This window comes from Cervus elaphus, chromosome 19, assembly GCF_910594005.1.
Source record: "Cervus elaphus chromosome 19, mCerEla1.1, whole genome shotgun sequence".
Lineage (NCBI taxonomy): Eukaryota > Metazoa > Chordata > Mammalia > Artiodactyla > Cervidae > Cervus > Cervus elaphus.
This window is the reverse complement of record NC_057833.1, coordinates 81,915,865-81,976,975: the sequence shown is the minus strand read 5'-3', so window position 1 is coordinate 81,976,975 and position 61,111 is coordinate 81,915,865. Positions and strand designations below refer to the sequence as shown.

Genomic DNA, 61,111 nt, shown 5'->3' with positions numbered 1-61,111 from the left:
TTGCCAACAAAGGTCCATTTAGTCAAAGCCATGGTTTTCCCAGTAGCCATGTATGGATGTGAGAGTTGGACTATAAAGAAAGCTGAGTGCCGAAGAATTGATGCTTTTGAACTGTGGTGTTGGAGAAGACTCTTGAGAGGCCCTTGGACTGCAAGGAGATTAGATCAGTCAATCCTAAAGGAAATCAGTCCTGAATATTCACTGGAAGGACTGATGCTGAAGCTGAAACTCCAATACTCTGGCCACCTGATGCAAAGAACTGACTCCTTGGAAAAGACCCTGATGCTGGGGACGATTGAAGGCAAGAGAAGGGGATGAGAGAGGATGAGATAGTTGGATGGGCATCACCGACTCAATGAACATGAGTCTTAGCAAGCTCCAGGAGTTGGTGATGGACAGGTAAGACTGGCTTGCTGCAGTCCACGGGGTCGCAAAGAGTCAGACACGAATGAGCAACTGAACTGAACTGAACTAATAGAACAAATAAGCAGAGAATACTACAGCTAAAAAGGATAGAGTAAACTACAAAATAAAGGTAAAAATATCTTACTATATGCAAGGTGAAAAGACCTGGAAGGTACGATAGAGAAGAGACAAGAGCAGAAAAGATATGGCTTAATGATGCTAATGAGAGTTTTAGGAAAAGAAACTGAGTAGAAACAGAACTACCTGAAAAGATATTGTTGAGAATTTTCCAGAACTGAAAATGCAAATATTTCAACTGAAATAGTACACTTGAATTCCAACCACAATAAAGCTAAATCATCCCTAAACAGAAGGATAATCTACCCCTTAACACAGGATAAAAATAAAAGATTCTATATCATGAAATGACAAGTAGATTGAGCACTGCTTTCTAATCTACAACAATAGATACTTGAAGTCAGGAGTAATGCCTTCAGTGTGAAAACAGAGCTAAGAAAATTATTAAAAAATGAAGGCCAATGAAAAAAGTTTCAAATGAACAAAAAATGAGAAATTTTATCTCTTGTTCATCATTCTGCAAACATATCTAAAAGAAATACGTGAAAGAAAATTGAATCACAAGGAAAGAGTAAGAGGCAAGAAGCAATGGACTGGAAAAAAATCCATAAACATGCTAGTAATTCTATGCTGTCACTGAATGGAGGAGAAAAAAATCACTGTTGGGGGTTAAAAAAGAGGAAAGAAAATTAAAATGAAAGATATAAGGAAGATCAAAGTAAGGTATTTTAAGATTCAGTTAAAGAAAGCTAGTATTATTGATTTTTAACTTTTGTTAAGCAGTCAATATTTAGAAAAAGAAATGTAGAGGATAACAATGAAAAAAGAAGAAATAACATAGTTTCAAATCAGTTGAGGGTGAAAAATGAGATGATTAGGGAAACCTGATCATCAGGTATGATTAAAAACTTGGTACAATTAAAAAACAAGAAATCACAGATCAATATACTATATCTTAATCCTTAAACAGCATGGGGTTTAGGAGCCTGACCCTCTAATCATAAATCTGTGTATAAAGTTCAGTTGGCCCTCCATATCTGAGGTTTGACACTGGTTGATTTAAAGCAACCACAGATTGGGTGGTACATATTAAGTGAAAAAATTCCTCCTATAAGCAGATGCACATAATTCAAACCCATTTTGTTCAAGGGTTCACTGCAGTATCTTTTGAATTTGTATTTATTGTGCTTATGATTTGAGCTCATTTGTATCTTCACACTTTGAATGTTTTAGTAACCCAAAATACTTGGATCAAAGAGCAATTATAATTACACTGTGAAATGTAAAAAATTTGTAGCTGAAAGTGAGAAAAAAAATTTAAATTAGAAATTAAAACCCAATTACAGCAAAATTTACCAGTTCTAGATTTCTATCAATTGTTTGAGGATTAAAAAATACATATATCACACAACTTCCAGTTTCCAGTCTGGCATGAAAGAAGCTGGAAGTCACCACTGCATTCTAAGAAGGAAAAAGCTAACCAGACTGAAAAATCCACAGCACTTAAGTTCATCAGAGAAGTGAGGTTATAGGGGAAAGCACTGCCCCTCAAACTGGAGAAAACAACATATATACACAGAAAAGTACAACTTACTAGAGTATAAACTCATGAGCAAAAATCTCTGTGGGACCTGGTGTGAAAACCTGATTGGTAACTGATGAATTGCTAGAAGGTCAGCATGAACAAGTCTGAGGTATAAAACCCCAGGGAGACCCACACTTTTGTAAATTTTACCACCAGAAGCTTGACTAGGTTCTTGTGGTATATAGTAGAGAAAAATCCCCTCATGCTTCCGGCAGGGGGAAGGGAAAAGAAATCATTTTGAGATATGCCAGACCTTGATGAGGTCTTGGAGAAGGAAATGGCAACCCACTCCAGTATTCCCGCCTGGGAAATCCCATGGACAGAGGAGCTTGGTGGGCTACAGTCCATGGAGTCACAAAGAGCTGGACAAGACTTAAAGGCTAAACAACAACTACAAATGAAGTCTAGTCTCAGGAGAAACTATTTAACCAGAGCCTAATTTGCTGGGATTTTAAAAGAACCTAACTGACCTGCAGAAAGGGAAATATCCAACTCCACACAGCTCTAGCATTCCAAGTGGGAGAAGAAAAATACCCATCTCCAGCCTATACTACCAATCCTATCCCATTTAAGGGGGCAGTGGGAATCAACTGAGAATCAAGTGTAAAGCTCACAGTCCAGATACAGGCCCATTAAGACTGAGATCTAGTCATAGGATGCTTTCTTGCCTGTCACACTTCACCACGTTACTAATGGCAGCTCTTACCCAGTTTACTGCATGTCTATCAAGAAAAATTACATTACACACTAAAAAGTAAAAAAGAGTCTGAAAAGAAGGGGCGAGCAACAGAACTTGACTCAGACATGGAAGAGACGTTGGAACTGTCAGACCAGGAATTTAAAATAACTGTGTTTGTGGTGCTAAGTGTCCTAGAAGATAAAGAAGACAAAATGCAAAAACAGATGGGAAACGTAAGGAGAGAGATGAAGTTCAAAAAAATAACTAAAATGAAATGCTACACAGCTTCCCCAGTGGCTCACTGGTGAAGAATCCACCTGCCATGCAGGAGACACGGGTTCAAACCCTCGTCTGGGAAGATCCCACATGCAGCAGAGCAACTGGGCTGGCCCAGCACAACTACCGAGCCTGTGCAGAATCGGGGACCTGCAACTATTGAGCCCGCACGCCACAACTACTGAGCCCACGGGATGTAACTACTGGAGCCCGTGTGCCTAGAGCCTGTGCTCTGCAACAAGAGGAACCACCACAATGGGAGGCCCGTGCATCACAACCAGAGAGGAGCCCTGCTCGCCGCAACTAGAGGAAAACCTGTGCAGCAATGAAGACCCAGGACAGCCATAAAAAGTAACATTATATATAAAAACAGAAACGATACAGATCAAAAGGAAACGAACAGATGAGGAACACCTCTGATGAAACTATTAGTAGACTGCATACAACTGAAGGAAAGAACCTCTAGCTTCAGATATCTCAACAGAGGCCTCCAAAACTGAAAAGCAAAGAAAACAAGACTTAAAAAAACAGAAGAGAATATCTGAGAACTATGGGAGAACTACAAAAAGTGTAACATATATGTACTGGGAATTTCAGAAGGAGAGGAAAGAGAAAAAGAACTATATAAAACAATATTGGCTGAAAACTTCCCCAAATTAATGTCAGACACCAAACCACAGATTGACAGAAACCAGAGGAAGCTCCGAAAACACCAAGCAGGATTAATGTCAAAGGACTATAGCTAGCCATATCATTTTTAAACTACAGAAAATGAAAGATAAAGGAAAAAAATATCAAAATAAGCCAGAAGGGAAAAGACCTTATGTACAGATGAGCAATATAAGAATTATATCCAGTTTCTCAGATACTATGCAAGCAAGAAGAGAGTGAAGGGAAATATTTAAAGTGTTAAGAGAAAAATCCCCAAACCTACAATTCTATACCCTGTGATGTTTATAGCATGGAATGTGCTTATTAGAAGAGAAGAAAGACCTAAAATCAATAATCTAAGCTTCCATCTTAGGAAGCTAGAAAAAGTAGAGCAATTTAAAGTAAATAGAAAAAAGAATAAAAGAGCAGAAATCAATGAAATTGAAAATAGGACATAAATGGAGAACGTCAACAAAACCAAAAGCTGGTCCTTGAAAAGATTAACAAAATTTATAAACTTCTAGCCAGTCTAACTAAGAAAAAGAGAGGACATAAAATGGAAGTTAAAAGGATAATCAAGGAATACTATAAATAACTCTATGCCCACAAGTTTGATAAGCTAGGTGAAATGGTCCAATTCCTTGAAAGATACAATCTGCCAAAACTCATATAAGAAACAATCTGAATAGCCCTGTATCTATTAAAGACACTGAATCAAAAATTAAAAACCTTCCAAAACAGGAAGTACTAGGCACAAGCGGGATCACTAGTGAATTCTACCAAATATTTAAGGACATTTATACAATGTTATTATGTCAAATATATTCAATTAAAAAATTAAGGAAGAAAACATACAAATTCTTTACAATTTCTTTCAGAAAATAGAAACAAGGAATATTTTCTTGTTTATTCTATGAGGCCAGAATTACTTTAAAACACAAATCAAGACATTATAAGACTACACACAAATATCTTTCATGAAAGTCAAAGTGAGAGTTGCTCAGTTGTGTCCAACTCTTTGCAACCCTATGGACTATACAGTCCATGATTCTCCAGGCCAGAACACTGGAGTGGGTAGCCTTTCCCTTCTGCAGGGGATCTTCCCAACCCAGGGATTGAACCCATGTCTCCCACATTGCAGGTGGATTCTTTACCAGCTGAGCCACAAGGGAAGTCCAAGAATACAGGAGGGAGTAGCCTATCCTTTCTCCAGCAGATCTTCCCGACCCAGGAATCGAACTAGGGTCTCCTGCACTGCAGGCGGATTCTTTACCAACTGAGCTATGAGGGAAGCCCATCTTTCCTGAACATATATGTAAAAATCCTCAAGAAAATACTGGCAAATCAAATCCAACAATTTATAAGAAGAATTATACGCCATGATAAATGGGTTTTGGACTCAATATCAATGTGGTGGATGGAGATTTCTCCTACCACCAAGCAATTCTCTTGACACCAGCTGGGTGTCTTACAACTCAACTCAATTCTTATACCTGGAGATAGCATCAGGTTCCAAAGGCTAAGGGCTCAGTGCCACAAGACTGACTACACTTCAGATGCCAATCACAAGTCCAGGTTGTTACCTGTGCTTCTGAGTAACGGGCTACAGATTGGAAGGTCTCACAATTCCTTTCTTTGGTTTGGTTAGCTTGGTAGAAAGGACCTAAGATGCCAGTCAAAAGTCAATGTTGTTACCTGTACTTCTGACTGACTGGCTATAAATCAGAGGTTCCCATGACCCCCCTTCTTAGATTCAATTAATTTGTGAGAGCAGCTCACAGATGGAGAAGGAAATGGCAACCCACTCCAATATTCTTGCCTAGAGAATCCCGTGGACAGAGGAGCCTGGTGAGCTGCTGTCCATAGGGTCACCCAGAGTCAGACACAACTGAAGCTACTTAGCATGCATGCATGCATTGGAGAAGGAAATGACAACCCACTCCAGTATTCTTGACTGGAGAATCCCAGGGACAGAGGAGCCTGGTGGGCTGCCGTCTATGGGGTCACAGAGTCAGACACGACTGAAGCACCTTAGCAGCAGCAGCAGCAGCTCACAGAACTCAGGAAGCTCATTTACTCACTAAATTACCAGTTTATTACAAAATTATTAAAGGATATCAATCAACAGCCAGATGAAAAGATACATATGGCAAGTTCCTGAACAAGGGAGCTTCTATCCCCAGGGAGTTTGGGCCTTGCAGGGTGGCATGTGGAAGCATTCTGATTCCCCAACATGGAAGCCCTACAAATCTCATCCTTTGGTGGTTTTATAGAGCATATAATAAATACAGGCATGTCTGATTGAACAACTGACCACAATTCAACCTCCAGTCTCTCTCCTCTCCCTTCCCTGGATGGGAATGAAAAGTTCTAACTCACATGGTTGGTTTTCTTGGCATCTAGCCCCTATCCAAAACTCACCTCAATAACATACCAAAAGACAACTTTATCATTCTCATCACTTAGGAAATTCCAAGGATTTTAGGAGCTCTGTGCCAGAAATAGGGACAAAGATCAAATTTATACTTCTCATAATAAATCACAGTATCACAACAACCAAGTGGTATGCAAGGCTGATTCAACATTCACAAATCAATTAACATAATCACATCAATAAACTAAAAGAGAAAAATCACATGATCATATCAACAGATTCAAAAAACCATCTGACAAAATTTAACATCATGATATAGAAACTTCCAGTAAACTTAGAGGGGAAGTTCCCTAACATGACAAATAGTATCTACAAAAATCATAGAGCTAATATATTTAATGGTGGAAAAAGTTGAAGATTTCCTGCTAACACTAGGAACACAGCAAAGATGTCCCATCTCACCACTGGTTTTGCAACATCATACTAAAATTTCAAGCTAATTCATTAGGACAAGAAAAGGTAATAAAAGGTATTGAGAAAGGAAGAAATAAAATGTCTGTGTTCGCACATGAAATGACTGTCTATGTAGAAGATCTGAAAATGATCAACCAAAAAGCTTAGGAACTAAGACACACAATTAGAGCAGAATTGCAGAATACAAGGTTGATACACAAGTAAATTGCTTACTCAAATATCAGGAATGAACAAATGAAATTTAATATTAAAAACACAATACCACTTACATTAGCATCCTACAGTATGAAAGAGATACGAATACATACGAGATCTACATGAGGAGAACTATAAAACTCTGATCCACAAAACTGAAGTAGAACTAAGAAAACGGATAGGGAGGCTAAATAGTGTCAAGATGTCAGTTCTCCCCAACTCGATTTATAGATTCAATGCAACCTCAATCAAAATCTCAGCAACTAAGTTTGTGGATGCTGACAAACTGATTCTAAAGTTTATATGGAGAGGCAAAAGATCCAAAATAGCCAACAGAATCCCGAAGAAGAACAAAGCTGGAGAACTGACATTACCAATTTACTATTAAACCACAGTAATGAAGACAGCATGGTATTGATGAGAGAATAAATCAATAGAACAGAACAGAGCCCAGAGACCCTCATCTATACAGTCAAGTGATTTTTAACAGAGGAGCAAAGGCAATAAATGAAGCAAAGATAGTGTTTTCAACAAACAGTGATGGAACAGACATCTACACACACACACAAAATGAATTTAGATACAAAACTTATACTTTTCACAAAAATTAACTTAAAATGGATCACATACTTAAATGTAAACCAAAACTATAAAACTCCACACTGGAGAAAACCAGTGTTGAAACACCAGTGTAGAAAGCACTAGATGATCAGAATTTCTGAAACTCAACAGCAGGAAAAAAAAAAAACCCAATTTAAAAAGTGGGTCAAAGATCTTTATAGACACCTCACCAAACAAGATTTAAAACAGCAAATTTGTTTATAAACAGCAAATCAGTATACGAAAAGATGCTCCATATCATGTCATTAGGGAAATGCAAATTAAAACAACAATCAGGTACCACTATCTACCCATTTAGAATAGTCAAAATCCGCAACACTTGACAACACTAAATCCTGGTGAGAATGCACATCAACTGGAACACTCATTCATCATTGGTGGGAATGCAAAATGGCATGGCCACTTCGGAAGACAGTGTGGGAATTTCTCACAAAACTAAACATATTCTTACTATATGATTCTGCAATTGTGCTCCTTGATATTTACCCAGAAATGTATGTTCACACAAAAACCAGCTTTATTCAGAACTGTCAAAGCTTGGAAACAACCACAGTGCCCTTCAACAGATGAATGAAAAAACTGCGGTAAACCCAGACAACACATATTATTCAGCAGTACAAAGAGATAAGCTATCAAACAATGAAAAGACATGGAAGAAACTTGAACGCATATTACTAAGTGAAAGAAGCCAACATGAAAAGGCTATATACTGTATGTTTCCAACTATTTGAAATTCTAAAGAAAGCAAAACTATGGAAACAGTAAAAAGATAAGTGGTTGTCAGGGGTTAGGGGAGAGAGGGATGAGATGGCAGAGAACAGAGGATTTTTAGGGTGCTGAAAATACTGATACTATAATGGAGACTACATATCACTGTGCATTTGTTGAAACTCCTAGAACGTATGACACTAACAGTGAATCCTAATGTAAAATACAGACTCTGTGTGATTTTGATATGTCAATGTAAGTACGTCATTTGTAACAAATGGGTGAACATTTGTAATTTCACTAGGTGAAGGATGCTGATAATAGGTGAAGAATGCTAGGTGTAGGGGTGGGGTTATATGGGAAATCTCTGTACCTTCTGCTCAATTTTGCTGTGAACCTGAAATTCTCTAAAAAATAGTTTGTTGTTTGGTTTTTTTTTTAAATCAAGTAACAATCACAACTATGACAGACTGCTCATCATCACCACCTTGTGGGCAAGGAAGCAACAACAAAATATAAGACGTTTTCAAAAATAAGAAAATCTTCACTTATTCCATCAAAACAAGGCTTCCATCAATTAAAAGACATTATTTCAGGTTTGACTAAGAAAGAAAATACTGCCAACTGAACTATGATACCATCAACTGTAAGTGGCATTCTGTAAGTCAAAGATTTTTAAATGAGTCTTAAAATCAATGAAACAATCTGATTCTTCAAGTATTCTGATTTTCTTCAAGTTCCTATCAGTGTTGGAGACTAAATAAGAACAAAGCATCTTAAACTGAAACACAAGAAATTTAGGAAATAAGAGACAGTAACACTAGGACAATCCTAAAAGAAGTATGAAAATATTCTTCCACACTTTTCAACCATCGATTTTAGGTAATTTAAGGATAGAAATATATAATATTGGATTTTTAATATCTTCCAGGATTCCATCTAGCTTTAAAATTCTTTTTCAGATTTTAATAGTTCTACACATTATTAAATTTGTCCTCAGAGTAAATGAAAAATTTACTGACATGACAAAAGGGGTAAATACTTTCTGAACCTCCTGAGAAATACTTTCAAACATTAATATAATCCAAGTGAAGGCAGGCTTGCAGCCCAGAAATGCTGACGCCAGAGTGCATGCTCTTTCCACTCCAGGACACCAGGCTGCCTCCAGCATACCACAAGGGCAAACTACATGGTTGGCCTTGATACACAGATTTCAGACAAGCCCATCCCACTTCCAACATACCTGGCTGAAGCCTTAAATCGCTCTAAGAACTGAAGTCTCAAGCTCTCGTGTCCAGGGAGGTCAATCAAGGTCAGGTTAGTGCCCTAAGGATAGCAGCAGTAATATTAATGTTTTGGTACTGATTCACACTCACAACATAAATTTTTCACAACATATCTCAGGTATGTGAATGGTACCTAATTAATTAATCAAAAATGTCAATGTAATTGATTAATGAATCAAATGTTGACAGAGCATCCTCTGTAAACCACAGAAGGCTGTGGAAAATGTAAAATTACAACTCTGATAAATGTTCTGAGGGTGTGTGAGAGACTTGACCCTCTTTGAGGAAGTCAGGAAAGTCCATCTAGAGTTGGGGAAATACACCAGCATGAATAAAAGCAAAAACATGTGAAAAACAGTAACAAATACTCACAAGCTAAATAATGTGATATAAGAACCTATACTTCATCAGATGGCATGTTATAGGGATATCCAACCTTTATAAAAACAAAACACCTTTTTATATTTCTACTGCAATCTGTTTTTAAAATACATGTCCACCAGACACACCATTTTTTTGTTCTGTTAATATTTTGTGTCAATTGTTGATTCCAGTGACAATCACTGAACAAGGCAGGGTTGTACCCCAGTGAGCAGACTGATTATTGCCCACTTACATGCTACTCATTCTAAGCTTTCATTCTTGGGCTCAAGTTCAAGGCAGATGTGGCCATGCTCAATGCTAAGACTTGAGCATAGTCCCACTACATGTATCAGACCAATGGATCATTTCTCAGGTATTCCTACTTTCTCCACAGCGAGCCTCAACCACTATCTAGGAGGAAGGAGTCAGCATTATGCACAGATTTGACATAATTACTACTAAATATATTGTGACTTGTAATTTAGTCTGTGTGATCTTTTATAGGTAATACACAAAGTATATAAGACTTTTTTTTGTTGTTGTTTTTTAATACCAGTAAGAGTTTAGGGACCTCAGATTGGTCCCACTATCACACTGCATAATCAGCATCACATCACATACTTTCAATATAAACAATCCATAAGATATATTACTAACTCAGTCATAAAAAAAGAACAAAATAACGTCATTTGCAGCAACATGGATGGACCTAGAGACTGTCATACTAAGTAAGTCAGATACAGAAAGACAAATATCATGATACTGCTTATATGTGAAACCTAAAAAGAGGGTAGAAATGAACTTATTTAAAATACAGAAGTAGAATCACGGATGTAGAAAGCAAACTTATGGTTACCAGGAGATAGAGGGGGGGTAGGAAAAAACTGGGAGGCTGGGATTGACATACACACAGTGTTATATATGAAATCGGTAACTAGTCAGAACCTGCTGTATAGCACAGGAACCCTACTCAATACTCTGTAAAGACCTACATGGGAAAAGAATCTAAAAATAAAAACAAAAAGAGTGCACATACGTATATGTACAACTGATTCACTTCACTACACCTGAAACAACACAACATTGTAAATCAAGTATAAAAGTGAAAGTGAAAGTCGCTCAGTTGTGTCTGACTCCTTGCAACCGCATGGACTATATAGTCCATGGAATTTTCTAGGCCAGAATACTGGAGTGGGTAGCCCTTCCCTTTTCCAGGGGAGCTTCCCAACCCAGGGATTGAACCCAGGTCTCCCACATTGCCAGGTGGATTCTTTACCAGATGAGCCACAAGGGAAACCCAAGAATACCGGAGTGGGTAGCTGATTCCTTCTCCAGCTATCTTCCCGACCCAGGAATTAAACCAGGGTCTCCTGCACTGCAGGCGGATTCTTTACCAAAGAGCTAACAGGGAAGCCCTGATACCAGGTATACTCCAATAAAATTTTTCTTAATAATCTCCCAATATTGGAGACTGAGGAAATCAGAGGTAGCAATTAACAAAAATATCAGTTAAGAATTCTCACTGGGTAACTGAAAACATTTCTAAAACTGGGAACCCTGGGTACAGGGATACAGAACCAGTGCGTGGAAAAACTGTCTTCCACGGAACTGGTCCCTGGTACCAAAAAGGCTGCGGACTGCTGCTCTAAAACATAAAAGGGGTGGGAAAAGAAGTTAAAAAGAGGATGTTTTACATAGTCAATAGAAACATGCAAGTCTCATATGTAATGTTAAGTTTTCTGACAGTCATATTACAAAAAGTAAAAAGAAACAGGTAAAATTTTAATATTATATATTATATAATCTAATCTATCTAAATTATCTTTTTAAACATATAATAAAAAAACTCAAAAAATTGATATTTTACATTCTTTCTTTCATCTCAAGTCTTCAAGATTGGGTGTGTATTTTATACTTAACAGCAGCCCTCAATTTGGACTAGTCACATTTCAGATGTTCATTAGTCACAAACAGCCAATGGCTACTGTGTTGGAAAGCACAGGTCTAAAGCTTATACCCTGGAATACTCGACTTAAAATATCCAGTACGTGTGTCCCAAGAATTAAAGATCTCTCAGATCTTAAATTTCAAAATCTGAACCCTTGAGAATTTAAAAAGGTCTGAGTCAGAAACACTGTCATTACTGAAAAAAGAAAAAATATCTCTAAGACATTTAAAAGGCTGTCTCTTTATCTTTGCTCACTCACTAAACACTTATTAAGCAGTAAAATCAGCTTGACAGTCACTATCTACATTCTGGAGACATACAGGTACATACAAAGTCCTTCTCATGATTTCTTCTTGGTATTTTTTAAATATACTCATATATACTCTTTAAGATTTCCACCGCAACACCATTTGTAAAAGCAAGACTGTAATAACAAAAATACTAAATGTCTATTAATAGGGCTCTTATTAAATAAAAACTCAACATGAACTGAAAGTAAAAAAAGTAAGTTTTCTGATCAGTTTGCTTTCACCTTCAACTATGATTATGATTTACTTTGCCATGTGTAACTACAAGATCTTTCTGTCATGTCTCAAAACTAAAGGCTTTAAGAAAAAAAATTGTATGGTACAGTCACATAACGGAGTACTCACAATATTCAGCTCATAAATCAACCAGGTAGTACTATGTATGAAAACGAGAAAGAAAAAAATGAGAACAAACCCAAGCTGTATCAATTATATTATTAAATTTTTAAAAAGGGAGGGGTGGAACAGAGTGTTATGAAAGAAAAAAGTAAAGAGAACAGATCTGTTTGGATAGCACTGGCCATCTGGAAGGCTACACAGGAAAATGGTAAGTTACTGCCTCCAAGGAGAAGACTTTTAAGGAGGGATAGGAAAAGCAAAATTACTTTTCACCAAGTATCCTTTTAACCTTTTGAATTCTGTCCCATATAAATGTACTAAACAAAAAGGCTTAATGCTCACTCTTAAGAACTCAAGGTAAAGCTGGAAAGAAGGCACAGAAATAAAAGCTAATAAAATGTGATGTAACATCAATATGCATACGGTACAACAAAGAAGCGGAGAGCATGATTAAGTTCACTTTTGGATGATCAAGAGAAGAATTTGTCACATGCACAATATTTATCCATAAAAATAAGCTAAGAACGGTACTTATCCATAAAAATAAGCTAAGAATGGTACTTATGCCCTCAGACTAATTCACCCTAGAAATGTCTTTTCCTGACACCAAAGTAGAGTAAAACTGTCAAGACTTCCCACATTCTAGGAACCTCTTACCCTGTTGTTATTGACTTTGTAGGCAGCAGAGCTGTCAGTGATGGAAGTCTGAGTGTCTCTGTAAAGGCCTGTTAACAACTGTAAGACAAAACAAAACACAATATGGGGGGAGATCTGAGCAAACATATAAATAGCAAATCTAAAGAGTGTAACTCTGCTCTAACTCTCCTAGGCGTAAAGTCAAACAAACAAATGTTGCTTACAATAGCTAAAAAGGACCATATTGATTTTTTTTCCCCTTTGCTTGTAGAAAAACCTAATTAACTGCAAACTTCATTCCCCTCTCCTTAATGAGAGGAGGGGGAAAACTATTATTTTTAAACTACTATTTTCAAATAGTACTTTCAAATGGTTAGTGGCCAAATTTACCAAACTTCTCAACATTTACAATCATCAAAAATGATTAGACATTATATTTCTTTAGTGGAAAGGAAAATAGCATTCAAAAAGAATTATAATAAAGAAAAAACCTCCACTACTCTTTGTAGCAAAAACCGAACATTTAAAAATACTACACAGACTAGAAATAAATATTAGTGAAAAGAAGCCTAAATAGCCAATAAAAGTTTCTTTGACAAATTCTCAGAATTATACACTGCATACAGATTAATGTCTTCCATCTATCTCTGGTAAATGCAAGAGAATAAAAATGGCCAAGAAATTCCACTTTAAGAGTCTTTTCATCCTCCCAAGTGAGTCAAAAATTAATCCCCCAATTTGTCAGCAACAGCTTTTTTCCCAAAGTAAAACTAACAGGAATAATACGGTGCCCTAAAATTTCCTATCAATTGTTAAGAGAGGTATAAATCAAAGCATTTACTCTGACAAAAAGCAATGTTTTCCCGGAATCACAAAGGCCCACAAGAAGAACAGCTCTCTGACTGCTCCTTCTGCTCCGGATGAACTTCCAAAACACTGTGAAATAGAGAAAAACAACCAAAATGACGCCTTGATTATCAACAGTACGCAAATATGGTTGGGCTGGAGGAAATGAAGTCTACCATAGAAGGCCTCATTCATCTGGAGCTGACTTTCAGTGTTATTACCACCATTATAATCGTTGTTCTTGAGGACTCCGCTGAATGCCAGCCACCATCAACTGTCAACTTTTCTCCATATGCATCCCCTACCCTGCCAGTATACTCAAGTGCAACCTTGCCTTATTAACTCTATATCCCCAGCGCCCAGCTCGCAAACACAGGATGCTCAAACTTGGAGCGAAAACCACTTGAGTATTGGTAGCAAGAGCAATGGAAGGGGAAAACGGGGCGCTCAGGCAGTACAGGGGCTAGCAACCTGTGCCCAAGGACCAGGACGTCACTCTAGGGGTTGCGGGAAATCCCCTCTAACGCTGTGCTGTTTCTGCTGCTTCAGGCAGGAGGGCAGGTGTATATAAGGTTTTAGTCTCCCATTCTAGACGCCCCTCAGGTGCCACCTCTGCTCCGCGGTCTACGTAAGCCCAGTCCGAGCTCGGATCCCCGCCCGCCCCGCACCCGCCAGATCCACCGGCCGCCTCTTTACCTAGCGTCAGCAGCACCGCAAGGAGCGCCACCACGACTGACAGCAGCGTCGGGTCCCTCTGCTGCAACTCCTGCCGCAAAGAGTCCAGGTATGGCTGGAAGGCGCCCCCAACACCACCCCCATTCCCCATCCGCCGGGAGTCCGTGGAAGCCATGGCTGAGATCACGCTACCCGGCACCGCGAAAGCAACGTGGCCCTGGGCTCTGCGCAGGTCTGCGAAGCGGAGCATCACGGAAGTGGTAGTTCCTAAGCTGTATTTCCTCCTTCGCAGGCCGGTATGCCGAAGGACCTGATGGGAGTTGTAGTTCTCTTTGACACCGAACTGCCCGCGAAAGACTGACTAAGCAGCCAACCGGAAGGATGAGCGACACACTCATCCTTTAGGATATGAGTCAAATGTCCCGCTCTCTTCATGGTTGTTGACAGAATGATGGGTGAATAAAATGAATGGCTCAAGAAACCTCCCCTGAGGATTTCCAGTCGCTCCCTTCGCGAGGGGAAGTGAATCTTGTGAGGAACGCATTACACAAACGTTCATGGGAATATAATGTGGCACAAGGTGCGACAGAGGGTGTAAGGTGAGGAATGGGGATGCATAAAGGGGCGCTTACGCCACATGGGTTCAGAGAAAAGCTACTGGAGGAAAATGACAGGAAGTGAGCCTTGAAGGACAAGTTAGCCTCTGCAGGCGTAATAGGAGAAAGGGTGTTCTGTGCAGAAAAGAAAGAGCAATTCAGTGTACCTACACGCGGGTTCAGTCCTTGAGTCAGGAAGATCCCCTGGAAAATAAAATGGCAACCCACCCCAATATTCTTGCCTGGGAAGTCCCATGGACAGAGGAGCCTGGAGGGCCACAGTCCATGGGGTCTCAAGAGTTAGACACGGCTTAGCAACTAAACCACCACCACCACCACCACTGCATTGTAAATCCTGGCTACTTCCCTTAATGTAGAGCTGCCCCTGAGATTAGAGACATTAAGGGAAGCAGCCAGGAAAATCGAAGAGCGGGGCTGGGGCTGTTGAAAATTGTCACTCTGCCCTAAGCGGCAGACACTACTTTGCCAGACAGGTATGTGGGACCGAGGTGGCCAGTTCTTCAGTTTTTAAGAGAAGCCAGAAAAAAAGGTTTTAAGGGGAATGTTCCAGTTTTTAAATTTCAGCGAGTAATGAAAACTTGTAGTCTAAATAAAACACCTCATAGAGTTAGAAGTGGCTGGTCTGGAAGCTGCCAGTTTGCAGTCTGTCATTAAGCAATTGTTATTTCAGCAGAATTGGCAGGAGATGAGCAGGAAATGCTGGCAAAAGCTAGACATGAAGGGACTGGGAGATATACTGAGGAACCTAGATTTTACAATGCAATAAGAAGTTTCAGTTGAGAGTGAAATAGTTTATTGGCAGATCAAGGGAGTACTATGGTTTGAGAGAGAAAAGACAGGCAGGGAGACCAGGTAGAGGCTGTTGCAATGTTTTGGCAAACAACGCACAGGGTCTGAACCAAGGAAGTGTGGAAAGTGTGGAAAGGAGGGTACAGTTATGAGAGACACTTAGAAGGAAAATATATAGGATTTGGTGATTAATTGTACAAACTGAGTTAAGGAGAAGAGCTAGCAAGACTGCATCTGAAACACATGGTATGTATTGCTGGGAAGATCAAAGTGTTCAGCATGAATGAGGGAACTCAGCTGAAGTTCTTTGGAGCCAGGGACATAGCCAGAATGAAAACTGCCTGTATTTTCTGTACATGGAGTTTCCAGTGCCTCTGGGAAGTCTAAAATCATCTATCATGCAGGCGATACAGTAAACAAATGTGAAGTGTCAGCAGTAGGTGCTAGATTTTTATTTGGGAGTCATACGTAAACAAGTGGTTATGCAAACCAGTACAGCCACTATAGAGAACAGTGTGGAGATTCCTAAAAAAATGGAAATAGAACTGCCATACGACCCAGCAATCCCACTGCTGGGCGTACACACTGAGGAAACCAGAATTCAAAGAGACACGTGTACTCCAGTGTTCATCGCAGCACTGTTTACAATTGCCAGGACATGGAAGCAACCTAGATGTCCATTGGCAGACGAATGGATATGAAAGCTGTGGTGCATATACATAATTGAATATTACTCAGCTATTAAAAAGAGGGCATTTGAATCAGTTCTAATGAGGTGGATGAAACTGGAGCCTATTATACAGAGTGAAATAAGTCAGAAAGAAAAACACCAATATAGTATATTAACGTATATATATGGAATTTAGAAAGATGGTAATGATGACCCTATATGCGAGACAGCAAAAGAGACACAGATGTAAAGAACGGACTTTTGGACTTGGTAGGAGAAGGCAAGGGTGGGATGATTTGAAAGAATAGCATTGAAACATCTATATTATCATATGTGAAATAGATCGCCAGTCCAGGTTCAATACATGAGACAGGGTGCTCAGGGCTGCTGCACTGGGTTGACCCTGAGGGATGGGATGGGGAGGGAGGTGGGAGAGAGGGTCAGAGAGGGGAACACATGTACACCCATGGCTGATTCATGTGAATGTATGGCAAAAACCACCACAATATTGTAAAGTAATTAGCCTCCATTTAATTTTAAAAATTTTATAAAAAGAGAAGGGGAAAAAAATAAATCATGGAGAGCGTGAAGAGTGAGGAGGAAAGGGGATGCCACAAAGAAGCCTGAGAAGAGAGAGTCACCAACACAGAAGTAAATCATGTCCTGGAAGTGGTCAGCAGCATTCCTGTAACAGATGATGAGGGCTTGAATGAAAAGTGAGCTCAGGGGGAACAAGGAGGGGAGGGTGAGGAGGTAAAGAGGATAACTTCACACAATGAGTGCTTGCTTCAGTTCAGTTCAGTTCAGTCGCTCAGTCGTGTCCGACTCTTTGCAACCCCATGGACTGCAGCATACCAGGCTTCCCTGTCTATCACCAACTCCTGGAGTTTACTCAAACTCTTGAGTAAACATCACTGAGTCAGTGATGCCATCCAACCATCTCATCCTCTGTCGTCCTCTTCTCCCTCCTTCAGTCTTCCTCAGCATCAGGGTCTTCTCCAGTGAGTCAATTCTTTGCATCAGGTGGCCAAAGTATTGGAGTTTCAGCTTCAGCATCAGTCCTTCCAGTGAATATACAGGACTGATTTCCTTTAGGATGGACTGGTTGGGTCTCCCTGCAGTCCAAGGGACTTTTAAGAGTCTTCTCCAACACCACGGTTCAAAAGCATCAATTCTTTGGCGCTCAGCTTTCTTTATAATCCAACTTTCACATCCATAAATGACTACTGGAAAAACCATAGCCTTAACTAGATGGACATTTGTTGGCAAAGTAATGTCTCTGCTTTTTAATATGCTATCTAGGTTAGTCATAGCTTTTCTTCCAAGGAGTAAGCATCTTTTAATTTCATGGCTGCAGTCACCATCTGCAGTGATTTTGGAGCCCAAAAAAATAAAATCTGTCACTGTTTCCACTGTTTCCGCAGTAAAGAGGATAACTGCTCACAATGAGTACTTGCTAGAGCAAGGCATTGTTCTAAATCCTTTAAATTTGTTAGTTTTTTTAATCCTCACAATGACCCACCATCCCAATTTTCCAGAGGGCAAACTGAGACAGGGCTTGAGTAACTTATCCATTGATCCCAGGTTGTTGGGCTCCTTTATGTTTGGCTATATGCTCTAACACAGCAAAATTAATTTTCCAGGCACAATTCATCAATAAAGGGAGGCAATAGGGACTCCAGATTAAGGAAAGATGTTTAGGATGTGAAGTTAAAGTAAGTAAACCAACTAACGTGTGTGTGTGTGTGTGTGTGTGTGTGTGTGTGTGTGTGTGTGTGTATTTACTGTGCTTAGTCGTTCAGTTGTGTCCAGCTCTATGCATCCCCATGGACTGTAGCCTGCCAGGCTCCTCTGTCCATGGGGATTCTCCAGGCAGGAATAATGGAGTGGGTTGCCATGCCCTCCTCCAGGGCATCTTCCCAACCCAGGGATTGAACCCTGATCTCCCACATGGCAGGCAGATTCTTTACCAGCTAAGCCTCCAGGTAAGCCCAAGAATATTGGAGTGGGTAGCTTATCCTTTCTCCGGGGGATCTTCCTGACCCAGGAACCAAACCAGGATCTCCTGCATTGCAGGCAGAATCTTAACCTGCTGAGCTACCAGGGAATTTTTTTGGACTCACTAAGGATGTTGTATTTTAGTTCCCCAACCAGGGATGGAACTCGTGCCCCCTGCATTGGAACTGCAGAGTCCTAACCACTGGACTGCCGAGAAATCTCCAACTATTTTATTTTAAATTAGCATTATGAATTAAAACTATCAGAACCAACAGCAATCTTACTGCATTCTATTTCCTTTCTTTCTTGTGGTCCTGATCCCTGCTCTGTATTCACCCCTCAACACCCAACACACACACACACACACACACACACACACACACACACTCACCTCCTTTATATTAATAATAACTTCTGTTAGTGACTAAAAATACAGTGAAGGAGGAAGGGCCAGACACGGAGGACACCTACCAGAACTGTCCTCATTGTATAAGGATTTTCAGTCAGAGCATGTGAGTGAACAAGTACCATTTTGGTGGTGCAATTTGGGAATGAGGAAGCAAGGGTTTGATAACACATGGTCATACTCTTTTTTTTAATTTGTTTTCTGGGTATTATGAAGGCAGGAGAGATGTGCACACCTCCCACACTTGAGTTAGAAGGTGGGGCTGTCAGTCTCAGTAATGAGAGCAGGAGAGGATGGCATCGGTGGCTTCCTGTCCTCTCACCTCAGGGACTCAGGCTCCTGGGAGCTCTGTGGAGATGGGTGGAGACAAGGACAGCTCCGTGGGAATGATGTAGAGGAGTAGGACACGCTGACACTGACTGTCGCTGGCTGAAAGTGTTGTGCTCCCTGGTTCTGTCAGCAGATGGAGAGTTACAGCAAAACCAGTGGAGACAATTTTTCTTCTCTTTCATCAGTTAAAATGTCTCATTCACTGAATGCATTTTTCCCTCTGCTGTTCCCAGCAGTTCCAAATCACAACGAAACCTATCTCAGACTCAGAACACCAATCATGTGATTCCCCTACTCTGGCTCATCTCCTTAACTCTGTTTCTTTGAAAAAAAAATAGAGGATTTTTTTAAAAGAAAAGAATTAAAATGGGACATGTTTTTATATTAAAAACTCAATATAATAATGAAATAATGAAAGATCAAAGAAGAAAACCAGAAATCACATTAGTTGTTATATCAATAGTATCTGGTGAACATGATTTCAGACATTTCTCTGTACAGATATACTGACAAGAAGGCAATCTAGAAGGAATAATAAATGACAGAACAAAGTTATTTTTAGAGACTATAATATACATTACTGTGTTCACAGTTTCCAGAACAGTGCCTGAATCATGGTAGGTACTCAGTGCATTGTTGATAAAATTAGATTTGTTGATTCATTGCAATAAGACAGACTAGATGCCAGAGGAATGGTTGGGGCATCTTATCAAACAAAGGATAAGAAAGAATTATTATAGGATTTGGGGTGAAGGTGGAGCTTAGGTGATTATTACATAAGGCAGTGTTGTTAGGCTCAAAGCAAATCAGGGCTGTGTGTAAAAAGGTGAACCTCAGGTCCGGACTGCAAAGTAGACCCAATGTCTGTTTCTTTGGATACCAGAAAGTTGAGAACTGGACAATTGTGTTTAGAAACCCCCTACCTGCAGCTCTGCCCCTGACTGTAAATTTAAACTGTGGTAGGAGTTTGGAAACAAAGGGGCAAACTTGGAGAGTTGTTTAGGAGGCAAAATCAACAAAACTTGCTGACATTAGATGTAGAATGAAGTAGAATACTGAATTGAAATTTGACTCCTCAGTTTATGACTCCTGTGAGTGGGTAGCAGACCATGTCTTTAGGAAGTATGGGAATAAGAGTTGGCTTAGGGAAGCAGGGGAGGGAAGGAGTAAAATGATCACCTCCCTTTTTATTTGTTGGGCTTATGATTGCTGTGAGAACTCTACAGTACAGATCCACAGGCAGGAGGAGATGTGCATGTGAGATGTTGCAGGCAGGGGTCAGAACTACAGATATAGCTGCCTGGGAGTCATTCTCACTGCTTAGGGAGGGCCTGGAAAGTGGAAAGAGCTCTGGATGAAGAGAAGAGCCCCAAGAAGATGGCCTTACATTTCAGAACTGGTAGGATAAGCCCACAGTAAGACCACAAAAGGACAGAGAGGTGGGAACCAAAGCAGAGGGCTGCCATATCAGAGAAGCTAGGAAAGGTTTCCAAGGAAGGGTGAGTGGTCATCTGTATCAAGTTAGTAAACAGACTCAAGGATAAAAGAACTAATTGGCTTTCACACCTGGCAGGTGGGCAGTGACCTTGACCAGAGCAGCTTCAGGGACATGGGTGGAACAGAAGACTGATTTCTCTGTATTCAGTCATTAATGAGAATCCACCTTTCAGGAGCTCCACTAAGCATGGGAGGAGACAGGGCAGTGACTGCCATGAGAGTTGGGGTCAAGGGATGATTTTTAGCAAGATGAGGTTTCAGTGATTCACTTTTGCAAGCACTAAGACTTGGGACCTCAAGTATACCTGATGAAATGTATTAAAAATATTTTAAACTATGTAAATCATCTATAGTTTTTTCTGTACTGCCTTGAGCACTCTATGTCAATATTTACTCTGCATCCTCCTTCCTGCCCTTTCCTCAACAACACACACACACACACACACGCGCACACACACACACACACACACACACACACACACACATACACTTGATTCAATCAAGCCTTGTACACTTGATGTTATCAAAATGACCATGCACCATGGCTGATTCATGTCTGTGTATGGCAAAAATCACTACAATATTGTAAAGCAATTAGCCTCCAACTAATAAAAATAAATGGAAAAAAATAAAATGACCATGTAAACCCCTTTTAGAAAGAATTCCTACTTGGACTGTACCCAGGAACTGTGGCTGTGGGAAAGAGACAATGAATCTTGAGCTCTGAAGGAAGGGCTAGTTGCAGACCAAGCATTAAGCGGGAAAAATGAAGTTTTTTTAAAAGATAAAACCAATCATAATGTTTATTTTTATTTTGTCCTGCAGAGGCGCCACCACCAAATTGTGAGGGCAACCAAATCACTCAGACCAGTGAGACCAGAGGAAGCTTATGGGTCCCATGAGCTCCCATCTCCATCAGGTGTTGGCTCCACTCTTGGATTTTAAGGTTTGTGGAAAGTGCATGCTTCCAGGAGTTCTGTAGGGGCAGAGCAGAGGGGTTGTACAGTTAAAAATCTACCCATGTTTAGTTCCTGTTAAGTGAATCAACAGTTAAGCCCAATACAAAAGTACTCAGACTAGTTGCCCTGCTCCTCTGATGGGTGAACCTGACCCTCCTCCCAATGCCTCCTCCTCCTGCCTGCACAGCTCCTGTGTCTGCACTGGGCAGTGCCCCACACCAAGGACAGTAACAGGATTTCCCTGCCTTGCATCATCTCCTGCCTTATGTCCTATGGGCGGAGCTCCCACATCTGAGTCCATGTGGTTGGAACAAGCCTAGGAGAACTATCCTCTCAGATCCAGGCAAGGAGCTAACATAACGAGATGCACTAAGCACCAGGCCTGTGCCAGTTCCCCTGCCGGGGGCTAGGGATAGAACAGAGCCCAGCAGATCCAGTCTCCGCCCCCTCAACAGAACAGTAGCCAAGGATCCTTAAACCAGAATTATGTGGGCAGCTGTTAAAACACAGAAATCCCGAACCTGGCACAGACTTGTTGAATCAGTATCCCAGGGCCTGGGAATCAGTATCTTAAGGACTGTAGCTCATGGACCTGTACTCTGCAGTTGAAGAGTAACCTCCCTTGAGCTACATGGTATTCTCCCAAATCTTCCAAATGATTCCAAGTCATTAAATGATGTCCAACATAGCTATGGCACAAACTGCTATTCTAGATAAGTACAAGCATACCTTCTTTTACTGTGCTGTGCTGTATTGCACTTTGGAGATACTGTGTTTTTTCCAAATTGAAGGTTTGTGGTAACCCTGTGTCAAGCAAATCTGCTGGTGCTATTTTTTCAATAGCGTTTGCTTACTTCATGTATCTGCATCACATTTTAGTAATTCTTGAAATATTTCAGACTTTTTCATTATTATTATTATCTCTGCCATGGTGATCTGTGATCAGTGATCTTTGATGTTACTATTGTTAAGTGTTTTGGGGCACCACAAACCATGTCCATTACTATGGCAAACTTAATTGATAAATGTTATGTGTGTTCCTGCTGCTCCACTAGCCCAACAATGTTGAAATTAGGCCAATTAATAGCCCTGCATTGACTCTAAATGTTCATGTGGAAGGAAGAATTGCACATCTCTCCCTTTAAAGCAAAAGCTAAATGTGATTAAGCTTAGTGAGGAAGGCATGTCAAAAGCAAAGATGGCCCAAAGAGGGGCCAAAGAGTTAGCCACACTGTGAATGAAAAGGGAAAGTTATTGAAGGAAATTAAAAGTGCTACTTCAGTGAACACAGAAATGATAAGCAACAGCCTTATTCCTGTTACAGAGAAAGTTTTAGTGGCCTAGATGAAGGATCAAACCAGTCATAACATTCTCTTAAGCCAGAGCCTCAGCTGCAGCAAGACTCTTAACTCTCTTCAGTTCTGTAAAGGCTGAGAGAGGTGAGGAAACTTCAGGAGAAATGCTTCAAGTGAGTCCAGGTTGATTCATGAGGAGGAAAGAAGTTGCCTCCAAAGTAAAGGCGGAGGCTTCCCTGGTGGCTCAGTGGTAAAGAATCTGCCTACCAATGCAGGAGACACAGGTTCAATCCCTGATCCAGGAAGATCCCACATGCTGTGGGGCAACTAAACCTGTGCGCTGCAACTACTGAAGCCTGTGCACCTAGAGCCCTTGCTCTGCAACAAAAGAAGCCACCGCAATGAGAAGTCAGAGCACCATAGCAGAGTAGCCCCTGCTCACCACAACTAAAGAAAGCCCACACACAGCCTCAAGGACCCGGTGAAGCCATTAATAAAATAAATAAGATTTCTAAAAAATAAAAGTGCAAGGTGGAGCAGCAAGTGCTGGTATAGAAGCTATAGTAAGTTACATAGAAGACCTACCCACGATAGTTCATAAAGGTGGCTACACTAAACGAGATTTTCAATGTAGATGAAACAGCTTTCAGTTGGAAGGAGATGCCATATAGCACTTTCATAGCTGGAGGGGGGAAGTCAGTGCCTGTCTTCATGATCAAATGACAGACTGACTCTCCTGTTAGGGACTAATGCAGCTGGTGACTTGAAGCTGAAGCTAGTGCTCATTTACCATTCTTAAAAAACTTAGGGCCCTTAAGAATCATTCTCAGTCTGCTCTGCATGTGCTCTGTAAATGGAACAGCGAAGCCTGGATGAAAGCACATCTGTTTATGAGAGGGTTTACTGAATATTTTAAGCCTGCTATTGAAACCTACTGCTCAGAAAAAAAAAAAAATTCCATTTAAAATATGACTGCTCATTGAGAGCATACCTGGTCACCCAAGAGCTTGGATGGGATGTACAAGATTAAAATTGCTTTCATGCTTGCTAACACAACATCTATTCTACAGCCCATGGGTCAAGGAGTCATTCCAACTCTCAAGTTTTATTATTAAAGAAATACATTTCATAACTGCCATAGACAGTGAGTCTTCTGCTGGCCATAGACAGTGAGTCTTCTGCTGGATCTGGGCAAAGTCAACCGAAAACCTTCTGGAAAATATTCCTCATTCTAGATGCCATTAAGAACATTTGTGATTCATGAAATAAGGTTAAATATCAGCATGAACAAGAATTTGAAAGAAATTTGTTCCAACTCATAAGTGACTATAAGGGATTCAAGATTTCAGTGGAGGAAGAAACTGTAGATGTGATGGAAATATTAAAAGAACTAGAACTAGAAGTGAAGCCTGAAGATATGACTGAATTGCTGCAAATCTCACGATAAAACTTTAACAGATGAGGAGCTGATTCTTATGCATGAGCAAAGAGAGTGGTTTCTTGGGATGAAATCTACTCCTAGTGAAGATGCTGTGAAGATTGTTGAAATGACAACAAAGGATTTAGAATATTATATAAACTTGGTTGATAAAGCAATGGCAGGACTTGAGAGGACTGACTCCTATTTGAAAGAAAGTTCTACTGTGGGTAAAATGCTATCAAAGAGCATTGGATGCTACAGAGGAATCAGTCATGAAAGAAGAGTTGATCCATCAATTTCAGGCTTCCAGTTGAAGACGGCAGACTAGAAGGATGTGCCCTCATCTCCTCCTGTGAGAGTACCAAGATCGAAACTAGCTGTTAACCAACCATCAATGGGAGAATGCTGGAACCCACCAAAAAAAGATACCCTATGTCCAAAGACACAGAAGAAGCCACAGCAAGATGGTGGGGGGGGGGAGGGGCGGTGCACAATCATGATAAAATCAAGTCCCATACCCTCCAGGTGGGTAATGCACAAACTGGAGAACAATAATACCAAAGAAGTTCTCCCACTGTTGTGAAGGTTCTAAACCCATGTTGGGTTTCCCTGCTTTGGGGATCTGATAAAGGCACTGGGACTCCCCAGGAAATCTGATCTTGAAGGCCAGCAGGATTTGATTATAGAATTTCCACAGGACTGAGGGAAACAGAGACTCCAGTCTTAGAGGTCACAAACAAAATCTTGCACACACCAAGACCCAGAGGAAAGGAGAATGACCCCATAGAAGATTGAAACAAAATTACCTGCTAGTGTTGGAGGGTCTCCTGTGGAGGTGTGGGAGGGCAGGGGCTCATAACAGGAACAGAGGCATTGGCAGCAGCCCTGGAAAGTCCCCTTTGGAATAAGCCCTCTTGGAGGTCACCATTAACTCTACCATAGAGCCCATAGACCCCAAGGCTGAGTCACCTCAGGCCAAAAAATCAGGGAGGGGGTGCAACCCCACCCATCAGCAGATAATTGGATTAAAGCTTTACTGAGCAAAGCCCTGCCCAACACTGCAGGACCTAGTTTTTCCCACTGCCAGCCCCTCCCATCAGGGAGCTTACACAAGCCTCTTAACCTCCTCCATCAGAGGGCAGACAGAAGAAGCAAGCCCACAGCAGCTAGAACAAAAACCACATTACAGAAAGTAAATCAGCGTGAAAAAGCAGAAAGTTATGTCCCAGATGAAGGGACAAGATAAAACCCCAGAAAAACAACTAAATGAAGTGGAGATAGGCCACCTTCCAGAAAAAGAATTCAGAATAATGATAGTGAAGATGATCCAGGATCCTGGGAAAACAATGGAGAAGATGCAAGAAATGTTTACCAAAGACCTAGAAGAACTAGAGAACAAACAAACTGAGATGAGTAATACACTAGAAGGAATCAAAAGCAGAATAACTGAGGCAAAAGAATGAATAAATGACCTGGAGGACAGAATGGTGGGCATCACTGCCACAGAACAGAATATAGAAAAAAGAATGGAAAAAAAAAAGAAGAAGAAGAAGACAGCTGAAGAGACCTCTGGGACAACATTAAATGCACCAACATTTGCATTATAGGGGTCCCAGAAGGAGACGAGAGAAAGCACCTGGGAAAATAGTTGAAGAGATAATACCTGGAAACTTCCCAAACGTGGGAAAGGAAATAATCAACCAAGATGAGGAAGCACAGAAAGTCCCAGGCAGGATAAACCCAAGGAGGAACACACTGAGACATATGGCAATCAAACCGACAAAAATTAAAGACAGAGATAAAATATTAAAAGTAACAAGGGAAAAATGACAAATAACATGCAAGGGAACTCCCATCAAGCTATCAGCTGATCTCTCAACAGAAACTCTACAAGCCAGAAGGGAATTGCATGATATATTTAAAGTGATGAAAAGGAAGAACCTACCACCAAGATACTCTACCCAGTAAGACTCTCCTGATCTGATGGAGAGATCAGAAGCTTTCCAAACAAGCAAAAGTTAAGAGAATTCAGCACCACCACCAAATCAGCTTTACAATGAATGCTAAAGGAACTTCTCTAAGCAGGAAACATAAGACAAGGAAAAGACCTACACAAAATAACCCCAAACTATTAGGAAAATGTTAATAGAATCATACATATTGAAAATTACCTTAATTATAAAAGGATTAAACCAACCCAAAGACATAGACTGGCTGGGCAGATGAAAACTTGTGCATGTATGCACTTCCACTTGCCACATGACTCTGCTTGACCCATCAAATTGTGTGTAATTATTATATATTGTTAGGCTAATCATGTTCCCATTATGGCTTGCAATTGTAATTATCTTTTTATTTTGGGGGGGTCTGGCTATTCATTGTGAAAACTAGTAAACATCTTTTACTATTGTGATTATGAACTTTTTGCCTGTCTAAAAAATGTATGACATTTTGATTCTATTTGTTTGATTTAGTATGAAGAGAAGGCTAGAATTCTAATTTAAAAAATAGATATGCAGCTAGCAAAATAAATAAGTAAATATGTTGTGGTGTTTAGGATAAAAAATAAATAAATAATAAAAATATTTCAATAATACTATCCTTTAGTTTTTTCCCCAATGGTATTTATAATACCTAAATTAAACTGCAGAATTTTTTAATGTATCTCTGATTCTCTAAAGAATCAAAAGTTTTTGTCATTTATGAAAATAAAGGTAAAGCCCAGTCAACAGGATTAAAAATAAAAAGAGTCAATTGATGGGGCAAACTTAATTGTTGTCTTATTTTAAGGAACTGCCACAGTTGATCTGTCAGCAGTCATCAATACTGAGGTAAGACCCTCCACCAGCAAAGAGATTATGACCCTCCACCAGCAAAGAGATTATGGAGGCTCAAATGATAGTTACTGTTTTTTAGCAATAAAGTATCTTTAACTAAGATATGTACATTGTTAGACATTTTTTAGACAATGCTATTGCACACTTTATAGTGTAGTATAAATGTAACTTTTATATGCACTGGGAAACCAAAAACTTCATATGACTTGCTTTGTTGCAATATTCTTTTATTGCAATGGTCTGACACTGAACCTGCAATATCTCCAAGGTGTGCCTGTGGTGTGTATAGCAACTTTAGAGTTACTGGTACTTATCACCGTTCAAGCTCTCAAGAGCAGCACCATGTAAAAGAACTCTCTGCAATGCTGGAAATGTTCTCTTTGTTCATGTATGTGGAGACATAGGTATCTCCTGAGCACTTGAATCATGGCTGGTGTGACTGATTTAAAATTTTGTTTAATGTAAATATAAATTTAAATATCCACATGTAGCCAGAGGCTACCATTTTGAACAAGGCAGCACAGTATAAAAAAAGGTGTTCAGAGCAGAGCAGTAGGCATGGGCACATAACTCTCTTCCTTTTCTAAGTAATAGCATGGAATTCTGCGTATCCAGTGCCATCAGCCCATGTCCCCTTACCATCTGCCCATACAGGTAGCCTTTCATTCATGCTAGGTTGCAAAGTTCCCTCATCATTTCATCTAGTCAACTGATCATCTCCTGGTGACTACAGTCTGCCCCTGCTTTTGAATCCAGCACCCAGAACCCCAACCATATTTACTTTGCAGTTTCCCCATGCTGTTCCTCCTACTCACTTGAGGTTGAGCATTGTCTCAGGTTAGTCATAGCTCTGACGTAGTCATCCCCTAAGTAGGAGTCATATGTTTTTTTCGCAATTGAAGCCAAACATTTAGTGTCATCCCTGAACAGAAGGTCCTTGGAACTTGAGTGGAATAAACAAAAATTGTTCGTGCAGTCGGTTACAGATTTTCCAAATTCTTCCTGTCAAGTGGACAGAAAGTACATGAGGACCTGTGGAAAAGAGTCACTGGAACACATGGAAGGGATGGAGGAAACTGGAAGCTGGGAACCAGCCCTGGGAAGAAAGGAAAGCTGCAGAGGATGCCTCAGGATCTTTCCACATCCATCCCTTGGCATTCACACAAATATGGGCCCCAAATCTAGGCTTCCATGAGGCCCCAAAATCCTTTGTAGGGTCCAACCTAGTCCCATCTCCTTGGGGAAGTCCCTCCCTCCCACCCACCCACCACGGCTGACTTCTCTGATCTCTCTTCCCCACTTCATTGGCCATGGCCTTGGGGATGGCTTCCAGGAAATGAGAGGGCAGAAACATGTCCCTTTTAAGTATTATTATCAAGAAGGTATTAAATAAGAGCCACCCAATGAGGGGTGGTTCAGGGAGCTGCTAGCTGCATCTTTGATCCTAAATTGATAAGAGGCTGGACTCGTCCACATCTTCTAAGATTATAAATGAAATAATGATTACAGAAAGCTTAGCATTCCATCTAGCACTTAGGAAATGTTCCTTAAATGTTAATTATTAGTGTCATTTACCCTAAGAGGACTCACAAAGGTGTGCTATCTTCATTTTTAAAAGGAGAAAACTAATGATGGATCAACAGGCAGGAAGCTGTCACTGAGGGGAGGTTGGTCTTTAGGGGTGGAAGGGTCTTTAGGATTAAAATATTCAGACAGCCCCTCTCCCCACAGGGCCAGCCCTGGGTTGGTTGTTTTCACCAGAGGACAAGCTCCCTGAGGGTAAGGTTCCTGGGTTTTTCTGCCTTTTGGGATGGTTCTCAATCTGTCTAAGCAAAAGAAACACAGTCCACATTTCATGACTTGTATCCAGAAAGGTTGGGAAACAAGATTAGTTGCCTGCATTTTAAAAAAAGGCAGAAGTGGGTAAAATGAGGGTACCACAGAGCAAGGTCAGGGTCGAGCTAGAAGGCAGATGCTTGGACCCTGGAACATGTGCATCAGTTGAGGTCTGATTTCCAGCAAGCAGAAGATATGCATAGAGCCAGGTCTGGGAGAGTCAGTCCACCATCCATACCTTTCCAGTTCTAACTTCCAGGGAAAGAATGCAGGAGTGTGTGTGGGCTTCTCCTCGCCTGCGAAATCCCCCAATAATCCATATCCACACAAGAAAAACAGTTTGGAGTCCCTGGCTGGTCCGTACCTGCTGGGCGTTTAATATTCTCTCCACACAAGTTGCCTTATCTTTCCGTGAGACCACAGCATGATTCGGCGCTCGGGCCAGATAGCAGCTCTCAGCCTCGTCCACAGGTTTCCTTGTGCCATCCTTGCATAGTAATTCAAAATTTTTCTTGTGCAGATCTTTTGCCCACTGTTCATCATTGTTTCCTAGGTTCAGAAAAGGTGCATCAGCCAAAGCTTTGATCAAAACACCCTCACCGGGAGATGTGACCACCCTCCACTGGCATGTGGGGGGTCTGGACCCAGTGGCCAGCAGGGGTTTCACGGATATGGAGAGGAAGAGAGTTATCAGGAATTCCCTGGGGCCACTCCTTTCGGTCTTCCCAGCCAGACAAGGGAGAGTGAACCACATTCTGTCAAAAGGATCTTCATTTCTGCTAAATTCCAAATTCCATTTAGACTCCATTGTAGGAAGCACATGACCCTCTAAGCAGATTGACAATCTCTGTGCTATACCATCTGGCTGTGTGTGTGTGTAGTTGCACAGTCGTGTCCAACTGTTTGCAACCCCATGGACCGTAGACCACCAGGCTCCTCTGTCCATGATTCTCCAGGCAAGAATACTGGTGCGGGTTGCCATTTCCTCCTCCAGGGGAATCTTCCTGACCCAGGGATCAAACTTGCAACTCTTGGGTCTTCTGCAATGGCAGGCGGATACTTTACGGCTGAGCCACCTGGGAAGCCCCATACCATCTGGCACTAGCAAGCAAAAGAATCTTCCCCAGAGGCTCTTTTGGAAGGTAGCCCAGTGCTTGAAATCTGGCTCATTCACACTAGTTCTCTGTAAAATGCACAAACACCTCTGTGCATGAAGGCCCATATCCTGTTCTCAGCCCCTTGCTTCATCTTTTCTGTATTTTCTCTGAAAAAAGAACATCTCACCCATTCCCATGGTTTAAGCGCCTTCCTCCTGAGGCAATTCTCAAATAAGCTTTCCTGGTTTTTGCTTCTCTCCTAAAATACAGGATTGCAGTCTTTTTCTTAATCTAATTTTCTCTTTTAATCGAACAACCACTATATGAATTCACTATTTTAAAAGTTTAAACTTACATACAAAGTAAAAATACCCCTTGTCCTACAGTCTCCAAATGTACACTTTAGGTTTTAATAGGAAACTCCAAATTGCCTGCCTCTCCTCCCACCAGTATCTGCACATATCTTGTTCACCTTTTAACTTTTTGCCTTTCTTTTCTTACTGGTCCCTCCAATTCAGTACCTTCCAAATGAAGTCCATCCTCCTCTCCAAACCCATTCTGTTTTACTTAGTAATTTAAGCATTTATTCAATACTATGTTCCCAGCCCTCTGTAAGACACAATCTTATTAAAAGTGGGAAATAGTACACACACCAGAAGCAAAAGCGCAGGGCACGGATAGTATCATTCTATATTCTGTGTAACACTCTCTAAATGCTGTGTGAGCAAGGGAACCAGCACAGTGAGAGTATGCTGACTCCGGAAGCCTAGTTGGAGAGGCCAAGGATTCAGCAGTGCTCTGTATCATGTGTAGGGCTGAGAGGAGAAAGGACCGCTTCTCTGAGGGGGAATGGAATGCTCTGGCAAGACTCAGGGACGGCTACATGCCTGGTGTTTCTAGTGGGTGGAGAACAGCCCCACTGGAACAGAGCCTTGGGCAGTCAGGCTAAAAACGCCCTCAAGATGAATGTGGGATGGAGTACAGCGCTTTGTTGTTATTGCTGTCTAGTTGCTAAGTCACGCCCAATTCTTTGTGACCCCATGGACTGCAGCCCCCCAGGCTCCTCTCTCTGTGGGATTTCCCAGGTAAGAATACTGACGTGGGTTGCCATTCCCTTCTCCAGGGGATCTTCCTGACCCAGGGATCAAACTCAGGTGTGCTGCATTACAGGTGGATTCTTCACTGCTGAGCAACTGTGGGAAGCCCTAGTGTGGCACTTAGGTAATAAGAAAGGTTGGTCTATGAGAACTTAATGGAAATCAATGTTAATGTGTGAGCTCCAAATAGGACAATTAGGAAAAATGAGAAGGGAGGTGATTTGGTCTGGGTTAGGGGCAGTGGGCATCTAGAAGGGCATGATAAAAAATTTTCTTTCCAGTAAAAGATGCTTGTTTACTGTAGCTAATTTATAAAACACTACATAGTTTTAAGGAATAAGACTTTGAAACCCAGTATAATTCCACAGCATTCACTTTCAACATTGATTAATCTAGGCTTGACTGACAGGACCTATAACAAAGTCCTCCATAGGGACAGAGGCTCTGTGAGAGACAAGTGTAAGGAGTTTGGATTTATTCTAGTGCAGGTTGTAGTTATCAGTGTACTTTGTACATAAACATGACCACAGGGCAAACAGGGATCCTAGGATGGTGTTTAGGTAGGGAGTGTATAGGGAGGTAGGCCTCCTCTATAAATTCCCCTCAGAAGGTTAAGGCTTTGGGAGTCTTTGCAAAGAGAATTGAGGTCTAGAGAGGGGAGCCCTATTGGAAGGATACAAAGAGAAATCAAGGAGTGACAAAGAACCAGCCTAGGGTAACACTCAGGTAGCAGGAAGAGGATAGCCCTTAAAGGGAAAAGCAAAACTTACAGGAGGGGTGAAAGAAAAATTAGCCAAACCAATATTCCTTCAAGTAAGTACTTAGTAACTTCTGTGTACCTTATACTGTAATTGGTGTTGAGATGTAAGAAAAAAGAAGAGCTCCCTGTGCCCATATTTTATTAAAGAATGTAATGGATTCAATAATAATAGCAATGTGGACAGAGGATTCTGTTGTAGGATGGAGGGGTGCCATTGGGGAAGGCTTCTTAGAGGAGTTGGTCCTGCACTGGAGGAAAAATTTGAGGTTGGGTAAATGGAGGATGACTTCCCAGGTGGGTTAGTGATAAAAAATCAACCTGCCAATGCAGGAGTTATAAGAGACACAGGTTCAATTCCTGGGTCAAGAAGATTCCCTGGAGGAGGGCATGGCAACCCACTCCAGTATTCTTTCCCGGAGAATCCCATGGACAGAGGAGCCTGATGGGCTACAGTCCAAAGGGTCGCAAAAAACTGGACACAACTGAGCGACTACACACACACACACACACACACACAAAGGGTTATGAGGGAGGGAGGGAAGTAATACTGCCTGGACTCTAGGGGGTGGTGTAAGCTGTTAGTGATAGAGCATGGGCAGCTGGAATGCTCATTCTTACCACATGTTTTTAATGTCATGGCCATCTAATATCCACCCACTAGTTTTAGTACCCACTGATTGATGGTCCTTGCTTGAATCGATTATTGCTATATTGGTTGCCAAATGATAGTTGTTTGAGTTTTTCTACATCTGTAATTAGCATTCTACAATAAAGAAGATGTTTCCCTTATACTCATTTGTTTAATCAGGATGGACTCATGTGTTCTTATTTTATTCAATGGGCTATTTCATCTTACTACTTTTATTATTTCTTGTAATGCTCCAAATGTCAGATGTGGCCAGTGGAGGGCTTTCACAATAGTTCCATTGTGTTCTGACACATTCCATCTCTCTGGACACTTCACTATAATGCTCTTCGGTTCACGTTACACTTTTCCTGCCCCAGCCCCAGAATTAGCTGTTTTTTCAAGGGGCCCTGGTTCTTCCTCTTGGAGAATGGTGATAGACAAAGTCCTGGTGCTCATTCCTACAGGGGTGCCATTGTCTGTATGTTTTCCCCAGTGGGTTTATAATATGGTTAAATATATATTGGACCTAGATATATGAGAAATAGTTATAAAGGGCCTGTGGGAGATAAGTTCACTAATTTTGAATAGGGACTGTGGATGGGATGAGTATTAAACCACGTTAGTATAAATTTCCTGATCTTGCTAATTATAATGTAAGTATCTAAAAGTCCTTGTTCTTAGGAAAAGTATGAAAAAGTCCTTGTTCTTAGGAGTATTTAGGGGAAAGAAGGCACAGTGCCTACACCTGTGGAAAGGCTTCTAGGAGAGATTTCACAGCCGCTGGGAAGCTCACGGTCCTCACCATTCTGCCTACCCAAGTGGATGCGTCTCTCACCAGTGAACAAACAGGTTGAGAATCACAGCTCTGGACCCTGACAAGAGCCCCTAACATTTCCACAAAGACATCCTGAATACAAGGGAACCAGCAACCCTGATTTATGGGGACAAAGAGCTGTGTACATACCGTCAGTGTTCTGTATGACAGTCTGGTGCTTCACAAAGGCCACATCTCCCTTCTCCACCAGACACCTGTGAGGTCCCAGACAGGGAGAGAGAAGAAAAGAGATCAGAGTTACATCTGTCATTCAGAAGGGCCATCTTATAATCTGAAATTGTTTTTTTTTTAATTTTTAATTAGACGGTAATTGCTTTATAACATTGCACTAGTTTCTACTGTACAATGATGTGAGTCAGCTATACGTATATGTGTACCTCCTACCTCTTGAGCCTCTTTCCCACCCCCCGTCTCCTTCCTCTAGGTCATCAACAAGCACCAAGCTGAGCTCCTGCATGGTACAGCAACTTCCCACTAGTTATCTATGTTTATATATGGTAGTATATATATATGTGTGTGTGTGTGTGTGTGTGTGTGAGTAATATTATCCCAGTTTGTCTCACCCTCTCCTCACCCCACTGTGTCCACAAGTCTGTTGTCTATGTCTGCATCTCTATTCTTCTCCTGCAAATAGGTTCATCAGTACCGTTTTTCTGGATTCCATATATATGCGTTAATATACAATATACAATTTTTACAATATTGTTAAAAAACAATATGTTTTTCTCATTCTGACTTACTTCACTCTGTATAACAGACTCTAGGTTCATCCACATCACTACAGATGACCCAATTCATTCCTTTTTATGCCTGAGTATTATGCCACCTTGGAGATCCAGGGCTGGCCATCTGATATCAGCAACAGTGACTCTCCTTTGTTCACTAATCTTATATATTACTAATGTAAGTAATAAAAAGAAAACAAAATCTCTGATATGCTTTGTAGTTATACAATTGCAGTTCTATATATTAAATTCTAAACTCTGGCACATTTTATCCAACAGGTCTACATACTTTTCCAAGCATCATACAGATGTTAGAGGAGCGGTTTTCCACCAAGGTGATTCCTTATGCACAGTCTACTTGTGAAATTGGAAATTTGTGGACTGTGAATTGTTCTAATTTTAACTCACAAGGTGGTTCTAGTTAGACAATTGAGATAATCTTTGTTTTTCCTTTGCTAGTGAGCAGTTTCGGAGAAGGCAATGGCACCCCAGTCCAGTACTCTTGCCTGGAAAATCCCATGGACGGAGGAGCCTGGTAGGCTGCAGTCCATGGGGTCGCGAAGAGTCGGACATGACTGAGCGACTTCACTTTCACTTTTCACTTTCATGCATTGGAGAAGGAAATGGCAACCCACTCCAGTGTTCTTGGCTGGAGAATCCCAGTGACAGCGGAGCCTGGTGGGCTGCTGTCTCTGGGGTCGCACAGAGTCGGACACGACTGAAGTGACTTAGCAGCAGAAGCAGCAGTGAGCAGTTTAGTTATGAATACCACCATCATTGTGAAGTTGATGGATTCATGAACTACCAGGGTAGCAAAGGCCAAAGTCAAACAGGATAGTTAAAAACTAATAAGGTCGTAAAGTGCACAGGTGTCTCTTTAAAAATAATTAAAATTCCATGAAACAGAGATGTAACCAAAGATGTAGAAATGATGGACTTTACTTTTGTATATTTCCGTGGTCATAGGTCCCCCCAGAGGTGACTGGAAGAGTGTGAGCTAGATGCTTGACTCCTGTGTTTATTCAATTATGGTAGGGTTTGCTCACCTGGCACTAGTGACATGAGGGGCCAGATAATTCTTTGTTGTAGGGTGCTGCCCTGCGCATGTAGGATGTTTATCAGCCTCTCCCAATTAGATGCCAGTTGCACCGTCTCAACCCTACTGATAATCAAAAACATCTCCAGACACCACTAAATGTCTCCTGAGGGGTAAATCCCTCCCCTGCTCCCCCCAGCCACTGAGAACTCCTGACCTGCACGATACCACCAGTCTTTGCTCTCTATGACAGCCAGTTCCGGAGATGGTGTCCTGGAGGGACCTGGATGCCTCTTCACAGAGGTTTCTACCTACGTTTGTAAACATGCCACCCTAACATGCAGGACTAATGGGCTAGGAATGTAAGAATCTCACCTGAGCTCCTAAAAGGAACTCTTGTCAGGGTTGGGATTATTATTATTTTTGTATGAGGATTATAAGACTCACCTGAAAGCCCCTGTATAGCCGTAGTATCTTTCATTGCTGTTGGGAACGCACTCCTTTCCTGAACCCTTCTCTGAGCCAATGCACAGAGCACAGAGACTGGAATTTCGCTGAGATCCAGGTGCACAACCTGCACTAAAAAATTCATCTGTGCAAAAGGACAAGAGAAAGTCAGCTCTTCCTGGGTCAGTATGAGTGGACTTTATCTAACACATCACAGGTGTGTCTGGCCCAGGTAGATAAGTAGGTAGAACATGCTTATTATGTGACCTACATCAGCACAAGACTTGCCAGGCTGTAGGCTCTGAAAGAAAACTTCACTGAGGCTGAAAATGGTGAGTGACCATTACAATTCAGGTGGAGGGGACTCCATCAGCCTCCCAATAGTGTCATTACTCACCTAAAGCGAGATGAGATGGAAATTATGTGAAAGGTGACTGAAGCAGGTGTAAAATTGCAAGTCTCACTCCCTGAGTGGTGCCATTTGTTTTCAGGTGTTTCTTTTCTCTGATATTTATTAGAAGAGTTTCTAACAGAACTTAGAACTCCAAACTCAAGAAAATTCTGGGGAAATCTCACTCACAGCTCAGCTGCTCTCCCATGGCTATATAACTGCCAGGAGGCTCAGGAGAGCAGAGGTGGTACCCTTGCTGGTGGGGAACAGAACTCCTGAAAGTCGCCCCAACCACCTTCCTGGCAAACTGATATCACAGAGCATGTTAGTGCAAAGATGTGATTGCCTCTCTGAATCTGAACCTCCTCTCCAATACACACAGGACTTGCCTGGTTCTGTCTTTAGGGGCCTCTCCTTTTAAAGTTGCTACACATATTTGGAGGTGGCAGGGGGGAAAGTACTCAGGAAGTTAAAGTTAATAAGAACCACGAGGAAACATATCCATGGTGAACTTACTCACAGATTTTAGGAGGTAGAACTAAGGCCACACCTGAAGATATTCAGAGGACACAGAGAACCAACTGATTTCCACCCCTTCAAAGGGGCCTAAGAGCTGAAGCTGCCAAGACCTTAAAGAGACCCAAGAATCCCTAACACCGTATTGCCTAGAAAGCTCTGTGGCAGGGCTCGTAGCCATCCACCAAATGGCCATTTCCTCTTGTTTCTCTGTAACAAAGATCAAGTTGGTTTTTTCTCTTAATTTTTTTCTCCATTAATTTTATATTGAGATATAATTGACATGTGTGTGTGTTAGTCACTCAGTCATGTCCAACTCTTTGCGACCCCGTAGCGTGCCAAGCACATTAATTTCAGGTGTACAACATGATTCACTATTGTGACTATATGTGAAATGATCACTACAATAGATCTAATTAATATCTATCACCATACAGGGTTACATTTCTTTTCCTTTTAGCTAGGACTTTCAAAACTATGTTGAGTAAAAGTGGTTAAGAGTAGACATCCTTGTCTTGGGGAATGCTTTTAGCTTTTCATTGTTGAGTGTGATTTTAGCTGTACATTGATCATATATGGTCTTTATTATGTTGAGGTACGTTCCCTTCATGCCCACTTTCTGGACAGTCTTTACCTTAAATAGATGATTGCTGTTGTTCTTTGTTTGGTCACTCATTTGTGTCTGAATTTTTGCAACCCCATGGACTACAGCACGCCAGGCTTCCCTGTCCTTCACCGTCTCCTGGAGCTTACTCAAACTCGTGTCCATTGAGTCAGTGATGCCATCCAACCATCCCATCCTCTGTCGTCTCCTTTTCCTTCTGCCTTCAGTCTTTCCCAGCATCAGGGTCTTTTTTAATGAATTGACTCCTCACATCAGGTGCCCAAAGATTCAGCTTCAGCTTCAGCATCAGTCCTTCTAAGGACTATTCAGGACTGATTTCCTTTAGGATTGACTGTTTTGATTCTCCTTGCAGTCCAATGGACTCTCAAGAGTGTTTTCCAACACTACAGCTCAAAAGCATCAATTCTTCAGTGTTCAGCCTTCTTTATGGTTCAGTTCTCATATCCATACATGACTACTGGAAAACCCATATCTTTGACTATATGAACCCTTATTGGCAAAGTAATGTCTCTGCTTTTTAATACACTGTCTAGGTTAGTTATAACTTATCTTCCAAGGAGCAAGCATCTTTTGATTTTGTGGCTGCAGTCACCATCTGCAGTGATTTTGCTACTGCTGCTAAGTCACTTCAGTCGTGTCCGATTCTGTGTGACCCCATAGATGGCAGCCCACCAGGCTCCCCCGTCCCTGGGATGCTCCAGGCAAGAACACTGGAGTGGGTTGCCATTTCCTTCTCCAATGTGTGAAAATGAAAAGTGAAAGTGAAGTTGCTCAGTCGTGTCTGACTCTTAGTGACCCCATGGACCGCAGCCTATCAGGCTCCTCCATCCATGGGATTTTCCAGGCAAGAGTACAGGAATGGGGTGCCATTGCCTTCTCCATGCAGTGATTTTACAGCCCCCCAAAGTAGTCTTTCATTGTTTCCATTGTTTCCCCATTAATTTGCAGTGAAGTGATGGGACTGGATGCCATGATCTTTATTTTTTGAATGTCGAGCTTTAAACCAGCTTTTTCACTCTCCTCTTTCACCTTCATCAAGAAGCTCTTTAGCTCCTCTTCACTTTCTGGTATTAGGGTGGGGTCATCTGCTTATCTGAGGTTAGTGATATTTCTCCCGGTAATCTGGATTCCAGCTTGTGCTTCATCCAGCCGGGCATTTCCCATGATGTACTCTGCATATAAGTTAAATAAGCAGGGTGACAATATACAGCCTTGACATACTCCTTTCCCAGTTTGGAACCAGTCCATTGTTTTATGTCCAGTTCTAACTGTTGCTTCTTGACTTGCATACAGGTTTTCCAGGAGGCAGATCAGGTGGTCTGGTATTCCTATCTCTTTAAGAATTTTCAACAGTTTGTCATGATCCACACAGTTAAAGGCCTTAGCATAGTCAATTAAACAGAAGTACATGTTTTTCTGAAATTCTCTTGCTTTTTCTGCAGTACAACAGATGTTGGCCATTTGATCTCTGGCTTTTCTGCCTTTTCTAAATCCGTCATGAACATCTGGAAGTTCTTGGTTCATGTACTGTTGAAGCCTCACTTGGAGAATTTTGAGCATTACCTTGTTAGCATGTGAAATGAGTGCTACTGTGCAGTCGTTTGAACATTCTTTGGCATTGCCTTTCTTTGGGATTGGAATGAAAACTGACCTTTTCCAGTCCTGCGGCCACTGCCCAGCTTTCCATATTTGCTGACATATTGAGTGCAGCAATTTAACAGCATCACCTTTTAGGATTTGAAATAGCTCAGATGGAATTCCTCAGTGGAGACTGACTTTGTTCATAGTGATGCTTCCTAGGGCCCACTTGACTTCACACTCCAAGATGTTTGGCTCTTGGTGATAGATTACACCATCGTGGTTATTTGGGTCATGAAGATCTTTTTTATATAGTTCTGTGTATTCTTGCCACCTCTTCCTAATATCTTCTGCCTCTGTTAGGTCCATACCATTTCTGTGCTTTATTGTGCCCATGTTTTCATGAAATGTTCCCTTAGTGTCTCTAATTTTCTTGAAGAGATCTGTAGTCTTTCCCATTCTATTGTTTTCCTCTATTTCTCTGCATTGTTCACTTAGGAAGGCTTTCTTATCTTTCCTTGCTATTCTTTTGAACTCTACGTTAAGTTGGGTATATCCTTTTCTCATTTGCTTTTTGCTTCTCTTCTTTTCTCAGTTATTTGTAAGGCCTCTTCAGACAACCATTTTGCCTTTTTGCATTTATGCATAGATGATGAATTTTATCAAAAAGCTTTCTCTGCATCTGTTGAGATGCTCATATGATTTTTATTATTCAATTTTTTAATATGGTATATCACATTAAAAATTTTTTTCTTGTGATGAGAACTTTAACAGCTACTCTCCTAGCAACTTTCAAATATGCAATATGGCATTAACTATAGTCACCAGGATATACGTTACATCCCTATGACTTATTTTACAACCAAAGTTCATACCTTTTGACTACCTTCACTCAATTTGCCCATCCCCAACCCCTGCCTCTGGCAACCACCAATCTGCTCTCTGTGTCTGTGAGCTCAGGTTGTTTTGTTTAGATTCCACGTATAAATGAGAGCAAATGGTATTTGTCTTTCTCTGCCTGTTTTATTTCACTTATTTCACATAGTATTCTCAAGGTCCATCCATGTTGTTGCAAGTGGCAAGATTTCTTTCTCTTTTATGACTGAATGACATTCTACTCTATACGTATAAACCACAATTTCTTTGTTCATTCATTCATGATGGACACAGGTTCTTCCCATGTTATGTGTTATTATGTAAATAATGCTGTAGTGAGCATGTGGGTACATTTTTCTTTTTGAGATAGTATTTTTGTTTTTTTCTAGTAAACACCCAGAAGTGAAATTGTTGGATCATACAGTAGTTCTATTTTTAATTTATGAATAAAAATCTAAATAAAAGATAACATTTTCCAGCCCATTTTACAGATAATTGTGACTGTGTACCTAAGTGAGGGGCAATGAGAAGTTAGCTGAAGTAATTGGGTTAGACCTCCTAATTTGCTCCTTTACCAAGGTGGTGTGGACTTCAAGTGCCCTTACTCCTTGTTCCTTAAGGTTGCCTGGATCATGGATGTAATGGCAACCATGGGTAACCTTGAATATGGAGGCCTCACGCTGAGAATGGGGAAGTGGGAAGACAGAGAAGCCTGGGTTTCTAATGACAATACCAACATGGACTCCTGTCTCTGGTCTTTTTCATGAGAGAGAATAGTAAACATATGTTCACTCAAGCCATTACGTGCAACTGAGAAGAGCCATTCTGATCCACCTCCCAGTCCTGCCATTCCTTTTATTTCCTTGAAGTTCACTAAATCAAATTGTATTATCATAGAACAAGGGCCTCTTGTACCATACTACTCTTGCCAGTGCGCCTCTTTCTACCCAACCCTGACAACAGCACACCCCCAGAGCTTACTCACCAAATTTACAGTTATTAATCTTGTTGTAGAGCAAACCCATGGGGATATTCCAGCCAGCGGTTCTGTCTACTGCAGTGTGGCAGGACTTCTTGCCTTTCAGATTGTTCCAGTTGAGATCAGCATCTGATGATTTAACCACAGCCACAGCAAGGTACCCTACAAGAAAGACACCAAAAAAGGGAGTATTAACACCTTTGGACCCTCCAGAGTGTCTGTCTACAGTCAAACCTAGCCATCATCCTATGGAATAAAATTATCCCAAAACATTCTTTCTCTCTTTGAAAGGGTCTTCCTAATAACTGACTGAAGGGAGATACCAGTCATTCCAGGAGGTGGAGATTAATCTGAACTTAAAAAAAAAACAAAGTAGTAAGAATACTTAATCATTGGAGCAATGGATGAAGATGGACAACACTTCCCCAAATGCATGAAGCTACTGACATACACTAGCAACTCACCCTCCACTGTGGAATAGCAGAGGAATGGATACTGAAGGGTACATGTAACTCCAACATTCTAAACATTAAGAATTTTATTAGAAAAGAGTAGTAAATGTTCAATAAACTGTAGGTTTATTATTCTGGTCAGATGTTTTATGATAAGGAGGATAAAGGTTTGCACCAAAATAAATATGCAAAGTGAAACTGTCATAATCAAGTTAGCTGCTATCATTGGTGGCAAATACATGCTGATCTTTAAAACTGGGAATAGAATATAAACTCATGATTTCAGTTCTCCAATTTAATTAATTCAGGAAATTGTTTCCAATAGAAAAGATACAAATATTTTTGCTCATGGACTAAGAATGGTTCTATTTTTGGCTAAAGAGCTTGCTTCCTAGTATGATGGGGAGAGGCTGGGATGCTGTAACTAGAAAAAGTGATGAGAACAGACTTGTACACTAATGGCTGGAAATGACCTGCAGGGACTTGAGCGTGGGACCCAGAGCCCAAATCTTTGATACGATTTCCTGTCTTGCCCTTGACACATCTTTCCAGATCCACCCCAAGCCTGAGTCCTGGGTGAGAGCCAGGTTAGCCTGGGTTTCTAGGCTTAGCCCTGGCTGGGAGGCTGGGCAATTTCATGTCTCTAGACATCTTCCTTTGTGAGCCTCTCCTCTCAGGCCTGCCAGGCACGTCAGCAAGGTTTCTGGGCTCGTGCTAACTCTTGTTTATAACTTTGCAGGCTGCACGCAATGCAAAGCAGTGGTGGGAGGGTCTGTATTTGCTTGTTGGATGTCAGAGTCTAGACAGCTTGTGATCTCTCTAAGCTGTTGTTCCTCTGTGCATCATTAGAAGACGACAAGACACATCTTATAGGATTAAATGAGAATTCCCATGTGTGTGTCGTGGCAAGTGTAATTATCTTGCCAATTATTCTCCTCCCATGGTTCTTTTGATTCTGAAAATTGGTCTCTTATCTACTTTTGATTTGAATTTAAGCTTGCCTATGCTTTCCCAAAAGCAATGGGAATTTATCTTAAACTCACGAGGTTACCGATACCAACTCACCTTTTTCTGGTGTGTCCTTACAATTTCCACTCCCAGGTTCTGCAGGGGAAAAAAACAAAGTCATTGGACACTCATGTATAGATTGAAAATTTTCTTCCCCATATGCAGCTCAGAATTACAAGAGCCAGGAAAACTATCTACGTATTACCAGTTCCCAAAAGGTCCAGGCTGTCTGGATTATGCAAGCTCACTTTAGCTCCCTGGCCTCTGGAATTTAGCCCAAAATTTTATATTTCAAGTTTCCCACTCTATCTACCCTGTGACCATAGTGTAACTCTGCTAACTGTACCTGAATCCCTGCACCAGGGCAACAGGAGAAGTGCGGACTTTGGAAGCAAGAAGACCTGCCAGGAATTCCAGCTGAGATTCTAGCTGTCCTCTGCAGAGGGGTCACTTTTAGCTAGAACTTCCCAGTGCAAAGTCTCCAACTCCCTTGTTGGAGTACAGTAAAAGGTACAGTAGAAGATTCTTATTTTTCAAGATAACAAAAGGGACTAGAGATGAGGGAGCCCAGAGCCTAGCGAGTAGGAGGTGCTCAGTAAGCAAGAGCTTTATGCTCCCTGTGGCTGAATCAGGCTGTGATTTTGTTTCCTGTCTCAGGTTGTTTTCTTTAACAACCTGTCTCAGAGGCAATGAACCACTGCCCCTCCCACTTACCGTAGTTCTCTGCCAGGACAGGCACCAGGCCACATTTGCCTGCTATGTAGAGGTAGCCTCCATCCAAGCTCATGGCATCAGCTTCTCCTTTCTGCAAAGACATAACACATCACAGCAGGTAAAAGAGATCCTCTCCAGTCCCACATGCCCGTCTGGTTGTTTCCTTGAAGCAACCTTGCCAGCACAGGTTGTGAAGAGACGAAGGTGCTGGTAATGGACCCCCAAAGGATCAGTCAGGCAGACCTGACATAGAAAATAAAAAGTACTCCCATTTTCACCAAACCATGATGAACTGATGATCAACTCTGGGTGATCTGCTTTGTTTCTTCAGGAGCAAAGACCCACATTCAGTCCCCTTGACCTCTCATATGACACACTGTTCCAGATACACTCACAACAGCTTTCTGACACCAAGAATTCTCCATTTGTAAGACAAACAAATGGAGTCAGGGACATAGGGCTGTGTCTGTGGCATGGAGTGCCTCGCTTTGAATCTTGACCTCATTAGCTGAGTGCTGTTTCAGTGCTTGGTCAATAAAAGATCTTTAATGAATGAGTAAAATAAGCTCAAATGAGTCAAATAAACTGAACTGTGGTGTTGGAGAAGACTCTTGAGAGTCTGTTGGACTGCAAAGAGATCCAGCCAGTCCCTCCTAAAGGAAATCAGTCCTGAATATTCATTGGAAGAACTGAGGCTGAAGCTGAAACTCCAATCCTTTGGCCATCTGATGTGAAGAACTGACTCATTTGAAAAGACCCTGATGCTGGGAAAGATTGAAGGCAGGAAGAGAAGAGGACAACAGAGGATGAGATGGTTGGACTTGATGGACATGAGTCTGAGCAAGCCCCAAGGGTTGGTGATAGACAAGGAATTCTGCCTGGCATGCTGCAGTCCATGGGGTCTCAAAGAATTGAACACAACTGAGCAACTGAACTGAACTGAACTGAATAGAGCTAATAAGCCCCAAATTTCAGAGATGCTTAATTCAATAAGACTGCCAAGCTTCCCATTAGGCCTAGAAATATACTTTTGAGGAATATACCCTAAAGGAACAATCAGATGGGTGGGAAACTATTTGGGCAAAATGTGTAAGTAGGCAAAAGCATGCATGTATGATTCATAATAGCAATGAGACAGGACCAGACTTAATAGTAAGGAAATGGCTCAATAAATTGCAGCACACCCACACTCTGGAATAACTATCAACATTAGAACATCATGTTTTCAGGAAACAACCTAAATGTCCATCAATAGATGAATGGATGAAGAAGATGTGGCGTGTATATACAATGGAATACTACTCAGCTATAAAAAGAATGAAATAATGCCATTTGCAGCAACATGGATGGATCTAGACATTATCATACTAAGTGAAGTCATTCAGAGAAAGACAAATACCATATAATATCACTTATATGTGGAATCTAAAATATGACGCAAAAGAATGAAATAATGCCATTTGCAGCAACATGGATGGATCTAGACGTTATCATACTAAGTGAAGTCGTTCAGAGAAAGACAAATACCATATAATATCACTTATATGTGGAATCTAAAATATGACACAAATGAATTTATCTACAAAACAGAAACAGACTCACAGAAATAGAGGACAGACTTGCGGTTGCCAAGGTAGAGGGGGATGGAGGAAGGATGGATTGTGAGTTTGGAATTAGCAGATGCAAACTATTATATTAATACACAGACTAGATAAGCAGTAAGTCCCATTGTATAGCACAGAGAGCTGTATTCAGTATCCTATAATAAACCATAATGGAAAAGAAGAGGAAAATCTGAGTTAAAAAAAGAGAAAAAAAGAAATGAAAGAGATAGTTCCTCATAAACTTGGTCCCCAGACAAGCCACTGTAAACAGAATAGTGTATATTCTTTCAAAAATAAACTAAAATACATTTTTAAAAATCATGTTTTCAAAGAACGAAATTTTTTTTGTGAACACGGGAGCAAGTAATTCTCTGAAAACAAGAAAAAAGCTCCCTAGATAACTTTAGGTGAGAAAAGAGTAATAAATTGCAGGCATGATATGAGCCCAGTTAACAGGATTTTCTCTGATTTATAAGGTTACGGTTACTTTTTATGTATTTTCTTATTTATAGCCTTCAGTTTTTCAACACTTCTAAAAGCAAATGTGGAATGCCCTTGTGAGCAACAAAGCTAAACTTCCACGTGTTTCCTCAGTAACATGACCTTGTCACGCTTGCCATGGCACACCGTGGGTCTCAGGCACACTCACACCGAGGTCCAGCCTCCCTAAGCAGACACAGCTCAGATTGCCCTCCACGGAGTGCTGACACTAGGAGGAAATAAGCCCTCCGGAGCCCTTCAGATTCACAAGCTCAAAGGTCCTGAGGACCCTGCAGGGTCCTCACACTGAGGTCCCCCACACTGAGGTCCACCCACACTGAGGGTGAGGTTCCCAGGAACCCTGCTTTTTGTGTAATTCCCAGGAACACTCACTCAGCCTCGGGGACAGGTAGGCAGCGGTGGCAGGCACGTGGCCCTGTGGAGGCAGGAGGGACGTACCATGATCTTGGCGATGCACTCTTCAGTGTTTTCTGCTGTTTCACACTCTATTGCCCCGACACTGAACCCACTCCACCGATCACACTTTGTCCTCTCGTGGTGGCCAATTGCACACCACTTCACCTTGCACTCATCCTTTGAGGTGTCCGGGGCTAGGACGTAAGCAAGAAAACCAGTGATGAGAAGAGGCCCAGATGTGGCTTGCTGGTTTTGCTGCTGTCTTCAGAAAGACGCTGGGATTTTTTTTAGCAATACACAAACAGATTCCATTCAAGGAATTAAGCTCTTAGAAATTAAAGGCAATAACAGTCTCTTGGCTGGCTTCTTATCATTTAGATTTAACTTAAAATTACTTCTTCTGAGAAGTCCACTCTCCTCCCAACTCCAAGGCATTCTATCACTTCAGGCTGGGGTTATTTTTCCCTCATTTAGAAATAGCACTTAACCATCCGAGCAGATGTTGTATATTTATTCATTGTTTACCGTCTGTTCCCTGCAGGAGAACATAAGCTTGGCCAGGGTGAGGGCCATGCCTGTCTTGTTCTCCATGGCACCCTTAATGCCAGGCTTATGGTCAGTGCAATAAATGTTTACTGAATAAACAAACACCTACCCAACTTTCAGACTGGCTCAAGAGGCATTTCCTCAGGGAAGCTTTACCTCAATTCTTGGACCTGTTTACCTTTGTTTTCGCGCTCTTGTAGAGCTGTGATATTTTGTTCTGGGTTTTTGCTTTCTTTCTGTTGAGGAAATCTCTCATTTCAATTGATCATTCAGTGGAGTGACTATTCCTTCAACATTTGTCTTCCCCACTGGTCTGAAAGTTCTGTGACAACAGAATCTAATACATCTTTGCCTCACCATTATATGCCCAGCATGTTACATAGTTTATAGCTATTAATAGTAGATGGTCAATACATGTCTGTTGAATAAATGAGTGCTCAAACACACCTCTAAGGACCCAAGGAAATAATTCAGGAGAAGGACTGACCTGTCTAAAGCTCCAGCTTCACCATGGTACATGGTGACCATAGCACTGGCTGCAGATATGCTTGTTTGTAGCAGTTTCATTCTATTTGACTTACTTTGTACCAGGCTAATTGGCTTCATGAAGTGGGTAGGGGAGCCCTGGCTTATACAAGGGAAGCAATACTGGCATCAATACAAATCTTCTTCTTTTTGGGTGGGGGGCCTGCCTTGTGGCTTGTGAGATTTTAGTTCCCTGACCAGGGATCGAACTTGGGCTCTCTGTAGTGAAAACACAGAATCTTAACTATTTGGCCTCCAGAGAGTTTCCGATAAAAATCATTTTAAGTGTGAATTTCCTTTAATGTCCTTTGGTGATGTCCAGGTCCATCTCATGATGGCCAAAGTCATTTAGCATCCATCTAACACTGGGCTGGATGGGCAGGGCAAATGAAGGATTGTTGGGACAGGTGTTTAGTACCTGGAAAGACTCTAATTTCTAGTCCCCACCCTCACCAGGTTTCCAGACTCCTAGAGCCACATGGTCTAGGAGTTCCAAATACTTACGTTTACTTTCTCTTAGATTCTGAAGAGCAGTAACATATTCATATCCCAAGTACAGCTCAAAATCCATCTTAGAAGGAATCTTTAAAAACCCATCAGCAGAGTCCTTAAATAGCAGGTCCTTCCCATGAGGGGATTGGAAGAGCTGGAAATTGTCCGGTTTATCTTTGCCAAAATGTTCCTGTTTGTGGTAAAACACAGGTCTGAATGGCTACAGCAACAAGGGGTGCTGCAAAATGGGTCAAAGATTAAAACTGTGAAATTTTCAAGATATGAATAGAGAGGGCAGTCAGACCTGCTGTTTCCCACCCAGCACCTTTTCCATTCACAGCCCTTTTGGGCCATGTAACAAATATCTGATACTCTGAACTTTTTTCTATGCCTGTCTCTCTGGCTGGATGATAGCTCACTGGGTGTAAGAAACTCAACTTCAGAGGCTGTGTGGTTGCCTTGATGGACAGATGGGAGGGCTGGACAAGAGAAACTGGCTCAGTTCTGGCATTCTGCTGCTCTGGGAAAGGAAGGCTGGCTGTATGTGCAACTCCCTTTCTGTCAGGCTGAGGGACTTGGAAGAGAGACCATTTCCTTTCCAATGGAAGAGAAACGAAAGAGAGCAAGAAGGAGCAGCTTCATATCACTGACCCAGAATGTAAGAGTCTGGCAGATGACAATGCAGGACTAGGCTATGTGCAACTCCAAGAAGGTTTTACTGGGTGGGTGTCTGCATGCAAGTGGATGGTGTGTGGCATGGTCCCTGCTATGTCCTGAACACAGAATGACTTCCACAGTGGCTGAGAGGGAGTGAAGGAAATGCCCCAAATCCAAGCAGGGACTGCTAAGCAGGAGAGAGGACAGGGGGATTTGGTACCTGGGCGTGATTGAGAAGTTCCCAGATCACATCCTCCTTGCCGCCCACGGTTCGAGCCACAACCGCATGGGAAGGGACCTTTGCCAAGTAGCATTCATGGTAATCATCTACAGGCTTCCGGGAGTTGTCCCCGCAGAGCAGCTCATAGTTTTTCCTGTCGTCTGGGTTAGGCAGGTTGTCTGGGGAGGGAAGCCCACATAGGTCGATGGCAGGAGCCCCCTCCTCTCCCTTGCAAACTCACTGAATCAAGAACTATGTGAGCTGAGAAGCCAAGAGCAAACAGTGAAGGCCAGAAGGAAACTGACTTGCTCAAGATCCCCTAGGCAGTTACAGATCGAGAAGCTTCTGATGCCCAGTGCAGGGGTGACTGCCCACATCCCACAAGAAATTTCATCTCAGCAGGCCGACTACAGGACAAGGTCAGCCAGACCTGCTCCTGATCCTTTGCTGTTGCAACACTGGCCTGGTATTCAGTAAGCTGGATGATAGGATGAGGCCCAGGCGTCCGGATGGGGACCCTATGGGCACACACCTCCTCACAGGTGAACATCCCAGCAGTGAGAAAGGAGGAACACACTGTGCTCACATCTGACACCTGAGCAGGAAGACAAAGAAAAGGAAGGCCCTCTGCTTGAAGGGTCTATAGATTCTTCTCCCATCACCTACCCAATACCGTTGAGTGCTTGACAAAGGCCACGTCCCCACCGCCCTCCGTCAGACACCTGTGGAGAGGAGACACATTAGGGAGATTATTGCAGGGCAGGCCCTTCTCCTCAGGCTCCAGTGTCTGACCACACCGTCCAGCCTTCGGACAAGGGTAGGGCCTGGGGGAAGCCTCTGTGCAGACCCACAGCTGAGGAAGCACCATGGGGAGCTGATCCCCAGGGCACCATGGAGATGTGGGGTGAGCTCACAGGAGCTGGAGGGCTATCACCATGTGCCCCAAAGCATCAAAAAGGTATTGAAGACATCTCAATAGTGAAAAGTGCTTTCAAACTTCTGGTGAAGGATAAAGGCATAGTGTCTCTTGAGGGAGGAAAGGTGCCCTTCGCTTGCTCTAAAACTTTAGGATATAACCAAGCGAGAAGAGGGAGCAAGAAATCAGCCACACAAGCTGCCTATGCGGGGACAGAGAAAGGAGGCAGGAGAGAGGCCAGTGCACTGAGCAGGTGACGCTGTTGCCATGGAGAGCAGAGGGCCATCCCCACGGAGCACCCTGGGCACCAGGGCAGTGCCGGTCGCTTCTGGCTCTGCTTAGTGCAGTGAGAAAACTCTGGGGAGACAGAAGGGGTCCCAGGAGGGGGCTTCCTTGTCAACGTCACATGAAGAGAGTGTGCCCTGGTCTGGCCTGGAGAGTCCCAGCTGTGTCACTGAGTTCCTGGGAGGGGATTAGGTACCCTGGATGCCCCTTTGCAGGCTGGACTCTGCTACGGGTCAGGGAAGCCCCCCAACCTGAAGACACTGGACACTTAGGAGCCGGGATGGAGAAGCAGCCAGTCTCACTCACTTAAAGGCCCCTGAGTAGCCGAAGTATGGTTCGTGGTTGGAGCAGGCACACTTGTCTGTCCCTTTCCCCGCACACAGTTGACACAGTTTGGGAAATGATGACTGATCCGCACAGGGGACACAGCTGCCCGAGAAGAAGTTGGCCGCAGCTGCTCAACACAGAGACACAGAAACACAGGGCATGAGCCAGCCTGGCCAGAGGCAACTACAGCTCCCGGTCCAGGCTCACAAGAGAGATCCAAGCAAAACCAGCATCCCCACAGTTACAGTTTGCCTTTATGAATGTGTGTTTGCACTCAGTCGTGTCCAACTCTTTACAATCCCATGAACAGTAACCTGCCAGGCTCCTCTCTTCATGGGACTTCCCAGGCAAGAGTAGTGGAATGGGTTGCCATTTCCTCCTCCAGAGGATCTTCCCGACCCAGGGATTCAACCCATGTCTCTTGAGTCTCCTGCATTAGCAGGCAGCTTCTTTACCACTAGGGCCACCTGAGAAGCCTCTCTTCAAGACTAAAGGTTTTCAAAAAGGGGCATATTTAACCCCTTCCCTCCTACCTCCTCCCCAAAAACCAGACTGGCATAGGCCTATGTGTCCCTTTGGACTTGGCCTCCAAGACCAGATGGAGGACCCACCCGGAGAGGTGTAGGCCAAGTTCATAGCCAGCAGATGGCCTTTAGGAAAGCTCCAGCAGAATGGGGAAATCATCAGCCACAGACATGAAAGCACCCCAGGGAAGTGGACAAAGGGCCCAGGAGCCTTGGCCCTGAATGAAGCCCTCCATTCCCTTCCCCCAGTTCCTCAGGACAGCCTCTGGTGGGGTGTCAGGAGCTTATAGGAAAAAAGGACTTGTGACACCCCACAATAGCTGCTATTGCAGCAGATTTGCCCATTTAAAGCAGGTTAATCTCCCACCTCCACTCCCAGAGCCATCACACATCATCACCTGACCATGTCTGAGTGATGCCAGTGTGGCCCGTGTGGGCATCTGAAGAGATTCCTGCTCACCCTCCTGCCCACTTACCTCTCTGAATAGATTCCTGTGGATCAGGCAATTGCTTATAAAGTTTGCCCATGGGGATGTTCCACCCAGCGGACCTGCCGAGGCCTGTGTGGCAGGACTTCTTGCCTTTGAGATCATCCAGCTTGAATTCAGTGCCCTTCTTCACCACCGCCACAGCATAATAGAAAGTTTGCGGGTCTGCGAAGGGACAGTGTGGATGAAAGACTCTCAAACGGCCCACCAGAGAAGCACTGTTCATTACTACTGGGCTCCTGAGCAGGGAAGGGTTACCCAGAGGTAACATTTATGATGGATTGGGTCCTAAAGAGGACCAGAAAAGCCTTCCTAGGCTTACAGGGGAAAGGATGGGCCACAGAAGAGACATTTGTAATGACCCTCCAGGCACACCCAGGATCAAGGAAGCTATGTGCACACATGCCCCAATGCTCTTGCCTACCCTGGCCTTGCAGGGAGTGTCTGCCTGTACCTACAAAACGAGTCTCCCCCTGGAAGCTGGAACTGTGAGAGGCCACATTGCTAACTTTCTCTTAGTATTTTTGTTCCTCACACAGACCCAGGAACAGTGGAGTTGCTCTCAGATGAGATCCAAGGCCGTGGGGGCTCCAGGTACATGCTCCTGTGTAGTCTCTCCCCTGCATGTGGTTCTTGGAGAACTCCTCTTTATTCTAAACCCCGATGGTTCAGTTCATTGTACACAGCCTGCCTACAAGGTCAGCGTCATGAGCACCAGTCCTCAACCAGCCCAAAGCTCCCAGGACCTTGAGTTGTATCTACAGTTGTTGACAGGGCCCCTCATTCCCCACTCACTCCCCAATGGGGAAAGCTCATAAGTAGCTAATCTCCATTACCCGCCTGAATGAGACAAGACCCAGTGTCTACCAGGAGAGAACAAGGGCTACTAATTACTTTCTGGGTCCAAAGGAGAACTTACTCTCTTTTGTCCCATGGAACTCTGCCACTACAGGCTTCAGGTTGTTGGGCTTCAGGCCTGCCTCATACACCAAACCTCCATCCAATGTCACAGCATCTGCTTCGTTATTCTGAAAGAGAACAGACCAGAGTTCAGTGAAGCCCTTACTTCCAAGAAAGGCCCACCTATACTTGGGTATGTAGAAGTGACTGGTAGTGCTTCTCAGATCTGAGGCCAGATGAACCCTCAGCTTGCCCAGCCCTTACGTAACACCACGGGCTTCAGTTAACTCTGCTGCCCTGGTGAGAGGTTTTGGCCATCATTTTCCTTATTCCTGCAAAGATGGAATGAATCATTTTTCTCTTTTTCCTGGTGAGGAGTCCAGCTACTGGCCCAGAAAACTATTGTGATTTTCAAAATTGACCTAACTTACAGACACTTTGCCAGCAGGCCTCTTGGGGGAAAGCTCCAACACCAGACTGGGTGCACAGTCCATTCAGTACAGGCTCTGAAGGAGCTGCAGTCAAGGACTCCAGTCTCTCTGCCTAGCCATGCTTTTACACATATTTATATTTCAAGTTCAGGTCCAACCTCTCTATCTTGGGCCTTCTGCTGAGATTGTCCTCAGATGTCTCTGTGGAGAACTTTCAGTGGGGAAGAGGAGACATGAAGACATCCTTTCCCGCTGCAATTCAGTACTCAGTACTTTTCCTTCCTGTCCTGGGTCCATATAACCAGAGGAGTCTTTTGTTCAGGGACCGGAGCTTTCTCTGGCTTTAACTTCATGCTTATACTCTAAACTGACTGTTTAATGCTCATTATGAGCATTAATGAGTGTTTAGTTCCATTATGGCTGACTGTTCATTTAATCAACTACTCAGACATCATTGTCCAACTCAGCTCCATCTTACACATTAAAAAAATAGAGGCAGAGAAAGTTTAAATCATCTCCCCAGACCACATAACAAGTAAGTCATATAGCTAGGATTTGAATCCACACAGTGTGGGTTTATTTCTTCCATTACACTGTTACTTTCTGGGTTTTGTTTTGCTTTGTTTTGTTTTGTTTTGCTTTGTTTTATTCTTAGTTTTTGCTTTTACTAATTCTCTTCTTTAAACCAAGATTTCATTTGAAGTATTACAGATACCATCCCACTAGGTCTAGAATTTATATTTTCTCTCAAAGTGAGATGCACCATCTTTATATAGACACTTCATAACATATTTTTATTGCTTTTTTTCTTGCTTCAAACATCTTTAATCAAAATTACTTTTCTTGAATCCCTTGCTAGTACTCCATAAATAAATAGTTCTTATGAATTAAATTACAAAGAAGAAACTGTAGCTACACAGTCTGCATCATGTTATAGGTAGATAACAAGAAAATAGTATTTATAAATGAAATAAAATAATAATGTAAGCCAAAATATATATTTGTCTAGCTGAAACTTTTCTTTCAATGGTTGGAGTTGTTTTTGTTGTTTTATTGTAATAAAATAATGTAACATAAAGTTTATCATTTAACCATTTTTAAATGTACACTTCAGTGCCATTAAACACATGCATGTTGGTGAAGGGCTCTCTTATTCCACAACTAGACTCCTTATATGAAGCAATCTTTATGGCTTTCTTGGTATCCCAAAGGTAGATGAAACCTCCAGAGACTTTCCTCACCCACCCCACCCACCACAGAATAAAAATAAATGAGTAAAAAAAACAGAGCTTTTCTTAAAGCAGTGAGGTTGGGGCTTTCTAGGCCCAGACACCAGTATCTTGGGCAGGAATCACTGAGGCTTTGGGGGCTCAGAAATCAAGAAGCCAAGGCCTAACTCATGTGGCCCTAACTCCACGAAGGCCACAGGGATTCCGAAGGGAACCTGAACCCCCAGGAAGGTGGAGGATTAAAATCAAGTATGACTTCCCAAGTGCAGAAAACCAAACCCAAAAGAAGGGAAGCCACGATGCATGGGCATCAACAGGAGCAGCAGACTTGGCTCACAAGGACTGTGGAGTTCAGAATGGTCAGAAACAATGGAGAAGAGCTATATATGTGCTTTATGTACAAAGTGAAGGCCATAATCACAGAGATAAGCATAGAAAATGAGATTATCAGGAATAAAAAGAAAAATTAACTCATACTTCTAGAAGTAAAAAATGTAACCATTGAAATTTGAAAAGTGAATGAATAGGCAACAAGTTGATATAACAGATTAAAATTGAGAATTAGGGAACTGAAAGTTATATCTGAATAACTCATCTTGGATGAATTTGGTGCCCATCTGTGCCAAAAAGAGGTACAGAGACAGAAGCTATGAAAGAGGGATTAAAAGATATGGAAGCTAGATTAAAGAAAGCCTAACATGTGTCTTCTTGGAATTTTAGAATTAAAAAAAGAAAGAAACAGAAGAAAGGCAGTACTTTTCCAGACCTCCTGAAAGACATGATTCCACAGATCCAACATAGTCTAAGCAAGATAAGTACCAAGATTCCCACAACTGGAAATATCATGGTGAATCTAGGGAACATCCTCAACCAAGGACAAGAAAAGTTATCCAGTGAGATGATTAAAGGAGAAATAGGATGATACCAGACTTCTCAATGAGTACAAAGGAAGTCAGGAAACAATGGAAATATTTTAAAATAGTGTAAAAACATCAAACTAGAATTATACATTCAGCAAAATTACCATTCAAGAATAAAGGGGAGACTGGCATTTGCAGAGGAAACAAGCAAGCAACAGAGAGAGTTTAATACCAAGAAATTGACTCTAAAGTACCACCAAAAGGACACATTTCAAAAGCAAACATCCCAGAAGGATGATTAGAAATATAAGAAGGAATAGTAGCAAGTTCCCTGGTGGTCTAGTGGTTAGGATTTGGCCCTTTCACCATCATGGCCTAAGCTCATCCCTGTTGGTGTTGTTTTCATTGCTGAATCATGTTCGACTCTTTTCGACCCCATGAACTGTAGCCTGCCAGGCTTCTCTGTACATGGAATTTTCCAGGAAAGAATACTGGACTGGATTGCCATTTCCTTCTCTAGGGGATCTTCCCCACTCAGAGATCAAACTAGCATCTCCTTAATTGGCAGGCAGATTCTTTACCACTGAGCCACCAGGGAAGCCCCAATCCCTGGTTGGGGAAGTGAGATCCCACAAGTCACACACCATGGCCAAAATTTTTTTAAAAGCTTAAAAAAAAAAGAAGAAGAAGAAATGGTAAATAGATTAAATGGCAAAAATGTAGATAAATCCAAAATTTTCTCTGTGTCTTCCTCCCTCTTTCTGAACTTTTGGGCACATACACAAACTTACACTGATGATGCTGTGAAAGTGCTGCACTCAAAATGCCAGCAAATTTTGAAAATTTAGCAGTGGCCACAGAACTGGAAAAGGTCAGCTTTCACTCCAGTCACAAAGAAAGGCAATGCCAAAGAATGTTCAACTATCACACAATTTCACTCATCTCACATGCTGGTAAAGTAATGCTCAAAATTCTCCAAGACGGGCTTCAACAATATGTGAACAGTGAACTTCCAAATGTTCAAGCTGGATTTAGAAAAGGCAGAGGAACCAGAGATCAAATTGCCAACATCTGCTGGATCATCAAAAAAGCAAGAGGGTTCCAGAAAAACATCTATTTCTGCTTTATTGACTGTGCCAAAACCTTTGACTGTGTGGATCACAACAAGCTGTGGAAAATTCTGAAAGAGATGGGAATACCAGACCACCTGACCTGCCTCTTGAGAAACCTGTATGCAGGTCAGGAAGCAACAGTTAGAACTGGACAACAGTTAGAACTGGAATAACAGACTGGTTCCAAATAGGAAAAGCAGTACATTAAGGCTATATATTGTCACCCTGCTTATTTAACTTATATGCAGAGTACATCATGAGAAACACTGGGCTGGATGAAGCACAAGCTGGCATCAAGATTTCCAGGAGAAATATCAATAACCTCAGATATGCAGATGACACCATCCTTATGACAGAAAGTGAAGAAGAACTAAAGAGCCTCTTGATGAAAGTGCAAGAGGAGAGTGAAAAAGTTGGTTTAAAGCTCAACATTCAGAAAACTGAGATCACAGCATCCGATCCCATCACTTCATGGCAGATAGATAGGGAAACAGTGGAAATAGTGGCAGGCTTTATATTTTGGGGCTTCCAAATCACTGCAGATGGTGAGTGCAGCCATGAAATTAAAAGACGCTTGCTCCTTGGAAAGAAAGTTATGACCAACCTAGACAGCATATTAAAAAGTAGAGACATTACTTTGGCAACAAAGGTCCATCTAGTCAAGGCTATGGTTTTTCCAGTAGTCATGTATGGATGTGAGAGTTGGACTATAAAGAAAACCGAGCACTGAAGAATTGATGCTTTTGAAATGTGGTGTTGGAGAAGACTCTTGAGAGTCCCTTGAACTGCAAGGAGATCCAACCAGTCCACCCTAAAGGAGCTCAGTCCTGGGTGTTCATTGGAAGGACTGATGTTGAAGCTGAAACTCCAATACTGTGGCCACCTGATGCGAAGAACTGACTCCTTGGAAAAGACCCTGATGCTGAGAAAGATTGAAGGCAGGAAGAGAAGGGGACGACAGAGGATGAGATGGCTGGATGGCATCACCGGCTCAATGGACACACGTTTGGGTAAACTCCGAGAGTTGATGATGGACAGGGAGGCCTGGCATGCTGCAGTCCGTGGGGTCGGAAAGAGTCGGACATGACTGAGTGACTGAACTGAACTGAACAAACTTACACATGCATACACACACATACTTAGCTATATAATATGTATGTATACTGTCAAGAAATACATGAAGTATCTACATTCCAGGGTTAGTTAAGAAAAGACAGACATAAAATATCAATATAGTCCAGAGTTCTCTTTCTGTTTCAGAAAGAGGTAGGGGGTTGATTATTTTACTGTTAACACTTTGTTAAGCTAAAAAATTATACAGTAAAAATTTAAGGGACTCATTAAAGAATATAAACAAATTGTTTAAATTTACTTCCAATGGGGGAAAGGTGGAATAAAGGGAACACAATCCAAATGAACACACACATGTGCCAACTCAATTTTTAAAAATCAGAAATCCGGGGGAAAGGAGGACTATGAGAAATCAAAAAGTAATATGGCAGAAATAAGTACAAATTTATCATTAATGAAAGCAATAATTTATTAATGGTTTAAATTTACCACACAAAACAAATGAGATTACCAGATTTCATTAATAAGCAAAATCCTCAGCAACATACCATTTTCATAAGACACACCTGAAGGATAATCACACAGAAAGTTGAAAATAAAGGAATGGAAAGAGACATAGAAGGACAATCCTAGTTAAAAGAAAGTTAATGTAGTATGCTAATATCAGAAAAATAAACTTTAGTTAAAAAGCACTGCCAGAGACAGTGATTAATTTATAATGATAAAATATCAAATTCACCAAGAGTTATATGGATTATTCTTTCATATACGGCTGGTGACAGTGGGAATTTGAATAGCCACATTGCATTTGCTTAAAAACCCAAATACATTTGGCATTGTTTTTGAAGTCAAATACTCACACATCCCATGGCACAGAAAATCTGTTAGTACATATATATTACAGAGAAACTAGTAATACTTGTGTAACAGGAGATTTGTGTAAAAATATTCCTCAAACCCTGATTAGAATAACAAAAAACTAGAAACAATCCAAATGCTTAATGACCAGAAAAGAAAAAATAAATTGTGGTATGCTAACACAATGGACTTTTGCAGAGTTCTGAAAATGAATGAACAATAGCTGTATTCAACAACATGGGTGAAATCCTAGTATAACACTGAGGAGCAAAAAGCAAGTATGAGAAGCCAACACATAGTAATGACATGTTTATAAAATATTTTAAGAAGCAAAACTATGCAATTATCCACAAATACCTATACAAGTCTTTAAATAAAAAGCAAGAAAGTTCTGAGATTCTGTTTGCACTGGATAGGGAAATACATGGATAGTTCTAAGCAGGGTCAGAGGGTTACACTGCCCCAAGTGATGAAGTTCCTGTAGAATCCATGCTGCTACACAGTAGCCCTAGAAGTCAGCTACTGGCAATGGTGAAGTTTTGAGAACCTCTGGTAGGTTTGTGGATAGTATTATTTCATAATATTAATGTATTTTAAAACGAAGAGGGGTATGCATATACCAAATCTGAAAGTAAGTCATAAATCAAAAGTTATAATTAAGCCTGGATAGTAACTGAGGTTCAGTACACACACACACAACAGACCAGTTATTTATACAAAAACACTGATTCCTTCAGTTAATCATGCTCCATCTGACTGAGTCTATGTATACCTCCCCCCACTCCTTCCAGTCTCCTGCTTGCTCTGCTCCAGTCACCCTAGCTTCCCTACAGAAAATCAAACAAGCCCAGCTCTCCCCTGTCTCAGGCCCTTTGCGCATGCTATGGCTCCCTACCTGACATATTTAACCTGTGGCTTTTGGCAGGCTTACCAATACTTATCCCTGGGGTCTCAGATTCATTGCTCCCTCTCAGGGAGATTGCCATTGACACCCAGACCAGAGCAAGTTTCCTCTGAAAGTTCTGTTTCTTTTCCTCCATTGTACATCACGCAATTTGAAATTTCATGTCTACTTGTTTGCATGTTTTTCTGCTCTCCTGACTGGACTGTAAGCTACTCAAGAATCAGGACCATGTGTGCTTACAGTCACCACTACAGCCCCATTGCCCAGCACAGGGTCTGACCCGTGTTCAGATGAGTAGGAATAATGTTGAACAAGTATTTTGGAAAACCTAGAACAAAAGGATCAGCTATCATCTTCAATCATGACAATGTATTCCTCCTCCTTGTGCGTATCATTCATCTACTTCTTGTGATGCATCAAGAACCTCCAAAATAGTGTTACACGGTCATTTTGAGAGCATGCATTTCTTCTCTGAGTTCAGAGAACTTAGTGGGTCAAAAATAGTCCCCTTTTAGAGTATGCTATATTTTCCTTTAAGCCATTAAAGATGACTGCTTCTATTTTCAGTTCTAAAATGATCTTACTAGCACTAGGGGCTGACTGTTCCACACATCAGTCTCCTACCTGTGAGTACAGAATCATTCCAAGTGACAGGGAAGAGAAAGTATGGATTTTCTTCCACTGTCTTTTAAGTGGCAGTGACTTACCATGATAGCCTTGATGCAATCCATGTGTGAGGTTTTCTTCACACAGGAGACAAAAGGACCAGTCTCAAAGACACGAAGCATATTTTCACGAAAACTGGCGCACTTACTGGCCTCATGAGTTGAAATGGTGCACCATCTCACAGTTTTCTCGGGGTCCGCCAGACACAGCCCTAAGGGAAAGAGGCCAGAGACCCCTGTGTCAGTGGGAAGGACAGCAGCAGCCTCTGGAGGGTCATGGAGGCTACTTCCTCTCCATTCTCTCCTGTTTACCCCACTCCTGTCCATGAACAACAAGAGCAGAGGTTCCACTGCTTTCTGAGTCTGGGGACAAGTGACAAGTATCCTAATGGCCTCTTAGTTTCCCACTGACCAGCATGTGCTGATCAGAGGGATGCTGGCTTGACTGTTAGCTCTCAATTGGCGACAACAACCCGTTCCTCTGTGTTCTCTGAGCCTCCTTATTTCACCTCATGACAAGTGGCCTACCTTGGAATACAAACTTCCACATACATGGGGGATTTTTAATTACATCAAGCTGTTGGTTCAATGCTGTAGCTCTGGGAAGCCAGCAGGGTAGGAATCACATTTTCTAGTAATTAGTATCTTTCAGAGAGTGATGCTTTACCCAAGGTTACCTAGCCTCTTAATAGCTAAGTGGTCTAGAAATCAGGTCTCCAGACTTTGGTCTCTGCCCAGGTAACAAAAGAAGACAACATTCTGAGTTGTTTTCCATCTGCTTGGCCAGAAGAAAGGGATAAATGATTGATGAGGCAATGAATTTGCCCGCGATGCTCATCTGTCACCCTCTGTTCTAGGAACTACTAGAAACTCCACATATTCAATGTTTCTCTGTTTCCAACGACCCCTCCTTCAATTTCCACAATTAGGCCTTTGGACTGTCACTAGGAGAGGCTAAAGCCAGCTGTGTCTGTGAAAATCAATCGCCATGGTTGCAGATGTGTTGTTCCCATGATATGAGCATTTGGCACTCTCCCCAAAGCCCTCTGTCATCTCCACTCTGTGGATCAACAGCACAGGGCTGACTCAAAGCTGATAAATATCTATGATGCACAAAGCAGGAGATGGGGAGGGAATGGTTCTCCAGGATAGAAAAAGAGGAGCCACAGGAAATTTACTCCCCAATCACCCTTGACCCCCAGCTCCACCCATGGGGTATCGAACCAGGCAACAAGGGGTCAGTGGCAGACTTCCCCAAAACCACTCCTCCAGACCCTCCCCAAACCATCCCTCCTGAGGTCCCAAAGACAGGTGTTGGTCCTCAGTCATGCATTTACCTTCCACAGCCTTGTGAGATCCTCTGAGGTTGGGAGGGGGAAGGGTAAAGGTGAGTTAAGGTGGGTGGAGTCTCAAGGGCTAACTTTTTCAAGAGGGTCAAGTAACTAAACACAGAAGGCTCCAAAGGTAAGATAAAGGCACCACGAGTGGCCAGCAGAAGTTAGAGGACAAAGCAGGCCCAACAGCTACAAGCTGCGAAACATGGATCTGTGCAGCAAGGTCCACTCCACCCGTGCCTGGATTTGTGGCCTTACTTACTTCCATGGGGCCCTCCCAGGCCAAGCTGCACTACCCTTCAAAGTTTGGTTTCAAACCCCATGCTCGGGACCCTTCGACAGACCTGTCTCATTAGTGAGGCACGGTCAGCACCAAGGGCACCCATGGGACATCAGACTGTCAGTGGTGCTATGGGAAGGCCTTGATGGCCATCCTAAGCAGTTTGGACTTATCTGAGGTCGCAACAAAGGGATTTGATAAACCGGGATGGGAGCGCCCTAATTTACTGTATTCCGCTACCACGAGATTTACTGGATACAAGAAGAAAGGAAGGAGAGAGTGAAAAGGTGGCAGAGACACCAGCAAGTCCGGAAGGTGCGCGCAGGCGCAGAGCTGTCCCCGAGGCAGTGCTGAAGCAGGTGCGAGGGTGCGGCGGGGAGAATCGAAGGAAAGGTCCCAGGCTTCCAGCTCCAGCGCGGAGCCCAGGGAAGGTGCAGAGGGCTCCGAGATGCAGGGGGCGCCAGGGCCGGCGACGCTGAGGGCCTTCCCAGCCGCCACACTCACCCAGAACCGCGCAGGCTAACAGAGCGCGGACAGCGGGCCTCATCCTCCCCGGTCTGTGACGCGGAGCGCAGAGCACAGACCGACCGGCTTCTGCGTCGCCTCGCTGCGCCCGGCGCCCCTATATCTCCCGCGGGGCTGGCCGAGCACAATCCTTGACCCCTTGTGTTTGCTCAGCCCGGTTGCCCAATCGCCCCTCAGCCCTCCCCCTTCATTCCTCGCTCAGGCTGATCACCTCATTTCCTGACCTCTGGAACAGACCCGTGGGTGGAATCCAACAAAAAAGTGCTGATTGAAAGGGAATGAAAGACAAGTCAGCCCGTTGTTAAAGTGTGCTTGCTCTGTACCAGGAGCAGAGCTGCAGCCGGCTGGTGTGGGTGTGGCTCTGCTTCTGAATCCTGGGGAGCCAGAGCTGGTCCTGAATCAACCTCTGTGCTCGTTCCATAGAAGAGGGAAGCCGACTGCCCCAAAGGCAGACTAGAATAGGAGGAAGACAGGCAGAGACCTTCCGGGAGAGGGTGTGAGAGAAGAATAAGCTGATCCCAAGTCAAAGACAACAGGCTCATCCCTTTTCGCTTGTTTCCCTGCTCCTTCTTGGGCCCTTAAAACCCCAAGGAACG

At 42.3% G+C, this 61,111-nt stretch overlaps 1 protein-coding gene across 1 annotated transcript; it reads right to left on the bottom strand.

Moving 5' to 3' along the window:
• Positions 1 to 21,526: 21,526 nt before the first annotated feature.
• LOC122676138 (serotransferrin) lies at positions 21,527 to 60,708 on the bottom strand. Its single transcript, XM_043875476.1, has 17 exons — positions 60,495 to 60,708; positions 58,419 to 58,588; positions 51,266 to 51,374; positions 50,335 to 50,511; positions 49,314 to 49,461; positions 48,473 to 48,528; positions 47,807 to 47,985; positions 46,942 to 47,119; positions 45,409 to 45,560; positions 42,866 to 42,956; positions 42,209 to 42,247; positions 40,698 to 40,853; positions 35,727 to 35,871; positions 33,648 to 33,712; positions 29,466 to 29,650; positions 28,081 to 28,267; positions 21,527 to 21,730 (listed from the first exon to the last, which is right to left on the bottom strand). The coding sequence occupies exons 1-17, from the start codon at positions 60,535 to 60,537 to the stop codon at positions 21,696 to 21,698; spliced, it is 2,115 nt and encodes a 704-aa protein (XP_043731411.1). The 5' UTR covers positions 60,538 to 60,708; the 3' UTR covers positions 21,527 to 21,695.
• Between the last annotated feature and the right edge of the window lie 403 nt (positions 60,709 to 61,111).

Excerpts from the sequence above, each read along its gene's own strand:
- LOC122676138 (XM_043875476.1), bottom strand. The coding sequence starts at position 60,537 with ATGAGGCCCGCTGTCCGCGCTCTGTTAGCCTGCGCGGTTCTGG. Across the intron at positions 42,957-45,408 it reads AGTGCATCGCCAAGATCATG|AAAGGAGAAGCTGATGCCAT; the intron begins GTACGTCCCTCC and ends ATGTCTTTGCAG. Across the intron at positions 21,731-28,080 it reads GAGACAATGCTCAACCTCAA|AACTCCTGGAAGCATGCACT; the intron begins GTGAGTAGGAGG and ends CTGCCCCTACAG.